This window comes from Octopus bimaculoides, chromosome 7, assembly GCF_046866305.1.
Source record: "Octopus bimaculoides isolate indiv1 chromosome 7, ASM4686630v1, whole genome shotgun sequence".
Taxonomy (NCBI): domain Eukaryota; kingdom Metazoa; phylum Mollusca; class Cephalopoda; order Octopoda; family Octopodidae; genus Octopus; species Octopus bimaculoides.
Window position 1 is genome coordinate 91015223 of NC_142934.1, and position 61089 is coordinate 91076311.

Below are 61089 nucleotides of genomic sequence, written 5' to 3' on the forward strand. Positions count from 1 at the left end.
TGCTTGAATGTGTTACCATCCAATGTATCTCCGTGTTCGGGTGTTGGCGATGGTACTACTAAAGCAGCGCGGACCCGAACGCACAGTCGCGCGTCCGCGCTAGCTAGTCGTGAGTGGTCGATCCTAACCCTAACCCTAACCCTAAACACGTATTCATTTGCACACGCGGGTTAGGGATAGGGTTAGGGACAGGGTTAGGGTTAGGGATAGGGTTAGGGTTAGGATCGACCACTCAAGACTAGCTAGCGCGGACACGCGACTGGGCGTTCGGGTCCGCGCTGCTTTAGTAGTACCGTTGGCTATGTTGCATCTGCTGGTATCGCTGCTATTGGTACTGGTGCTGTTAGTGTTGGCATCGTTGAAGTAGGCGATGGTGTTGGTGCCGCTACCACTGGTGTTGGGAATGGTGCTGTTGTTGTTATGGTCATCGTCGTTGATGGAAGTGCTGTCACTGCTGTTATATTTATCACTGGCGATGGTCCCGCTGCTATTTCTGTTCAGGATACTGCTATTGTTGCTGTTGATGTTGTTACTGCTTCTATCGCTAGCGATGGTGCTGCTACTAATTTTCTTCGTTTCTCTGCTGCTGTTACTATTGGTACTGTCGTCCTTGCTACTGTAGTAGCCGTCGGGGAACCTGCTGGTGTTGCTGCTGCTATTAGGGTTGGCCACTACCTCACTTTCAAAGTCGACCCCTTTGGTTTCACAATGGCTTCCCTCTGGGCATCTGTTGTAGTCCCTGCATGAGCATTACACCTCCCCTTGTGGCCTAGGTGTGCTAACTAGAATGCTCTTAATATTGGGGGCACAGCTAAATGAAACGCTAAGGTTGTGCCTGTTGAAAATGTGTTCATACCTATGTGGACATGTGCAATTTTAATTAGCTTAGGAAATATCCTATTGACATACGTTTTTACGTTAAGCGAAATAGTGGCGGTGGAGATGGAGGTCCTGAATGCTGCTGGACGAAGTTGGTGAGTCTCCATGTGGCTGCTGTTGTGTTGTCGCTGGAACTGGCTGTGTCCTATTTGGTCAGTGGCTAGACCTTAAGAGGTCTTGAACCGAAAGACCTCGACTCAATGTGAAGCTAGAGTTTTATAGGGTGCTGTCGGCTCACCAGAGGTTTAGAAGAGACTGTCTCATGTGACCTTATCAAAAGGCTGCGATTGGTTGGGTTGCATATTGGCGCAGGTAGAGCAAGAGACAAGTTGCGCCAATACCAACCAATCAGAGTAGTGGACAGAACAGGGTCAAAAAGGGCGGCTGAAGGCTAGCTGTTACCTACCACATCCGTATTTATGTATATATAACAGAGAGAGGAATTTCCCACATATTTATTGAATTAAATTTTATTTTATCCTTGAGTGCGCATGCCTTCTTTTTGTTTTTTCATTTATCTTAATAAATCTCTTTAAAATTTTCCTGGAAGTCTTACATAACATTATGTGTAATCCCCAAATGTCTGCAAAAATGTTCAAGTGTGTTTCTTTTGAGTTTCTAAGATCCATAAGATGGAAATTAACGCAATCAGGGTAGTCCTTTAGTTTAAAAGATTTATTTGTAAATTGGAAGAATGTATCATGTCGTTTCACTGTGGTCTTTCCGTTTTGTACCTCGTGTTGTTGATTTGTAGGTTCACATGCCGTTACCGTCATTTAAAAAAGTGACAGTAAAGCACTAAAAATATGAAAGTAAATTGCGATAGAAACCGGAAGTGACGACATTAGTTGAATTATCATTGGTAGTCAAACGGTTCTTCTCAAATAAGTAAATGAGTTGTATGATCCGAGGAACAACTCCACTTTTCCCGTCGCTTTTTTCTCTACAATTTATTGATCGTGGAAGATTATTGCATTGTTTTGTAGCCTTGGTTGCTATCATGCGTTGTTATGTAAACCACCGAATTGCCTTCTCAGCAGTGTTCGTTGCTCGGTATTGTACGCAGACCTGGGCACCAAACCGTTAATCGTTAATTAACGAAGTTAGCATTTTCGTTAACGATCTACCTTTTTAAGTTAATTTTGGAAATCATAATCGGACTAATTAACTTCCATTAACTCAAGTCAACTTGAATTAATTACCGTTAACTTCAATTCATGAAAAGTACAAGAAGTCCCTCATTATGCCACGTTCTCTTACATAATGAGTATATTCCAGAGATTTGTTAAGAATTTCAGAAATAGCAGCTGGATTACACTGTTCCAACGTACAATCAAAAATGGGCACCGTTAATCGAAAAGTTAACTTCGTTAGTTGTGGCACTTTTTAAAGGTGTGTTTATGTGGTTTTAGAGCAAAAACTGGGGGGGGGGGGGTTCTATAATAAAAATTAACGTTGTATTAGGAAATAATTAACTGGTTAACGGTTATCGAAGTTAACTTTTTGGTTAGCGGATTAACGGTTAACGAAGTTAACTTTTCGATTAACGGTGCCCATCTTTGAATGTACGTTGGAACAGTGTAATCCAGCTGCTATTTCTGAAATTCTTAACAAATCACTGGAATATACTAATTATGTAAGTGAACGTGGCATAATGAGGGAGTTCTTGTACCATTCAGTGCATATTTGACAACTTTGCCATAATAAATTAACATGCTACTGAGATATAAAAACAGTTATCTATAATAATAATAACAATAACCTATTTGCAAGCGTTATTCATTTCGATCATTCAGGATGGCCAAGCTATTTTTGTATATTCTCTATTGTTGTTGGTAACGTTTTAATGTTGCTTTAGTTTTTTAATTTTTTTCCTTTTCTTCTATAATTGTATTTGGCTTAAACTTCCTGTGAACAAACAGATTGAGTGTTTCAGTAGGTGATAACTAGCAAATATGATCTGGAATGTATATTTAAAATTTCTACAGATGCGGAGAACCCAAATAAAAGGCAATAATTTACCGTTTTCATTTTCACAAACTTGTTTTGTTCGTTTGTTTTTCCTTATTAATTTCACAACTTTTTAACTTCTCTTTTCAAATGAATAATATCAACATATTTCAAGCGTGCCATAGAAATTATCTACCAATTAACTTTGTCTTTGTAACATGCAAAAGTGAAAATGGTACGCTATACTTAAAGATCGCCGGTGTTAATTTTAGGATTACAACAAATAAAATCACATGAACGACGTCGATATTTTAGATACTTTATTTTCTAGAAAACATGATAAATATAATGTGATTACCATCATTATCCAGAATCTAATTTTATTATTATATTCAATATTTACATTATATAATTGAGCAGCTAACAAAAGAATTGAAACTTTTGCAAAAATATGAAAAACGAAGCAAAAAAACAAAAAACAAAACGCGAGCATGAGAAATAATTTACATTGTAGACTATTTCCCAGCTTACAAATTCTAGGAATCTTTGGAATACATTACATCCCAAGATACATGTTATTTATATCTTCATTAATCTTTCTTTCTCTATCTTTAAGTTCAATTTCATTAGAAATCAACAATTTTTTAAAAATATTTACGAAATGTCTTCTTAACCAAAGAACCTGTTCTGTCCCAACCCCCCTAAAATTCTTCATTAAGAAGCCACTTTGTCCGTAAGGTCACCTACGAATGTCAGAATTTCTTTACTTTAGACTGTATGTCGTACAGGTAGGAATAAAATGATTAGCATATAAATTATATGGTGTAATTTCGTTATACAATTTATCACTATTTTCTCTTCGACAAGATTTTGGTGGTGTTTAACTACAGGTGTCCCTCGAAGACCCATACCTCATGGGAAACGCAATGGGTACTGAGGAAAAAAGAGCAACAAAAAAAAAAGGTTTTAGAAAAACTGAAACTTTTGGTGAAAATGTGACAGAAAAATGAAGACACACCAAAACTTACAAATTTAAAGAATTTACCCTTTTTCTTTTCCATGATGTAACGGATTTTGAGTGAACGGTTATTCCAAAGCTTTACCAAACTTTTATAGCAGCACTTCCAGTGAAAGAGCGTAAATCAGCACAAGCGCTACGCTGACTTTGTTTCCTCATAACTTTTTGAAAAGTGAATTTTCTCTTATGATATTTCACAGTAAAACATTTTCGAGGGTAGAAATTACGAATTTGCGAATAAAATTAAATAAGATTTAAAAATTGGGGTGGAGTTTCGAATCATTCATTCTTCACACTCACAGCGTGCGCATGGAATTAGCGTGCAAGTGGCTGAGCACTCCACAGATACTCACTCACGGAACGGAGTTCTCAGCAAGATTCAACGCGACACAGAATGTGTCAATGCTGGCCCTTTCAACTCATTTTTGCCAGCTGAATAGACTAGAACTCAAGGATACAACGCGCCGCCTAGAATCGAACCCACAACCTTACAACTGTGAGCCGAGTACCCTAACCACTAAACCATACAGAAACATCAACATTACGTAATCTAGATTTTCAAAAACCTCTTTCAGTAAAATATTTTTAAATATGCATTTTTAAGAGATTTCTGAAGAACAAAGTCGGGAAAATGGGGTGGAGAGATTGGTCAGAAAATTCATTCGAAAAATTTACACAAGTTTTTCTTTTCAATGTTATCAATATAATCTACCAACCCGAAAAGAGGCATTCCTGTAGAACAAAGTCGGAAATAATTTAGTGCGCCAAAAACCGTAATTTCTTCGCGTCTATACGTTTTAAGCATCAAAGATTACTAACTAATCTGAGAAAGAAAAAAAAGAAAAAATAGGGATGGGATTGCGCCCAACGATTTTCCATAAATTTTTAGTCTTGTTATTTTACCGATTAAAATTTTTTTTTTTTTAGGATTTGTGTAAAGCATAAATTTAAGGGACGTTTAAACGTAAATCTGAAAACAAGAGACATCAAAACTGAAAAATTAAGGGAAAAGGAAATTAGGGATCTACGATGCTTAAAGCATACAGACCCGAAGAATTAACTTTTTTTCCTAGCGCGCTAAATAATTTCCGGCTCTATTCTACAGGAATGCCCAGAGACTTATCCCTGCTATTTCATTAGAAAATACACATTTTACAGAAAGTTACGCAGAAACAAAATCGAAGGTAGTCACCATAATGTAATTATTCCGAAATACCATGAAATAATAAACTTGAAATTATCATAATTTATTCTGAAAAAGAAACTTAGGTGATCTAGAAAGTTTAGCGTACGGTAATAATAAATGTAGGTTTTTAATTTCCCTGGAGATTTTTCATCAGTAATATCATTAGCTTATACTTTTGCTGATCTTTTCTCCGATGTTTAGCATTTATTTAGAATTATTTTTGCTATATCTATTTATAATTATAAAAGCATTTGCAGCGTGGAAGGTGTTCATAAGCCATTTAAAAACTCAAAAAAAACCCCGTTAAATTCACTTCAACATTATTATAACAAACAGTGACTTCTTTTGCTTCACATATAAAGACAGCAATGTGGTTGAACATTTTGCCAAACGTGAACAGTAGTTCCTTCAGTCAAAATTATTATTATTATTAATAGTGTGTTTCTTGCTATTGTTGTTCGAAAGTTAAAAGATCGGCAAAATACTATGTAATTGGTTGTCTTAAATAATTCGGTTCGCTATATTTAAAAAATCACTTTTGTTGGCCTGGAAAATTATTTTCTTAAGAAAATCGAAGAAATTAGGTTTTAAATTAATTTTAATTTTCAAGTCTACAGGAAAGTTTCACATAATTTACTTCCCTTCCATCGACCTCAGTTGAGAGAAAGCTTTCGTTTTTCAACTTCGGTTTTTCTTCGTTGGTAAAGTTGCCCTTCTGACTTTCTGCTGTTTACAGATACGGAAATACAAACAAGGTGGAGCATCTCTAGCAATTCACTTCACCAACAAGTATTTTATCTCCATTGACCACTAAGAATGTGTTATATGCCAATAATTTTACCTTCAAATTAACTGTGACCTCTCCTAATGGTACATCCTCAATATCATATCACCTTGCAAAACTTATATTTAGCTGCTGAGAGTGAAGACACGAATTATCACGTGCAGGCAAAACTAAGCTATAAATAAGCACCCCACCCCCACCCACCACCCCGCCAACAGCCTTTTCTACATATTTAAGCAAAAAACACTGTTTCCCTTTTGTATACATACTCCCTGTTTTTCAAAAGAAAAAGAAACACAATTCTAATGCCAAAATCAATAATCTATAAATATGAACATGAACATGTAATCATCATCATTTAACGTCTGTTTTTCATGTTGGCATGGGTCGGACTGTTTAACTGAAATTGGTAAATCGGAAGAAGCTTAGCTGTCTAATAATAATAAATAATAATAATGGTTTCAAGTTTTAGCAGAAGGCCAACAATTTCTCGAGAAGGAGTAAGTTGTTTACATCAACCCCAGTGTTCAGTTGGTACCTTGCATCCGCTAAGCACTCTGCCAGCTTGTCTCCTTAGCAATAACAACAAGCAATTATAATAATAATGTGTCCCTGTAGTTATGGATGCCTGAGGAATTATCCCTAAAGATTTGAACAGAAGAATAGAGGAAATCTGCATAAAACCTAGTTTGGTGCAGCTTCAGAAAAACAGTGTTATTAGGGATGGCTAGGAATACTTAGGAGGGTTTTTGGCATCAAAGGTTACTTGTTGCCCAATGTTAGGAATTTTTCTTTTCTAACAGTTCAATCTGTTGTTCAAATATGAAATAATAATAATAATAATAATAATAATAATGTCTGAGGTCCTTGTGTAGACAATATCTTCAATCAACCTCACAATATTGTATACAATGTGATGTCTATAATAATAATAATAATTATTATTATTATTATTATCATTATTATTATTATACCCCAGTGTCACTTTGATGGCATGCACTGCTCTCTCATTCAATAACAATGATGATAATAATAATAATAATAATAATAATAATAATAATAATAATAATAATAATAATAATAATAATAATATTAATAAAAACAAGATAATGGGTATCAACACTTTAGCTGTCCCAGTTATAAGCTACAGCTACAACATCCTTAACTGGACACTAAACGAACTATGTAAAATAGACAGGAAAACAAGAAAAATAATGACAGGATATAGGATGCACCACCCAAAATCTGACATAGAAAGGCTATATATACAACGCACAGAAGGTGGCAGGGGTCTTATACAGCTAGAAAACTATTATAAAATAACCACCATAGGACTGCAAAAATACCTACTCCAGAAGCAAGGGAAACTAATACAAATAGCCACAAAACACGAGCAAAACAAAAAACTGTTTTCAGTATTTAAGGAAGCTGACAAATACAAACAAGAAATCAATCTACCTAACAAATACGAAGAAGAAGAAGAAGAAGAAACAACAAAAGCTATAAAACAAATGAAATCCAAACTAAAACTAGAACAGCAACGGACCATGATAAAACGATGGCAAGAAAAGCCCCTACATGGTAAATACTGGGCTAAACTAAATGCAAAAGAAATAGACAGAGAAAAATCCCAGCAATGGCTGAGAAGCTCAGGACTCAAAGCAGAGACTGAAGGATTTTTAATTGCTGCACAAGACCAAAGCCTCCCCACCAGAAATTACCAAAAACACATAATGAAAAGAAATATAACAAGTAACTGTAGAATATGTGGAGATCGACAAGAAACAATAAATCATATTATCTCTGGCTGCCCAGTCCTGGCTAAGAAGGAATATATTCACAGACACGACAGAGCTGGGACCTATATACACTGGAAGCTATGCCAACATTATGGAATAGCAACAGAAAAAAGATGGTATAAACACACGCCAGAAAAGGTCACAGAAAACGAGAAAGCAACCATACTCTGGGATATGCCAATACACACAGATAGAGAAATTAAGGCAAATAGACCAGATATAGTTGTCAAAGATCATGAAGGAAAAAAATGCCTTCTAATTGATGTTTCAATACCAGCAGATGACAACGTTTCTCTAAAAGAAATGGAAAAACTTTCAAAATACAAAGACCTGGAAATAGAGATAACTCGAATGTGGAATCTAAAAACAGAAACAATTCCTATCATAGTAGGTGCCTTAGGTATAATAAAAAAATATTCAGACAAATACATAACAAAAACACCAGGACTTACAAATATATATAACATACAGAAAATTGCACTACTGGGTACTGCACACATTCTACGCAAAACACTTTCAATACAGTAAACATAAGAGCACCACAGCAAACCACAGCACATACCCAAGGCGCACAGAGCTGCGCTCGGTAGTGAAGTGAAAGCACGTTATAAAAATAAAACTACTGAATAATAATAATAATAATAATAATAATGGCACAAGTCCAGCAAATTTGGGGGAGGGCTAAAGTCGATTACATTGACCCCAGTGTTCAACTGGTACTTATTGACCCTGAAAGGTTAAAAGGCTAAGTTCACCTTGGCAGAAGATAAGGACAGGCAAAATGACGCTAAGCATTTTGCCTGATGTGTTTAATGATTCTGCCAGTTAGCTGCCTTAACAACAACAACACCAACAATAACAACCACAACAACAACAATGATAATAGTCACATCTGTACTATGATAAAGAAAGCTGCTTATCGTCTATCTATATATATATCGGGTCATCCCATAAGTAATGTGGTTTTGTCAATTGAACCAAAGGCTGGAGCAGTTTGAATGGGAAACGATGCCCCACCCACCATATTCGCCAGACAGTGCCCCATTCGATTATCATTTATTCCACAGTCTTCAAAATCATTTGAACGGAAAAAATATGAATTATGTAGACAAGCTCAGAACGGTAGTGGAGGGTTATTTTTTGTTGCAGATAAGTGAATTTCGGAAGAGGGGCCTTGCAAGTCTACCAGAGAGATGGAAGAGTATTTTAGAAAACAAAGGAGAGTATATTTTAGATTTAAAAAGAACTTTATCTTAATTTTGAGAAATAAGAGAAGTGTAAAAAAAAACACATTATTTATGGGATGACCCAATAAATAGTTATAAGCTATCAGTCTCTCATCTTCTTCCACCTCATCATCATTTATTTCCCTTTTTTCATGCTGATATGGGTTGAACGATATGACAGGATCTGAGGGACCCACAGACTGCATCATGCTCCAGTGTCTACTTCGGCATGGTTTCTACAACTGGATGCCCTTCCTAACACCAATCCCCTTACAATGAGTACTGGGTGCTTTGTTCATGGCACCAGCACTAGTGAGGTCACTGTGCAGCTTGCAAGACTATAATCCCCAAAGGAGTTGAGAAAAAATATGGATATTTGTCTTCTGAGGAGTTTCTAAGAGGACATGAAGAAGAATAATCCTAATATTATTCTGTCCATAGAGAGATATAAAAGTATATTAGTTTCAAATTTTAGCACAAGGCCAGCAATTTCAAAGAAAGGGGTTAAATCAATTACATCGACCCCAATACATAACTGGTACTTATTTTATCAACCCTGAAAAGATGAAAGGAAAAAATCAACCCCAGTGGAATTTGAACTCAGAATATAGTAACAGACAAAATGCTGCTAAGCATTTTTCCCAGCATAATGACAAATATGCAAGACCACCACCCAAGAGAGATAAAAATATATTGACATTTTTTGCATTGCAAAGTGAAGATTATAATTTCAAACTTTTAGGTAAACTTGTATGGGAAAGGTTTCCTGTTTATCCAATATACACTCTTCGTACATTCATTCATTGTATGTCTGTACATTCATTCATTGTATGCCTGCTTGTACATTCATTCATTGTATGCCTCTTTCTATATTCATTCATTGTATGCCTCTTTCTATATTCATTCATTGTACGCCTGTTTATATATTTATTCATTGTATGCCTGTTTCTATATTCATTCATTGTACGCCTGTTTCTATATTCATTCATTGTATGCCTGTTTCTATATTCATCGTGAGAAGACCCGGCAAGCCAAGTAAGATCATTGCCAGTGCCCCTGGACTGGTTCTTGTGCGGGTGGCACATGAGATGCACCATTTTGAGCGTGGCCGTTGCCAGTACCGCCTGACTGGCTCCCGTAGGATTTTCGAGCGAGATCGTTGCCAGTGCCCCTGGACTGGCTTGTGCGGGTGGCACATAAAAGACACCATTTCGAGCGTGGCCGTTTTCGTGCGGGTGACACGTAAAAGCACCCACTACACTCTCTGAGTGGTTGGCGTTAGGAAGGGCATCCAGCTGTAGAAACTCTGCCAAATTAGACTGGAGCCTGGTGTTGCCATCCGGTTTCACCAGTCCTCAGTCAAATCGTCCAACCCATGCTAGCATGGAAAGCGGACGTTAAACGATGATGATGATGATGATGATTCCTTGTACGCCTGTTTATATATTCATTCATTGTATGTCTGTTTTTCAATGCTAGCATTATTGAGGTATTTCCTTGTCACAAACTCACAACTGTTCTTCAAATAAGGGATATTTTATTCCACTTGTTATTGCAAGTGCCAAGCTATAAGGATGAGTTTTGCAGATAGAAAATGTCAAAAAGTGTCACTGTTTTTTGCTCAGCACTTTCATGTGACGACAAGGGATGTAGACATTCTTATACACCCATGCACATAAATACATACATACATACAAACAAAAATTGATGTTGAAATTCCAATGAAGGAACCTTGGATCTAGGTTAGAAACCAGTTCTTTCTTTATTGGCAAGAAATCTTGAAATAAAACTGAACAATGACAGACAGACATACATACATTCACACACACATATGCGCATACTCACATACACACACACATACACATTCACTCACTCACTCATACGCAAACATATGCATGGAGGCATCATCCAAGGTTATAAATAGTATCCTTGAAAACCTTGCTGTATTCTGGAGTTCCAAAATGTGAAACACATTTTCCTTCTGAATTCCATCCATGTTCATTGATTTCTTCATAGCATGGAATCCAATAGCGAAACAGGTTTCGCATTACAACACTCTGTGTTGCAGCAATGCTTCCTTAACATGGCGGCAACCTGCTCACAGGAATGCATATGCATACACACATACACACGCGCACGCACACACATACACACACACGTATATTCATGAGCAGTTATGATAATTTTTTGTTGAAAAGAAAACACTGAATGAAAAAATTAACAAAAGCAGTGATTGTGTATAATATAGTTGGAGATTTTGTTTCGTATAAAAACTATAATACAAGACCACAGCATTGGCAGTCATCTCCATGCTAATATATATATATACAGTGATGGACTGGCCATGTTGCCAGCTTGCCCAATGGCAAGTGGTCCCCTCCACCATTAGAATCTATACATGGGGGCCCATCCCCTCAAGTTTGAGAATTTTTTCTTCACTCCTGGAAGAATGCATTAATTATTTCAGCCTGACTGTGTTTGTAGACAGTTGAAAAGAATACTTTTAACAAAAAAAGAAAGAAAATTAAATGATAGCCTTGTAGTTGCGGCTGGACCCCCTTAGTCTCCCGGCAACCAATATTTTTAGACCCAGTCTGCCACTGTATATACATATATATATATATATATGAGGGGACCTGTTTCTTTCCATCATCATCATCATCATCATCATCATCATCATCATCATCATCATCATCATCATTTAACGTCTGTTGTCCATGCTGGCATGGGTTGGACGGTTTGACTGGGCTGGCACTCTGGAAGGCTGTGCCAGGCTCCAGTCTGATTTGGCATGGTTTTCTATGGCTGGATGCTCTTCCTAACACCAACGACTCCAAGAGTGTAATGGGAGCTTTTACTTGCTACTGGCATCAGAGCCATTTGCATGACACTAGTATCTGCCACGGCATAATGCCAGAGGTCTTGGTCATTGCCCTCAAGAGGCCCAACACTCAAAAGGAACTCAGTCACTTTGCCTCCATCGGGTCCAACGTTCAAAGGTTGATTTTTACGTTCCACCAGCGCAAAATAGATTCTGCATCTCACTGTCATCATCATCATTGTCACTATCGTCATCATTGTCATTGCCACTGCCATTGATGCCATTGTTGCTTAACATCCATACTCCATGCTGGCAAGGGTTGGATGGTTTCACAAGATCCAGTGAACTCAAAGACTGCATCATGCCCCAGTATGCGTTTAGCATAATCTCTACAGTTAGATTCCTTTTCTAACACCAACCACTACACAATGTTTATCGAAAAATCACATTTTTATGATAAAAATGTTGTTTCAAAGATATTTTCACTAAAGGTTCTTACTTAAAGCTAAGGAAGTCTTCACTTTAATAAGAATATTTGGGTATTAAAGATGTTATAACCCTAGAAACAGTCTTAGGTGTATTCGTATCAAAAGCCAAAAAGGTTTTCAAAGCAAAACTCTCTTTTAGATATAATGGTAATGATGTTAAAGAACTAGAATTACTACAAATCTAATAGCTAGAACCATGCAGTTAATATAAAGAAACCAGAATAAATTTAGAATCATAATAAAGCCATTGTGTTCGGTTTTTGAATAAACATGAAACTCTGCCTGACTGACAGAAAACTGGCTTCATTGGCAACATGAAATTTGAGTGGTTAGTTGTAGAAAGAGCACCTACTTAAGATAAAAACAATTGTTGAAAAATATCATTTCAAAACTATCACAACTGGTTATGAATCAAAACTAGTTTCTATACCAACATGAGGACTGTTGATACAATTTCTTTCTTGTCAGCTGAGCTAACTGGGTCATATACTGTTGTTCGGTGTACAGGAGAATATATTTTGAGTGTACAGGGTAGACTGAAAGTCTTGTCACTACCTGTAAATATTATTTTAATTTTTTGTTTTCAAGGAGAGAGTTTCACAAGAGCGATACTAGAATACCCAACAGTTGAAGGATGATGTTTCAGCCGCCTTTGCAACAATCACCAAAGAACGGCTTCGTAAGATTATATCACACAGGACATGGTGCTGCATCATTTTGTGCCATGAAAATCATGGTGTTCATACAGACCTTCTTGATGTGTGACAGTGTCAATGAAAAGGAATATACTAAAACCGCTACATGTGTTTCATATTATTATATTGTTCTTATTACTTCTCAGCAGGGGGCAACAAGACCTTAGGACCTCCCTGTACTAGGTAAAAGCCATATATTTTGGATGTACCAGGTTAGGGTTGTATATTTTTGGCATGCTTGGTAAGGGCTATATATTTTGGATCGTTACCAACGTCACTTTCCTGGCACTTGTGCTGGTGGCACGTGAAAAGACATTCGAGCAAGATCATTGCCAGTGCTGCTGGACTGGCTCCTGTGCAGGTGGCATGTAAAATACACCATTTCAAGCATGGCCGTTGCCAGTACCGCCTGACTGGCCTTCGTGCCGGTGGCACGTAAAAGCACCCACTACACTCTCAGAGTGGTTGGCATTAGGAAGGGCATCCAGCTGTAGAAACTCTGCCAAATCAGATTGGAGCCTGGTGTAGCCATCTGGCTCACCAGTCCTCAGTCAAATCGTCCAACCCATGCTAGCATGGAAAGTGGACGTTAAATGATGATGATGATGATGATGATGATGATGATTCTAAGTGTTATATATTGTGGGTGTGCTAGGTGAATGCCAAATATATAAAGATGGGAAATTTTCTTTATGATAATTCTCTTGATATAATCTGGTTATTTGTTATTTTCTTATACTCACCCAAGAACAGAAACCAAGTTCAGTTGAGGGTATTTTGTGCATTGAAATAACTGAAAATTTGTATGTTTATACTTACACTTGAGTAACTTGTACATCATGATAATACGGCTTGTGACAACAGCAACAACAACAATGATTATATGGCCCTAGTTTATCAAAGTACAAAAACTTAATGGTTGTAAATAGTTAAGTCTGAACCAATAACCATTTGTTTGTAATCTTGTCAAAACTACTAAACAGCCATTATAAACAAAAGTTGATGATAACGTACAAATAAATTATCTGTTTGTTATCCTGTTGAATCAAAAAGATAAATTCCATTACAAATGTAACAATTAGTTGTCAACATAATTAGCAATCAAGTCTAATTGAATGTAGAAATGTCAATAAATGGGTGCATGCATGTAATTAGCTGTTGTATAATTGATGAAAAGGTAAGGAGTTAACTTATTATACTGTCCAGTAGGAAAATTATGGCTAATGAAAGAGTTAAGTGGAATACAGAATATTGGGACACTGCTTAATGGGAATATATAATACTAATCTTTATTAAAACAGGAGACTGGAGATAGCTTTTAGCATTATTTATTCATCATTACATGTGTTTAATTTGCTAATAGGAATTACAAGATTCTACTCATAGGAGAGACATGTAAGATACCTCTTATTAGAAATTTTTCAGACAGAGAATTAAATAATATCATTTGATTCTCTGTCTGGAGAATTTCTGATAGCAGATATTTTACATGTTTTCCATTAGCAAATGGAACATGTGGAGAGTGTGATTAAAAGAGTAGTGCCAAAAATTACTTCCAATCTGCTGTTTTGATACATAATTATTCTTAAAAAAATATTTTCTGATATTTTTCCATTCTTATGCATGCTTCACACAATTATAACATCTACACGTAGATTTGGAGTACTGAAATAAACAGATGTTCTTTAAAAGGACACAGCTTGGATTTTAACCCTATCTACATAATAATACTAATATTTAGATGACCACCCAGACTGCTGCTGCTACTACTACAACTATTACTACTACTACTACTACTACTACTACTACTACTACTACTACTACTGCTGCTGCTGCTGCTGCTGTTGCTGCTGCTAATAATAATAATAATAATAATAATAATAATAATAATAATAATAATGCTGAGACCCCCTTCAGTCATGACTGACCATGGGATTGCACCTAGAAAGTTCCCCTCTGAGGCACAAGTCTAAGCAAGGTGGTTTATGGAAAGCCAGCAGTCGCCCATGCATACCAGCCTCCCCTCTCTATGCCAATGATGTTATCCAAGGGAAAGGCAAAGTGGCCGATACAGCTTGGCACCGGTGACGTCGCAACTCATTTCTACAACTGAGTGAACTAGAGCAACGTGAAGTAAAGTGTCTTGCTCAAGAACACAACATGCAGCCCAGTCCGGGATTCAAACTCACTACCTCACGATCATAAGCTTGACACTTTAACCACTGAGCCATGCACCTTCACAATAATAATAATAATAATAATGATAATGATAATAATAATGCTGTACCTAGTATTACAACATAGTTTTCCATCCATTATTTCAAATCCATGAGATTTAGATGTTCCTGAGATGACATACCCTCCATTGTGTCAGTTCCTTCTATTAATAATAAGATACACTGAGCTGATCCGGAATTTTATCGATCCAGTCAAGTTCTGCTTGTTTCTAAGAATTCCATGTAACCAGTATAACCATTCTCATAATCAGATGGTCAATGATTAAACCAACCCCACAGTTCCACCATAATTTTCTGACTGAAAATGGTGGGTTAAACATAAAACTTGTCAAAGAGCAGAAGGGCATCTCATAAAGGACCCAATGACCAAAATAGCTTAAGAGGAGGTAGGCGATACCGGATTGCCTGCCTCCTGAAACAGTATGTGGCTATGGGACCAAAATCAATTTCCATGTCAGATTGGTCAAGGTTGGTTAACTGATAACCAGATCAAGAATGACCAAAAGGAAGTTGTGTCGCTTATTGTTTCCCCAACACTTCCTTAACCCTTTAGAATTCACATCATTCTAGCAAACATAATGTTTATTTATTCACATTATTTTGTATTAGTCATACATTATCTCATAGCTTCAAGATTCCAATAATGTGGTTGTTTATTTTTAGCATGACATTGTAGTAGGTGTGAGAGGCTGGATCTGACAGTTTGAATATAAAACAGAATATTTGGGTCAGAAATGGGTGGTTTAAATGCTAAATGGTTAAACTATAGATTTGGAATGGAAGAATTATTTAGACAAGACCCAAGAGCAAATGCCAGTCAACTGAAATTCAGACTCTTGAGGTCTCATCTTTGCTCTTTCACTTAACCCAGTCAAATACCACCTTCTCCACCTGGTGAATTCCTCAATAGAGAAGATCAATCTAATCAATATATTGATATTTTGAGTGAGATGGTTTAAATATTTGACTTTTACAATCGACATTTCACTAAAATTGACCAACACACTTCTTATGTAATTGTCACAGAGAACCGTAACATGTGAAGATATATTAGCAATTGGTGAGAATGGAGAAGAGCTCCCGGAAGCTGCTTTTCATAGGGACCATATTCTCATGGAGGGCCTCAGAATAGCTTGTACACAACCTTCTCCTTCTCACTACATAGATTTATACTTTCTTCTTTAGGTGCCACGTCCTGGATGCAGGACATAGGTGACCATGTCCTGTCAAAATTCTCTGTTCTTTGTTTTCCGTAACAGTTCCTCTTCCTGATGTTTAATGTTTCTTTTTCCAACCAATTCATCAAGCTTGGCATCCATATCATCCTTCTCTTTCCTCTGCTTTTGTCCCCTTTAATCTTTCCAATCATTGCTAAATTCTCCAAGCCCTCTTCCCTTGTGGATAGACTTATACAGCAAAACCAAAACACTGAGAAAGAAGGCCCAACTGGACACATGAAGCACAGTTTCTTTCCACAGTAAATTTTCAACCCTCACAGCTCCTCCAACTACATAAAATATCTCTGTTAATCATCCAGATACATCATCCAGAACAGTATTCTAAAAACACTACCTCCTCCATTCATTTCAAACATAAAAAACATATTCACATAAAACATACTTTTTTTTTTCTTAAAAAATGTCTCAAAAAGCTTCTCATAAGCTTTAATGCACTAAAAACTTATTCCTAAATTTGTGTTACTGAAACTGGAGCATGTCTAATTATGCTTGTGAATCATTTATGCTTTAAATATGATATTCACAGAAATAGTTGCTGCCTCTCTAGCTTCAATACTTTGCTAGGATGCACTACACTACCAAAAACAAAGTCTGGAGTGCAGCAGAGAGATTCTCTTTGCAGTCTTTTAGAAATAACATCCCAAAAGCCCTCAAATTACACTGCACCACAATCAAAATATAGTCCAGGACAGACAAAAGTATATGCAAGAAATGGAGTAGTCACAGCTTTCATGTCCTTTAATTGAATGATTGCTTGATCATGACTAACCTGAGATTAACCAAAAACAACAAGACAAAGAGAGGTAGAGTGGACAGGGGAGAGAATGCAGTATCCCCATTGCAATTCATGCTGCACCTCATACAATTCAATGACAGCCTGTTGGAATGTATACACGATGACCTTCAATGAGATGAATGTATTACATAACTGAGAAATACAGATATGTGGGTCAGCCCTTGATATTCGCTTGACTAACTGCATCCTATAAAACTGCTCACAGCTGACCCAGATATCTATTGATACAATAATGGCCTAGGCTGTTATTTCTGCTTGTGACTTTAATTTTGTATGTTATTGTAGAAGTTGTTGTTTAAAATGTTCAACATTTGCTGTTTCAGTCCACATATTTTACCATTAACTTTTTAATGGGTTAATCAGAAGAACAACAACATCTACAATCTTTTCCAGAACATTCAAGACTGGTGGGAATATCATCATCATCATCATCATCATTATAATACCCACATTTCCATGTTTGCATGGGTTGGATGCAATTTGTTGAGGTGAATTTTCTGTGGCTGGATGCCCTTCCTGTCACCAACCCCTCACCTGTTTCCAAGCAAAGTAATATTCCCTCGTGGTTGGTCATGTTCTTCACAGAAGATCAGACATGAAGGACACTACTTGCATGTGGTTGACATTTGTTTACACCTATCACATGAAGTCAAAGCAAGGAGACAGTAACACACACACACACACACACAGGTATATACAATGGGATTTCTTCTGTTGACTAAATCCTCTGGTTGGCTCTGATCAATAGCAGAAGACACTTGTAGGAATTAAACCTGGAACCATGTAGTTGGGAAGCAAGTTTCTTACCACACAGCATTGCCATGATCTATGGTTGTGTGGGCTCTGGTAGGAAACAACACATCAAGATAACAAGATGTCCACAGATTGGAAACCAGGTCTCAAAATGCAGCAACAGAGTGGAGTCTAATGAAGGAACCCAAGAGTCAAGAGTCAGATTTAGTCAACGACTAAAGAACTGGAATCTATTGGACTCTGTCATCATTTCAGCAAATAAAGATTCAACAGGACGCAGCTGCTGTATTCTCAGTTTGATGTTTTATTTATTTCTTTATTGACCACAGGGGGCTAAACAGAGAGGGGACAAACAAAGGGTTTAAGTCGATTACATCGACCCCAGTGCGTAACTGGTACTTATTTAATCGACCTCAAAAGGATGAAAGGCAAAGTCGACCTCGGCTGAATTTTAACTCAGAACATAATGGAGAACGAAATACTGCTAAGCATTTCGTCCGGCGTGCTAAAGATTCTGCCAGGTCACCACCCTGATTTTGATGTTTTAGGATTTGCAGATCCTGTTGTAGATGTTGCAGCGGTGATCACAGTCATCTAGGAGTAGATTTGTATCTGGCTCCACATTGAGCTCATTTCTCCTTCAGGGTATTGATCCCAGCTGCCTCAAAGTCAGAGAGGGCTTGGTAGCAAGAGCTTCCCCACTGGGCTCTATTCAGTGCAACCAATCCCTATGTCTACAGATTTATCTTGGAAGTACAGCCTTGCAGCAGGAAAGGTGCGGCAAAAGACAGTGTGGCAAAATTCCTCCAATGTAAGGAGCTGGTGGAGTCGCTTTGGTTGGGACTCTGAAATCCTGTTGATCAGGGTGGTTTTGAATGTGTCGTATGACACGGAACCAGGTGGTGCCATAATGAGATCTCAGACCACATTCATGATCTTTGGCGATAGGGAACCGATCACATGTGTAAGGTGAGACATATCGCTAACAATTCAGTTGGAAGAAAACTGGGCCTCAATGTGGTGAAACCATAATGCAGGACTGTGTGTCCAAAATGGTGGAATCCTCAGAGTAATCGCAGCCTGGAATGCCATGTTGACTGTGGATGTGTTCACTGTTGGGTTGTGTTCCGGTAGAGCCATAGTGTGACGACTAATCGCAGCAATTTTGCAGTTCTGACTCAGTGATGTGTGATGTGAAGGCTGTCATTCTTCGTCATTCTTCGTAGCAAAAGATGTTGTTGAGGCAGAAGATGAAATAGACATGTGGACAACATCAAAGTAAAACAATGGAGAAACATTTAGTTGTAGTTTAAATAATTTATTTAATCGACACTTGCATTTACGTGTTGTATATACCAAAAAGTTCACTACGTGACATTACCAAGTTACTTCGAGTTGGCGAAGAAGGAATTAACAGAGGAAATACTGTGTTGATATGATGAGGTAGAACTGGACATGTTTTGTGTCTGTGTGTGCATTGGTCATTCACTGGTGTCTGTTTATGTTCTGTGACTGCTACTGTGTTGGGTCATTCATGTTGAATATGTTGTTCTCTGCTGGCTGCTGGCGCAAGGCTGTCTCTGGACAGTTCACTTGGTGATGGCTCTCTTGCCTCTGGCTATCTCTCTCTGCTGTCCCTTGATGGATTGCTGTATTTATAATGGTCATGACAGCTAGGACAGACATACCACAGGAGAAATTCCTACCTATGTAGGTCACCTCTTGTCCACTTGAACCTTAAATGACACGGCTGAGGTCATAGGTCAAAGGGAAAAGCCATCTATCACTTTTTGACAGGATAAAGAAATTTCTTTCACGCCCACCCGTTTGGCCAGTGGTGGATCAGAGGAGTGAGAATCCTTAAATTCAGTTTCAAATCTCAGCTCAGAAAAAGAAAGTGTTAGTTTTTACAGCCTGTTTAATAAACTTCCAAACAGTTTGTTTACCAAACCTCATGAGCAGGTCTTGGTTTGACATGAGGCTGTAGCAGTAATGTAGGTAGTGGGGAACAAGGGGCAGAGATTCTTACTCTGGCAACGATTTTATGGTGGCAGCAATTTTAGCTCTGCTGTATAATCCTATTTAGGCTTGCGGGCCTGGAGGTAGAGTGGAAAACTCAAGGGGTATCCAGGGTGGAATACACTCTTGCTACACCATTGGGTTGTAGTAGATAACATAGCAGATCCACTCAGAGCTTTATGTTCACGAAGAATGTATGTTAACTGGAAACTTATGTTCACAAAGTGCATGTGTTCGGTGAGAAGTTATATGAATAATTTGGAAATAACAATGTTGAATGTGATAGTAGTATTAATAGTAGTAGTGGCAGTGGAAGTGACTGATGGAGGTGGAGGTAGCAGTGACAGTTGTGATGTAATGGTGTAGAGAATAACAGTGAAGAAGATAAGTGTAAGAATAACAGTGGGGAGTGTGAGGGGGGCAAAAATGGAAATTATGATGATTATAATCATCATCATCAAATCATAGTGTTGATCATGGTAATTTTCATGCTGATAGTCATGATGATTATAACATTTTTTTATACCAAATAACTCTGTAACCTAGTATTACACAGTGATACAATGTACTTGGTGTTAAGCCATCTCTTATCTAACCTAAATATATATATATATATATATATATATATATATATATATATATATATATATATATATATTGCTCAAGCATCAGTTTCTCTTTCAAAGATATATTATTATATTTTTGTCGCCTGACTGGCTACCGTGCTGGTGGCACATAAAAAGTACCAGTTGAGTGCGGTCATTGCCAGTGCCGCTTGACAGGTTTCTGTGCCGGTGTCACATAAAAAGCACCATTCGAGCGTGGTTGTTGCCAGTGCTGCTTGACTGGTCCTGTGCCAGTGACATGTAAAAAGCACCATTCAAGCGTGGTCATTGCCAGTGCTGCCTGACCAGCTCCCGTGCCAGTGGCACATAAAAAGCATCATTCAAGCGTGGTCAATGCTAGTACTGGCTGACTGGTCCCATGCTGGTGGCACATAAAAAGCACCATTCGAGTGTGGTCGATGCCAGTGCCGCCTGACTGGCTCCCATGCCGGTGGCACATCATGAGCACCCATTACACTCTCGGAGTGGTTGGCGTTAGGAAGGGCATCCATCTGTAGAAACATTGCCAGATTAGAATGGAGCCTGGTGCTGCCTTCTGGCTTGCCAGCCCTCAGTCAAACCAGAATGGAAAGCATATGTTAACGACGACGACGATGATGTCTATAATATAAAATGTTTATTGTATGTAGATATGGATTCATTATCTCCATCTTATAAAAGAATACAAATTTAAAAAATACCCTTGTTGTTGTTGTTGTTGCTACTGCAGTCAGTATTACAGCACAATCAACATAGGCCTGATCATCATTCCCATTGCCACCTATAATACAGCTAATACAGGCTTATACAACAGTGCCAAAAGTGCTGACCCCCATAAAAAAAAGTTGCCCATGGCAGACCCCCAAACACCCAGCTATGCTACTGAGTAGGGCCTGCATTTATCTCAGTTGGGAATCTTTATTTCATGTTTGAAGCTTTAGTCAAACAAATCAACTCCAGCACTTCTTTTTAAGTCTGATACTTACTCTGTCAGTTTCTTGGTGAACTGCTAAGTTACAGGGACATAAACAACCCAACACCATTGTCAAATGGAGGAAAAGGGAAACAAACACAAACCCAAAATCCTGCACAACATACTTCCACACCATCTGCCAAATTCACTCACAAGTCATTGGTCACCCAGGGCTACAGTCACAGACTGGCTCCCTGTGCCGGTGGCATGTAAAAAGCATCATCCGAACATGGCTGATGCCAGTGCCACCAGACTGGCTCCCTGTGCCGGTGGTACATAAAAAGCATCATTTGAACGTGGCCGATGCCAGGACCACCTGACTGGCTCCTGTGCTGGTGGCACATAAAAAGCACCCACTACACTCTCGGAGTGGTTGGCTTTAGGAAGGGCATCCAGCTGTAGAAACATTGCCAGATCAGATTGGAGCCTGGTGCAGCCTTCTGGCTTGCCAATCCCCAGTCAAACCATCCAACCCATGCCAGCATGGAAAATGGACGTTAAACGATGATAATGACATGCTTCATCAATATTGGTGGTTCTCAACCATTATTTGCCCACGGAACCCTTTCATTCAGATTCTGCTCAACTGGGCCCTCATAACCATTCCATGTTTTAAAAATCCTTTAACTGTTTAAAAAGAATTGTTAAAATATTTTGAGTTTTGCAGAAGCATAATGAAATTATTACACGTAAATTTTAACAACACGGACTCGCAAGGATCATGTTGGCCCTGATTGAGGACCACTGATCTTATATGGGACTTGGGGTCTGTAAACGTAGTACATTGGGATTTTCAACAGTGAAAATGTCAGGATACCATTTTATATATGTAAAATCAATCCTTTAAAATCTCCATGCTTCCTGAAATTCGTCAACACTACACCTGATATTCTACCCTCCTCCATACGCATGCACACACGTCTATCATGACTAGTACAGTTCACTTTCCTGATTTTTGTACATAATTCTATGTACCGTACATACACCTTTAATGAGTTGTAGTACACCTGAGCACTGTACACAATAATTTCATTATTATTATTTTAAAATACACACACGCGTGCGTGTGTGTGTGTGTGTATTTGTAAGACTGTGTGGTTAAGAAGTTCGCAACTATGTGGTTTCATGTTCAGTTTCACTGCAAAGCAGTCGCCCCTGGTAAGTGTTTTCCACCAGAGTTCTTGGCCGGCCGATTCTTTGAGAGAGAATTTGCCAAACGGAAACTGTGTGCAAACGGAAGCTTATCGTGGGTGTGTATATGTGCGTGTATATATATTATTTCTGTGTTTATGTATATGTCTTGTGATTTTGTGTTTGACAACATCTCTCCTCCCTACCGCTTAACAGCCGGTGTTGGTTTGATTACGCATCTTAGTGGTCCGGCAAAGAAGACCAACAGAATAAGTACTGAGGTTGATTCATTCAACTAAAATCCATAAAGGCAGTGCTACAGCATGGCCGTAGTACAATCTCTGAAACAAGTAAAAAATAAAAGTGTATATATATATATATATATATATATATATATATATATATATATATATTGTATCTAGGGAGAGTCATTCTGTTTTAGTGCCTTATTATCTAACACAGTCACCGGTTCGATTTCCACTCATTTACTGATTTTTTTCTAAAATCGAACCGGTGTTTTAAATAAGACACTAAAAGCGAATGACTCTCACCAGACAATAAAATATGCTTCAACACACGAATTTACATAAAGAATCTTGCAAACCAAATACAAAAACAATATATATATATATATATATATATATATATATATATATATATATATATATATATATATATATAATCGTCTCTGCGGGTTTACATGTGTAACATGAGGAAATGTTTGTTCTACATAAAGCTGAAAATATCTTTTTCATCTAAAAAAAAAACCCTACTGGTTGTGATATCTGTGCATGCTACAACTAACAGAAGACAAAAATACCTGTATACTACGTGCGTATTTTAGTTGTAATACATCTAGCATGCTGCTGCTTTACGCAATAAAAGACAGCTTGATGGGGGGCAACGTGGAAGACACTGCAGACAATAGACCTGCTAGAAATAGCTCCCAAACAATACCCTTGCGACGTAAGATAGGACACACGGGACAATGAGGGCCTAAGCAAACTATTCGCCGAAAAAACTGGGTTTGGTCACAGGTCTGCTAAATCGAAGTTGATATGGGGACAGGTCACTTTAATATAGATTGACAGAATGTATAAAATGACAAAATTAAAAATTAACATTTTCGTGGTGATAATAATTTGAACGTCTGTATAAAAATATATACAGTCGGCTGCAATTATAATCACATCGATTATTATTATTGTTAATAATAATTATTATTATAGTGTGACTAAGCACAATGATTTTGGTGGAGGGGAAATAATAGGGGAATAGACAAGGTCGTGGCTTGAAATAGTATGACAGTCTTATATAAATGTGAACTCTAAATATACCCACAACCATATTTCGAACTCACAAATGTATCACATTAACTCAATTTCCGCAAAAATGAAACAGTTTTTAAATACCAACATATATTCCAAATATTAAAATATAACGAAGGAATTAAAATGATAAAGCGGATCATATGTTCTGGTATACGATGATCAAATACGTAAAAGAAAATCCGGTTTCAATTCCGGCTGAAGGTAATTGTAGTTTTCTTACTCCTCTAATATACTCGAGGAAAAGTGTGAACAACACAACTACCCATTTCTCCCGACTCTTAAAACTACACGAGCTTTCATTCAAGTCACCAAATATTTCAATATATTGTTGAAAGCGATACGGTTCCGATTCTCAAATGAAATAAAATTCATTTCATTTCAAGCATTTCTAAAATCCTTCAGAAAGGTGTGAACATCACAACACAATCTTAATTTCCTCATCACTTAAGAATCAGACACCTGTCTTACGTAAGAGAAAAAAAAATCAATGATACTACTATACACGGCCAGATATAACATTTTGATATTAAATATATTTTCATTACTCTGAAGATGATAATGGTCGCACAAACGATATCCTTGTGTTTTATACTAAGTGTAACATTTCTTTAAATAATTCGCCCGATCAGTGAAATAGGTTAGACATAAGAATGACTTTGAGGTGTCGGAGCAAACAACCGGGCAATGTCATGACCTCAGAAGTTAAAAGTACCGGCCAATATCAACGTCAAATCTACGTCACATATTATAACTACAATAGCGCAAACACAAACACCAAAAAAAAAAAGGAAAATGTTCTTACGGAAGACTCTACATGTCTAAATTGAAGAATCAGACTAAGAACTGTTTTTGCCCTGCAACACAATAAATAAATCAATAAAATAATAATAAAAAGAGAATCGCATTACAGGTTCAGTTCCAATGCACAGCCGTACTTCTTTCGTTTATATAACTGATAGTTTTCTGAAATGTGGGGCTTCAGAAATGTGTTTTCCTTTCCTTTTTTGATAGCAATGCAGTTGATTTATTTCTGGATAATCTTTTTGTACAAGAGATAAAGGCAGTGCCCATCACCCTTTACAAAGTCTTCAAAACTGGTAGGGGGGGAGAGACATCTTCATACTGGAGACCTGATCCAAATGCTGATAACAATGTGAGGTCTATTAAAGGAACTCATCATCACCATCATCATCATCATCATCATTTAACATCCGCTTCCCATGCTGGCACAGGTTGGACAGGATCTGGTAAGGTCAGGGACTGCACCAGGTTCCATAGTCTGTTTGGCATGGTTTGCTACAGCTGGATGCCCTTCCTAATGCCAACCACTTTACAGAGTGTACTGGGTGCTTTTTACATGGCACCAACACCAGTGCTTTTTATGTGGTATTAATGCCAATACCTTTTACATGGTACCAGCACCAGTACTTTTTACATGGTACCTTTATTTTCGGATATTTATTTTGTTGTAGTCGGCAGGTCTTCTTGAATAAAGCCATACGCCACGTATCTAGGTCCTCCGTCATCTCCTTCATAAGCTCAACATTTTGAGATCAAACTTCAATATTTCATCCCATGTCTTCCTGGGTCTCCCTCTTCCACAACTTCCCTCCACTCTAACCCTTTCGTTACTGTATTTATTTTGAGATGCTCTGTGTTTCTTTCAATTAATTTTAAATATAGCAAAGAATTTAGTAAAAATAACTTAAATTGTGACTAAGGTTTGGTGGAAGATTTTAATTCAGAACTTATGAAAACAAGACATTTGTACTTCAGAACCAGAGGTGGTTTCAGCCAGGTTGGTATCAAAAGGGTTAAATTGATCATTTGTTAACCCTTTTGTTACCATATTTCTGTTGAGATGTTCTGTGTTTCTTTCAATTAATTTTAAATATAACAAAGAATTTGGTAAAATAACTTAGTTATCATTCAGCTAGTGTTAGGAACATAAATTGTGACTAGGGTTTGGTGGAAGATTTTAATTCAGAACTTATGAAATCAAGACCTTTGTATTAGGTTGTCAAGAAAGTTCTTGTGGTTTTTAACCTTTAAATTCATATGCACATATCTCAGCTCAAACAAAACTTTATTAATCGAAATAAACACCACCAGAATCAACACACTTTTGCCAACACAAAACAAGTTTATTTATGCCAGTAGCGTAAAAATCCTGCGTTCTGGTGGAGATGAAGTCGTTGAAGGCGTGTTTGGCATTGTCTTGGTTTTTGAAGCATTTCTCACGCAGGAAGTTGTTGAGATGCTTGAAAAAGTGGTAGTTGGTAGGCGAGAGGTCTGGTGAGTATGGCGGATGAGGCAGAGTTTCGTAGCCCGATTCGTTCAACTTCTGCAGGGTCAGTTGTGTGATGTGCGGCCGAGCGTTGTCATGGAAAAGAATTGGTCCTTTTCTATTGACCAATGCTGGCTGTTGTTGTCGGAGTTTCTTATGCATTTCATCCATTTGCTGACAGTACTTCTCCACTATAATGGTTTTGCCCGGATCCAAAAAGCTGTGATGGATGAGACCGGCCGAAGACCACTGAACCGTCACCATGACTTTCTTTTGGTGCAACTTTGGCTTTGGGAAGTGCCGTGGAACTTTGTTGGCGTCCAACCACTGAGCTGAGCATCGCCGGTTGTCGTAAAGAATCCACTTTCTATCATGAGTCACAATCCAGTCGAGAAACAGGTCATTCTTGTTGCATAAAAGAAGTGTGTGTGTGTGTCAAATGGCACCTGTGCTGCAGTGGCACGTGAAAGTACCCATTACACTCTCGGAGTGGTTGGCATTAGGGAGGGCATCCAGCCATAGAAAACCATGCCGAATCAGACTGGAGGCTGGTGCGGCCATCCAGCTTACTAGCCTTGGTAAATTGTCCAACCTATGCTAGCATGGACAATGGATGCTAAATGAGGATAATGGTGATGATAATATATATGTGTGTGTGTGTGTGTGTATATATATATATATATATCATCATCATCATCATCATCGTTTAACGTCCGCTTTCTATGCTAGCATGGGTTGGACGACTTGACTGAGGACTGGTGAAACCGGATGGCAACACCAGGCTCCAATCTAAATTTGGCAGAGTTTCTACAGCTGGATGCCCTTCCTAACGCCAACCACTCAGATATATATATATATATATATATATATATATCCACATACATGTATAGAGTGTTTGAGGTGGTATATAGATATTCTGACTGCCTCCTTTTTCTCAATATACTAATATTGAGAAAAAGGAGGCAGTCAGAATTTTGGATAATTCTTTAGTAGCGCTTTCGTTCGTTTATCAAACTCATGAAGACAAAATCAAAATCATTGTGATTTTGTCTTGACGAGTTCGATAAATGACCGAAAGTGCAAATAAACAATTACCCAAAATTCTGACTGCCCCCTTTTTCTCAATATATATATATATCCTCATCATTCATCATCATTTAGCATCCATTGTCTATGCTGGCATGGGTTGGACGGTTTAACCAGGGCTGATTAGCTGGAAGGCTGCACCAGACTCCAGTCTGATTTGGTATGGTTTTCTACAGCTGGATGCCCTTCCTAATGCCAACGACTCCAAGAGTGTAGTGGGTGCTTTTATGTGCCACCAGCATGGGTGCCATTTGCATGACACCCGTTTATACCATAACTGCAGTTTTGCTTGGCTTGATAGGTCTTCTTCTCAAGCACAGCATAAGGCCAAAGATCATGGTTATTTCCTCTGTGAGGCCCAACATTTGAAAGGAGCTCAACCACTATGTCTCCGTGTGGTTAAGCACTCAAAAGGTGCTTTTTAAATGTGCCACCTGCACAGGTGCTGGTTACGTGGCACCAGCATCAGCCACAACTGCCATTTCACTTGGCTTGAAGGGTCTTCTCAAGCACAGCATATCGCCAAAGGTCTCAGTCATTAGTCATTGCCTCTTTGAGGCCCAAAGTTCACAGATCATGCTTCACCACCTCATCTCATATCTTCCTGGGTCTACCTCTACCACAGGTTCCTTCTATAGTTAGGGATCGGTACTTCTTTACACAGCTGTCCTCGTCCATACACATCATATGACTATACCAGCCCAGTCGTGTCTCTTGCATACCACATCTGATTCCTCTTATGCCTAATTTTTCTCTCAAGATGTTTATACTCTGTCGAACAGGCACACTGCACATCAAGTGAATCTTACTGGCTTCATTTCTTTCAAGCTTATGCATTTCCTTGGCTGTCACAGCCCATGTTTCACTGCTATGTAGCATAGCTGTTCACACACAGGCATCATACAATCTCCCTTTCACTCTGAAAGAGAAGCCCTTTGATGCCAGTAGAGGCAGGAGCCCTCTAAATTTTCCCCAGCCTAATCTTATTCTCACAGCTATGCTCTCAGGGCACCCCAGTCCGCTACTAACTTGATTACCAAGGTAACGGAAGCTATCTACTACCTCTAACTTACCCCCATGGCAGTTGATGGAGTCTATTTTCTGTACATTTTCGGTGTTTATTGTACCTGTGCATTTTCCACACACGTCCATAGCTTACACCGGGAACATCTTATGGAGTTTCTACCTACACCTTTTCTACAGATTGAGCAGGGCCATCAACTTGAAGGGATTTGTGATTTGTCTGCCTTCCTACTTACTAAGACTTTGGTCTTTGCTAGGTTGACTGTGAGGCCCTTCGATTTTAGACTTTGTTTCCATACCTCGAACTTCTTCTCTAGTTCTGGTAGTGGTTCAGCTTTTAGAGCAAGGTCATCAGTATAGAGGAGCTCCCAAGGATATCCTGTCTTGAATTCCTCTGTTACTGCCTGGAGGACTATAATGAACACACACACACATTGAAAATGGGAAGGCTGGTTTATGGGATTGCCTTAGGTTTCCTGTCCATAAAGGGTTTAGCTTTATAGTGTATCGTCAGATCCCAAAAACCTGTTGGGCCCATGATCTCTTAATATATACTGCTCTACATCTTAGTGAGTGCTTCTTCTTCCAGATTTATCATCATCATCATCATCCTTATCAGTGCTTAATGTCCGTTTTCCATGCTGGCATGGGTTGGACGGTTTGACTGGGGACTGGCAAGCCAGGAGGCTGCATCAGGCTCCAATTTAATCTGGCAATGTTTCTACAGCTGGATGCCCTTCCTAATGCCAACCACTTTGAGAGTGTAGTGGGTGCTTTTTATGTGCCACCTGGTATAAAATTGACTATAAGAAAATAAACCATCTATTTTATACGGATGACTTAAAACTCTATGGTAAAGAGAATAATGAGCTTGAAGGCTTATTACATACTGTGAAAGCATTCAGTGACGACATCAGGATGGAATTTGGTCTTGATAAATGTGAGATGGCCACTTTCCAGAAAGGGAAACTGAAGACTTCAAATTCAGTTGTGTTAGCCAGAAATGAAGGTGGATAGGGTTAATATCAGAAGAAAACTGCATGGAGTTAGCTAGAGTAGATATAGACTCCTATGTAGGTAATAGTGAAAAATGTTTATTAAAAGCTGCTTGAGTCACAGCAAGACACAGGGAAACCAAAATCCCAATCAAAGTTAAAAACCAGAAAAAGAACAGAAATTATCAGACTGGCAGAAGAAGGCATTCTGTGGTAGGTTCCCAAAGATAGTTGCAGCAAATAGTGGTAGTGAGGCATGGTTATGGTTGCAGAAAGGAAAGCTGAAAAGGGAGACAGAAAGTTTGTTAGTAGCTGCACAAGATCAAGCACTAAGGACTAATTCGATAAAAGCCAAGATAGACAAAAACCAAGTAGATTCCCAATGTAAATTATGCGGAAAGCGTTACTCATATAGTAAGTGAATGTAGCTTGCTGGCACAAAATGAATACAAGCAATCTACTGGGAGCTATGTAGAAAGCTAGGATTTGAACATATTGATAAATGGTATGAACATGAACCTAGTAAAGTATTAGAAAGTAAGAAATACAAGATGTTATGGGATTTTAACTTTCAGACTGACAGAGTAATAGAAACTAGAAGGCCTGATTTGGTAGTAGTAGATAAAGAGAATAGAAAGTGCCAGATAACTTACAGTCCCAAATGATGAGATAACAATAATAATAAGTATAGAAAAAATAGCAAAGTACCAGGACCTAGCTATTGAATTACAGAGACTATAGAAAGTGTGGGTAACATGTATCCCAGTAGTTATAGGTGCATTGGGAACTATCCCTAAAGATCTGAACAGCTGGATAGAGGAAATAGGCATAAAACCTGGTTTAGTACAGCTGCAGAAAACAGTGTTATTAGGGACAGCTAGGATATTTAGGAGGGTTCTTGGCATCTAAGGTTACTTGTTGTAACCTGAAATTAAGATTCTTTTTTTTCCAGCAGTCTAATCTGTTAAGTGTATATGAAAATAATAACAACAACAACAACAACAACAATAATAATAATAATAATAATAATAATAATAATAATAATAATAATAATAATAATAATAATAATAAGATTAATAATCATAATCTGTCCTGTTGGGGTATAGTGGCATCCTGTCAGTTGCCTGTATTTTGGTCAGGTCCCTTGTCTGGGAATAACTTCCTCCCTTCCTTCCATCTGTCTTGGATGCCCTGGGATAGGTTATACTTACTGGCCTTTCTCTTCTAAGTCTGGTGAGAGGGAGTGTTATAGATTGAGATTAAGTTCAGAAAACAATAACGATAATAAAGATAACAGCTGACGGAGGTGACATATAACTATCGACTGTTGATATAACCTTTTTAACAATATTATTAAAATCACAAGATAGGTCACCTATCACTCTATTTCTTATGTGTTAATCATTTGAGTTTAACACACATATCTAATACAGAAGTTGTGTGATATAATATAGTATCTTGTTAATCTGATCAAAGAGGAGAACCAGGTACTCTTCTAGATATTTGCAAATTTATTAGTTAAAACCAGAGGAGGTATGGTTACAGCCATGCTCTTTGCAGTTCTTCCTAGATTTATGAGATTATTGCCATTGATGGCTTTGTTTGAATTTCTGTCAGTGGCATGGGAATTTCAGAGGGTTCTATTCAGGAGAGGAAGGATTGGTTACTGTTTAGTTAAATAGTGACACATAGAGTGGAGGATGAGATGAGGAGAGATAGGTGGGTCAGAGTAAAAGCTGTATGTTGTTTGCTAGTTTAGGTCTAATAAGATCTATTGTTGTAGTGATGGAACCAGCTAATGGACATAACAGTATGTTTATGCAATAGTCATGGATGGGCTGTAGCATGTTGGAGAATGATTATGTTCTTGTTTGGTGGAGAAAAAAAGTATAAACTTCTTCCAAGATCCACAAAGCTGTTGTTTCACTTTAGATCAACCCTGATTGAGTAGACTACGTATTACCCTACCACCCTATTTTTTTCTTATATAAATGAAAAAAAGGGCTACATTCAAGAACTTTTGCAGGATCTCCAAGACAAGTGGGAGAAAGGGAAAAATTATTCTCATATTGGCGTATCTGGTCTGAATGCTTGCCTAAAACTGGTGTTCATTGACAATATCAAGACACTTTAATGCGATGGTTAGTCATGTGTTCTTCTTAGGTTGTTCAAAAATTTGGAAGTTTTTGTGTGTAGACATTGACCACACACATCATCCTCATCATCATCATTTAACATCCGTTTTCCATGCTGGCATGGGTTGGAGAGTTTGACTGAAAACTGGTAAGCCGGGGAGCTGCTGGGCCAGGTTCCAATCTGATTTGGCAATGTTTCTACAGCTGGATGCTCTTCCTAATGCCAACCACTCCAAGAGTATTATAGTGGGTGCCTTTTATGTGTCACTGGTACAGGTGTCATTGATGTGACACCGGCATCGCCCATGACTACAATATCACTTGGCTTCACAGATCTTCACAAGCACAGTGTATCATCAAAGGTCTCCATCACCTGTTACTGTCTCCATGAGGCCCATCACTCGAGTGGTGCTTTTATGTGCCACTGGCAAGGGTGCTAGTCAGATGGTGCTGGCAGAATTTCCAATTATTTAATTAACCTGCATCGTTATACAAGTATGGAAGACAAACATTAAGTAATGATGATGATGATGATGATGATGATGATGATGATGATGATGATGATGATGATGATGGTGATGATGATGGTGATGATGATGATGATGATGATGTACATTGAATAAATTAATGGATCAATGTTTGATAAACATAATGATTACGAATCTTCTGTATTTAACTTGCTGGATTATAAAATCATCATCATTTAGTGTCTGTTGTTCATGCTGGCATGGGTTGGACAGTTCAACCATGGCTGGTAAGCTGGAAGGCTACACCAGACTCCAGTCTGATTTAGCATTGTTTCTACAGCTGGATGCCCTTCCTAATGCCAACCACTCCATGAGTCTGTAGTAACGCCTTGTCTCATGCGCGTGCGTAGTCATCAATATCCAAGTTTGGCGCCCTTATTCATTCTCTTTTTCTCGCCGGCCGACGAAGAGGACAGACATCCAACAGAGCTCTCTCACATGGCTGCCTATTTTCCTCTGTAAATAAATATTGTTGTGTTGATGGATCGGAATCTGCGTTACGTTGTTTCAACAGATTTAATATAGGAAAGCGGGTGTACACCTAATAGTGTATAACTACTTTCCTATAATTGGTGACCCCGACGTGATGCGATTCACACAGCCCTTCTGATGTGAATCCGACATGATTCGATTCATACGGCCCTTCTGATGTAAATCCAACGTGATTCGTTCATACAGCCCTTCTGATCTGTACAGCCAACGTGATCCTGTTCACACAGTTTTTCTTACAAACTGGTGACCCGCCGACGTTGATTCCAACACGCAGCCAACGTGAAAAGTTCACATAACTTTCCAAAAATGGTGACTTAATGCCAGTAATAGACCAACCGTTCTTTCAGTTTTTTTCACCACATTTTTTTTTCTATTTCGTCTGTTTGTCTTCGACAAACCGACTGGTGCGAGGCTAGTGTAGTGAAACTAACACCTCGATCGCCATTAGATACAAAACTACCTATCGCCATTATACACAAAGAAGCCATCTTCCCCGCTGTTAAATATAAACAAGCGCGGGCGTAGTGGAAAACAGATTTGCCTGTCATCACGTGACTGATTATTATTCGAAGCGGCAAATCCTTTGAACTGTTCCCGCCAGAACGCAAACTGACCAATCACAGCCCTTAATAAGGTCACGTGATAGTGTTTTTCTAATACCTATTTGGGAGCCTACCCATCAACTATAAATAGATCAAATTATACCCGGCAAATTTGTCTCGGTTCAGATCTCTTAGAGACCTGTTCCATGTACCACACGGCAGCAGCAGCAGCAGCCAGCGTCAACACCAATTATAGGAAAGTAGTTATACACTATTAGGTGTACACCCGCTTTCCTATATTAAATCTGTAGAAACAACGTAACGCAGATTCCGATCCATCAACACAACAATATTTATTTACAGAGGAAAATAGGCAGCCATGTGATAGAGCTCTGTTGGACATCTGTCCTCTTCGCCAGCCGGCGAGAAAAAGAGAATGAATAAGGGCGCCAAACTTGGATATTGATGACTACGCATGCGCACGAGACAAGGCGTTACTACAAGTCTAATGGGTGCTTTTACATTCCATTGGCACAGGTGCCATTTGCGTGACACCAGTATCTGCTATGACTGTGATTTTGCTTGGCTTGATGGCTCTTCTTCTCAAGCACGACATAATCTCACCTCTGTGAGGCCCAATGCTCAAAAGATGCATTTTACGTGCCACCAGCACATGTGCCAGTTACCTGACACCAGCATTGGCCATGAGTACTATTTCACATAGCTTGACAGGTTTTCTCAAGCACAGCATATCACCAAAGATCTTGGTCACTAGTCATTGCCTCCAAAGGCCTAAAGTTTGAAGATTATGCTTCACCACCTCATTCCATGTCTTACTGGGGTCTACCTCTACCACAGGTTCCTTCTATAGTTAGAAATCAGCACTTCTTTACACAGCTGTCCTCGTCCATATGCACCACATGACCATAACAGGGCAGTCATCTCTCATGCACACCACATCTGATGCTTCTTACACTCAACTTTTCTTTCAAGATGCTTACACTCTGTCTTGTACATTGACATTGCATATCCAGCAAAGCATACTGGCTTCATTTCTTTCAAGCTTACACATGTTCTTGGCTGACACAGCCTATTTTTCACTGCCATGTAGCATGGCTGTTTACACACAGGCATCATACAATCTGCTTTTTACTCTGAGGGAGAGGCCCTTTGTTGCCAGCAGAGGTAAGAGCTCACTAAACTTTGCCCAGCCTAGTCTTATTCTCACAGTAATGCTCTTTGAGCATGCATCTCCACTACTCACTTGGTTACTTAGATAATGGAAGCTATCTATTACCTCTAGCTTACTCCACTTGCAGTTGATGGGGGTTAAGCTAGAGGTAGTAGATATCAACATCTATTGACATTCTGTTAAACTCAGGTCAGGCCCACAGCAGTGATAGATGAAAGTAATAATTGGTGTGTGTTACTGGACACTACAAATAATGGTTTATTGCCTTTTGTTGATTACAACATAAGCGTGTCACTTGAAAGTGAAAGAAAAGGGAGGGAAAACAATACACTGAGACAAGCAACATAGATTCTCCTCAATGGCCGAGCAGCTCTCTGGCCTGATGTTAAATTTGTCAGAAGAGTAAGTGAGAGACTACCAGAGAGGGGAAAAGCAACATGATCTGTATTAACTTGGGATATCTCTGTCCAAAGTTGAATTCACTCAAGTTTTATTACTGTTGATTTAAAAGTTCTTGAATCTTTGTCCAGATTGTTTGGCACAAAAACTTGTATAGTTCTTTCAAAGATTGCTGCTACAACCATAATAGCCAGCCAGTGCTGATTGGTTGAGCTATATTTTCATAGGTGTTAATAGCTTTTATGACAATACTATTCCTTTTATGGAAATATATTAGCTTGTGGTTCTAGACTGGGAAAATTTGAGAGCTATGGTCGAATAGGGTCTCACTGTAGATTTATCTTGGTGAAAGTACTTTCTGAACTTAGGTAGGATCATGTCGAAACAACCAGTCCTTCTCTTCAGAGCTAGGGGACACTTCAGCCTCTATCAGTGACTATTGCCATTCTGCTAAACTCAGGTCAGGCCCACTGTGGAATACTCCCCCCACATCTGCGATGTTAATCCTGCAGCTGCTGCATGTACAAACATCCTTGACTGCATCCAGAAAAGTTCCACGTGACTTGTACTTCTCTGGATGCAAATACTCTTTGGCTTCAGGTCTAAAGGCACACTTCCTCTTTACCTTTTCAACTGCTATAATAATGGCCTTTGTCCTTCAGAATTAAACAGATTCATGACACCCTCATTCAGGCATCCCCACTTACTTCTCCTTCTTTCATCATTTGTATCATGTCCAACACCCCAGTTCCCCACTAAGCTCTGTCCTCCCTTCCTAGAATGTTGTCCCTCTGGAAATCCCTCCCCACCACTGTTCCTGTTGTTTCCACAAGAGTTGTCTTACAGAAGTTCAAGAGGAATATTAATGATATCGATCTCACCAATCTAGGAGTCACTGAGAAAGCCATGGATATTGCACATTTCTCCAGTAATAAAAAGTCTAATAGTGGCTGTTATTGTTGTTTAGGATCAGATCAACTTAATTGTGCAGACTCCAATCATAAACATCCAGTTGTTTTAGAACAATCTTGGATCATATTACCTTAAAGCATTCTTCTTTGATTACAGTGATTATTGTTTTATTTGATGGTGGTTTAACTGCTATTTTTAGCAGGGTAGTTATTTCGCCATGAAATTAAGAACAGTTTTTTTGTGAGCCTGTTTGGTCATCCGTAGTTAACATATTTTAGAGACATGCGCAATGCCCCTATCCGGGTCTTGATGACGTCAGCCACGTGACTGCATTAATCAGTCTTTCAGTTGAAGTCGACACGAAAGCCAAGATCGGGGAAATCTAGCGGCAGCGGCTCCTCGTCTTCACCTACATAGTCTTCTTTTATTGCCGAATAAGAACTGAACGTAAGTCATCACCTTTTTTTCCCCTCAATCATTATTTCAATACAGCAAATATCTATCACCATCGATCTCTGAAGACGCAAAGATTACTGACACACAGACAGATATATTAAAAAAGAAAAATGTAGGATTTCACTTTCCAAGAAATTCTTAAAATCTTTAATTTATGATTTCTACATAATTTTTTTTTTTTTTTCTAATTTTAATCCTTTAGAGATTAATTAACTGCATATTCCTATCAATCACAGACACAAATCAGTAATTATACAAAGATATTCTCTTTCTCTCTATCTATATATATATTTAGTACAAGGAATGTCTTCATTGTCTGAGCATTGTTAATGCGGGGAGAATGTTGGCGATGGAAGAATAATTCCAGCTTAAACAATATATATTATGTATATTTGTGACTTGATCTGTGAAATTCTAAACTGCAAAGAATAGGTTAATAAAGGTTACAGAAAGCCTAACCTCATCTTTTGACGCCCATAAACTAGGCCAGTGCCCTCTAATCACTCATTTATATTTGATCTTGTAATATCTTTCCCATTATCGGGGTAAATTGAATTGTTACATAATATTCTTAATTATTACTTTTAATTCAACATGTTTTATATTTATTAATAGATATTTAATTTTTCATATTGAGTGGTTTTTAACAACGAGTGTCTATAATTATGTAAATTGTTGCCGGTGAAAATATTTGTCCTTGAGAGAGAAATGTTAAATTGATGGCATTGGTTGGAAGTCAAACTTGGGATTATTGTATCGGTTCATGAATGGCTTATTTCTTTTTCTTTTAATTATTATTTCTGCCTAAAATAATTTTGGTGTTGAAAGTCACGGTGTTGGCCACGCGACTCTACTCTTCCTCGTTTAAATGGAAGCTGGTTGAGTGGAACATTGAAGGAAAATGTCGTTTCGGTCACCGCCGCCAAATTTGTTGACCTCGTGGGTTGCTTTAGAACAAATAAGCCATATATTCCACCTTGAATATATCTATCTTTTAATATCTGAATGTCTGCTGTCGATATTATATAAAAATGGACATCTCTCTTGTCAAGTGGGAGACGAGTTCACACGTACTTGTACATGTCTTTTTTTTTTAAATATGGAAGTATTTTAATTTCAAATTAAATGTCCTTTTTTTACTTTTTGCTGCTAAACTGAATAAATCATTTTCAATATTGTCAAAGTCTTAATATTAATGTGAGTCAATGCTACTCTAAGCTATTTCATTTAGATCTCGATGTTCTTTTTAACCTTTCTCAAAGTCACTATCTTTAACTAAAGTTGTATCATCGCCATTTCTTCTTCTTAAATCCTCGACCCTTCCCCGAATTTTTAAACCTCTCTCATCGTCAATTTATTTACTTATTAAATGTGACAATCCCATATTTCTTAAGGGAACTTGTTTCGTGTCTAATGTACAATACGAAGCAGATTTATGCAAAATTCATTACCTGAATTTCTAAATTAGGTCACGCTATTACACAAACTTAATATTAACTTAGTTCTCCCAAATGATACGATTTGCAAAGTTCAAATTCCTATTTAGGTATTTCCACAAATAATGATTTCATTTGCTTTTAAGTGACAGAACGCTTTCTCACAACTCGTCCTCCATTCACCCAACACTTGAGTGCTTTCATATCTTCACTAATTATCTTCGCATTCACTTGTAGGACCATCTTTAAGTGATTATAAAATTATAATTCTCAACGTTTAAATTTTTTCAGAATATTCATGCTTTATAATTTTATATTCAGTTATCTAGGTTTTTTTAAAAAATAGTTTCTTCCTCCGATCGATCGTCAATAGAATTCACTTTTCGCATAAATTTTCTATTGATAAAATCTTACCTTGATGAATGTCATATCACGAATTACCGACCGCTTTCTAATTACTTGAAAGTCAAACATTTTTATCGACTATTGACGAATTAAAATATATAATATTTATACATATTCTGAAATTCACAATTATATTAGTATTGCATTTTTTGTTTATTTGAATAATGATAGAAACGATAATTTTTTTTTTTTTTTTTTTTTTTTTTTTTAGTTCTGCAAACTAATATTTTTTTCCTTTTTTTAAAAAATTTCAGATGGCAAAACTTGGATTTGCTGAAAATTTCGCTCTCAGTGGAGCAGCTGCTATTATATCCAAGACAGCCGCAGCTCCAATAGAACGAGTAAAGCTGCTGGTTCAAAATCAAGATGAAATGTTAAAGAGTGGTAGGCTGAAGGAGCCTTACAAGGGTGTAATTGACTGCACAATGAAGACCTTCAGGTCGGAGGGTATTTTACCATTCTGGCGTGGCAACTTGGCTAATTGCATCAGATATTTCCCAACCCAGGCTCTCAACTTTGCTTTCAAAGATCAGATCAAAATCATGTTTAAATCTAGTAAGGCAGATAGTTATACTTTGAAGTTTTCCAAGAATGTGGCATCAGGCGGTGTTGCTGGAGCTTTGTCCCTGTGCTTTGTCTATTCCCTCGATTATTGCCGAACCCGTTTAGCTAATGACGCCAAGAGCAGCAAAAAGGGTGGTGAGCGCCAATTCAACGGTATGGTCGACGTCTACCGCAAAACAATAGCATCTGATGGTGTTGCCGGACTTTACAGAGGTTTTGTGATCTCTTGTGTTGGAATCGTTGTCTACAGAGGGTGCTATTTCGGTTTCTATGACACCTTGAAACCAATCGTCATTGGTGACGAAGCCAGTCTCTTAATGTCCTTCGCACTTGGTTATATTGTAACCATCAGTGCTGGTCTTGTCTCTTATCCTATTGATACCATCAGGAGAAGAATGATGATGACATCCGGTGAAGCAGTCAAATATAGTGGATCCATTGACTGTACGATGAAGATCGTCAAATCAGAAGGATTTATGTCATTGATGAAGGGTGCTGGTGCAAACATCCTCAGAGGTGTTGCCGGAGCTGGTGTCTTGTCAGGGTTTGATAAATTCAAAGAACTGTATGTGGCTTTCCGTATGGGTAGATCATCCTAATATAATCTGTTAATTAGGAGAGGCAAAGTGAAATAAGAATTTGGTAGATAAAATTTTTCAAAGTTTTAGACAGTAATGCTGTGACTTTCAAAAGAACCTGGTTTGATTGTATGCAAATTGACCAGCCCGGGGCTCAGTTGGTAAGACCAAGTTATTGAGCACAAACTTCACCTATTACCTGTATTTTAAAGTACCTTTTGAAGATGGACCCGACTTGTCGCAGTTAATTAATAAACAAAATTAACTCGTTACTCTTGTTCTAAAGTTGTGCTTTTTCTTTACTGTCATTTCCTGGTTCCACAATGTTAAATTTTGTTAATGAATTTTGGAATTTTTATTTTACTAAACCCCATGCCTAGATAAAAGGGGTTAAAAAAAAAAACTCAGCCTATAATTTATCTTAAATTTACTGTAATCTTAATTTTTTTCAACAGAATCACAGCATTCTTGGAATGTATGTTATATTCTCTTATTTTCCATTAATTTTTATTGTAAATGCAATTCCTCTTAGTTCTTGGTTGGGTGTCCATTCTGTAGATTTAGCCTGTAAGTTTGTTACTCCACCTCCATTTTCAGATGGGTTATGTGATAAAAAAAAAATTTAGTTTGGGAAGTTAGCCCCCCCCCCCCCCTTAATTTTCTATTGATAGGGTGTGGTAGATCTAAGGAATTTTGGTGGGAGATTGTGATAATTTGTATCACGAAAATATTCTAGTGTTAATGTGATTGGACAAGTTTATCACTTATCATTGTTAAACTCGTGTCCTGTCTGTATTTTTTTCCCTGGCTTGCAATTGTCATAGAGGTCAATTGATTTATTGACCCACTGCAAGAATGACCAAGGAGTTAGACTTATTCAGTTTATCCAAGTCAAAATTGTCATGGTGATTTATGGAACAGCTTACACTAAAACATATAAAAAAAACAAACCTGGACATGTAACTGAATCTAACCTATTAACATTTATATCTGGCCAAAATATTCCAGATGTTTTATGTTCAAACTGGTCAGATCTGGCCTCTCCCACCAACCGTACAATATCATTCTAAAAATTTACCTTATCAAAATTTGCATCTTTATCTCAGTAAATTTTAATATGTAGGGTGTTTTGGGGTTTATAAATTTTATTGGGGGGCTAAATATTAGGTTTTGTACCTTTATGTAATTTATTGATCTTTAGCATAATTTGGGCATGTTAGCTTGACTTTAGGGGGATTCTCTCAGTTTTAACGATATTTCTTTGGGAAATGTCAACTATATATTTCACTTTATTCTATGAATAAAATGAAATGAGCAGACACTTGTAGTAATTGGAATTATTCTGTATTAGGTCCTCTAAGCCAGCGCTTCCTAAACTCTTGGTCAGGACCCCATTGGGGGTTGCAAAAATTAAATTCAAACACTTGAATTTCAGTTTATTCTACAAATGCATATTTAATACCTGGAGTCACGAAAAATCTTGATTAAAAAGTTTAAGAAATGTTGAAATAATGACCTGTACCAGAAAAAAGATAAATATTTAACTCACTAAACTTTGGAAACTTAAAATTGAACAAAGAAGCACTTAAAATATGACCAAGTCTTTATATCCATGACAACTGCACTATTGTTTTATACAGTGTTTATTGCCATAAATATAGTGACTTTTGTGGAAATAAATGGAAGAAATAAGTGATTGTGTTTTGTTATTTACCATCTACAAATCTGATTTGTAGTTGACCAGTTGACATAGCTATTACTTTTGTTTTGAGAAATAATGGTACTCTTGATTAATAGAAATCAGAAATTGTGGTGTTTACATTTTCAAAGATTAGCAAGATTTGGTAGCTTAATAGGAAACTAGTATCAGTTAAATTTGTTCAGATTCGCAAGGAATTCTATTGATAACCTTTAACTTCTTGCTAACAATTTGTGATGCTTCAAATGCTATCATAGTTCCATAGGAAGGAAAACGATTGGAAGCTTGGGTGAATCTTGATGATTCCATGCTTTTGAACACATGAAAATAAAACTTATTTTTCTACATCAAACACACCTTAATTTGAAAAAAAGACCAAATGATAGTTTGAGCATTTATCAGGTGAATAAATCCTGTTTGTTTCCAGATACGAAAATGCATATCGCATCCACTGACACTGCGATTAATACAAAATGACCTTTGACCTGTTGTCAACTACAAATCGGATTAACTTGAAGGTCATGTCTTAATATTAAAAGCTAAATATTTCCTCTGCTGCTCTTGTGTAATCAGCAAGTTTGCTGCTATAAACCGTTGAGGTTTGGATTTTTTTTTTTTCAATTTAAACCAGCCAAAATATTCTACCTTTTTATGTTCAAACTGGCCAGATCTAGACTCTCACATTCTTTTTCTGAGAGCAAACAATCACATTTGAAATATTTAAGCTACCAGATGATGTGATTAATTCAAAACAATGTGAATAAATAAGCATTACATTTGACAGCTTAAACTGTTGGCTAGCTGGTGCTTTGCCAGTCATTTCCTGTTAATCTCCTTCAAGCAGTCATCACTGAGTATCTGTCAGCTGTGGAGTTAATATTGGCACATCTTACCAAACCTGCAGCAGCTTTGAAATGCACTTCACAAAAGTACAATGGAAAGAAAACAGAAACCTTGAAATCAAGAACAGTTATATGACCTACCTATGTGCTTTAGATAATTCCAGATGCCACAGAAGCTTAGCGTGGACATGAATGAAAATACTTAAGGGTACCTGTTAAAGACGGTTAAGTCCTACAGATGATGTGTTGTTGGGAAGATGTTTGTGATTCACAAGACTACATTTGGAGAGAAATATAATTAATTCCAGTAACTTTGCTCTTCATCTGTTAGTGATACCAAAGGTTAAGCTTTGTGGGGGTTTGAAAACTGAAGAGAGATGAATATGTTTGATAATGCTTTAGACACCAACTTGGGTTTGTTTTGTCCTACTAATCCATCTGTCACTCAAGTACTGGGTCAAAGTGATTGCCTATACTCTTCCACAAATTGTGTTTACGTAAGACATTACATTCTAAGTTTTTGGATGCATTAATTAAAACTTAGAGCTGCTTGTATATGTAGAACAAGTTACGAACCTGGCTAAGGTATGCATTAGCACTTTCATATGCATGATGGATTTTAAGTTTCTTCCTATGAAATTCACTCTAGGTTTCGGTTGACGCAAGAGTAGTAGAAGACAGCCAGGGTGCCATGGAAGCATTTAATAGGATACAAAATCACTGGATATTCCAAATGTATGTTCCAAATTTGGACCAACCTGTTTGTTTTGAAAGTTGTGATTGTGTAGATGATGAAAATGCATAATTTCTCAAGTTATGTGTTTATGCTATCTGTGTAGAGGTTATGAGTTCAAATCTGCTATTGGTATTTTATTTTACTATGCCTTGGCTTTTCATCCCATGTGTTTGTTTTTTTTTCTCTCTTTTTTGTACAGTTCATCTAAGATATTGGATATCTTTTTAAACCACTAGAGATTTAACTGCTATTTCTAGCAGGTCAAGCAGCTACATAGAGGGCCTCATATGTCTTGTTCATTTTGTTGGTTTATAGATACCAGATGATCTGAGAATGTTTCCTTCTATGAATTGATGTCCCTATCTCGTCTACTTCATACTATGAAACCACAGCTAAGTACCTTTGTAGGCCCTGCAGCCTTTTTATTTTTTATCTATATACATATTGCGGAGACTTAAATTACATACAAAGGTATATTGAAACATTCAATTTATATAGTTTGACTTGCTTTTCCATGTTAGTATCACAATCTGTTCCACCCACAGCAGCATACATGGAAGAATTTTGAATTCAGCTTTAATAACAAACAACATACATCAACAATTTAACCCTTTTATTACCGTATTTATTTTGAGATATTCTGTGTTTCTTTCAATTATTTTAAATATAACAAAGAATTTAGTGAAATAGTTTTCATTCAGCTAGTGTTAGGAACATAAATTGTGACTAAGGTTTGGTGGAAGATTTTAATTCAAAATTTATGAAAACAAGACATTTGTACTACAGAGCCAGATGCAGTTTTAGCCAGTTTGGTATCAACACTAGCTTAATGATAATTAAGTTATTTTATTAAATTCTTTGTTATATTTAAAATTAATTGAAAGAAACAGCATCTCAACAGAAGAATGGTGACAAAAGGGTTAAATTAATCATTTGTTAACCCTTTTGTCACCATTCTTCTGTTGAGATGCTCTGTGTTTCTTTCAATTAATTCTAAATACAACAAAGAATTTAGTAAAATAACTTAATTGTCATTCAGCTAGTGTTAGGAACATAAATTGTGACTAAGGTTTGGTGGAAGATTTTAATTCAAAACTTCTGAAAAGATATTTGTACTACAAAGGCAGTTTCAGCCGGGTTGATAACAAAAGGGTTATATCTATCATCATCATTTAATGTCTGTTTTCTATGCTGGCATGTGTTGGACGGCTTGATAGGAGCTGGAGAGCTGCAGCAGAGTCCTGTTTGTTTTGGCATAGTTTATATTACTAGGTGCGCTTCCTAATGCCAACCACTTTACAGAGTATACTCGGTGCTTTTTACATAGCACCGGCACCTAATATCTAGGTAAGAAATCCGAACATAACTGTCAAGAATTAGAAACTGTTTTATAAGCTGCTACATCTATATAAATAAAGCCATAGCTCATAACTGACGGTTCTAGTGTGAAACATGTCCTAGAGGTCTGAGTTGAATGGAAACTTAAAGTTTTATTTGTTCTTGATTTGATTTAGCAAAGTCTATAACCAGAACATTAGGAGGTCTAAAGCTATACTTTACTGCTCACCTTGTCCTGTTGTGTAATGGTCTTCTTTTGCCTTTCACATCCCAAACCTCTAAACTGGGGAAAATAACAAAGTTGCTATGACTTCCAGTTTAACTCCTGCCAAAAACTTCATCCCTATACAGGTATACAATGATTAAATCATCCAAACAAGCTTCACCCCTCTTTTTTCATATATGCTATTAACTCTGGCTCGAAGTCATAAATAGAGGAAAGTAGAGGGAAACAGTTTAACACATTGAGTGCCATGTATACATGGCACTTTACAAATGTGCCACGTATACGTATATTGTATATGTTTTCTAATTTGAAAAAAAAAAAAAACAGGTGTGGCACATGGGAACAATTTACATATTTGCCCTTGGCACTCAATATGTCAGCAGAACCAACTCTACTTATCCTTTCTTTGCTGTATTTGTGTTAGTACTGGTTACAAACGTTTGAAAGATTGAATCATTTTCAGAAATTATACTTGCTCAATTATTTATTTCAAACTGAAGTGAAGTCATCAATACAAAATTATTATTTAAAGTGTTTCAAACAAAATTTATGAGCATTCATTAAATTCTTAGATAGTATTTGGGCCACAACATAAGCATTTGTGCGTCTGTGAGCAGAAGACAAATATAGGATTATTTGATCCATGATGTGAACAAACAAAAAAATAAATTTTTTAAGTGTCAATTTAGTTTCTAATGTAAGACAACTACTGTTCAGAGTCAAATTTTAAAATTTCAGATATATTGGTGCAAAGGAGAATTGTATGTTCATTTTATTTTTATTTTTTTCTATTAATTTTAATCCTTTCCAATGTTATTCAAATTAACATGCAAAATATTTTTATCATAGTTTTTAATTTTTGTAGTTCTGTTTTTCCTTTATAACTTTCGGTTGTTTTTCTTGAAATTTGATTAATTTTTGTCGCTTTTCCGATATATGACAGAGGGGTGTCAAATAGAAAAAAAAAACAATAAAAAAATGAAGGAATTTATCCGAAGACCCCAAAATTTACAAATTTTATAGACACAGTCTTTTACACACTAATTACTATAACATTTAAATGACATTTAGATCTAATTAATTTTTACCTGTTGAATTTATGTTAAATTTTGTAATTGTTTAATGAGGATAGCTGTGTGAAAAAGTGCCACTCCTTAACAGTTGAGGGAACCCGTGGAAGAGGTAGGCCCAGGAAGACCTGGGCTGAGGTGGTGAGGCAAGACCTTCGAACATTGGACCTCACCGAGGCGATGACTACTGACCGAGACCTTTGGAAATGTGCTGTGCGTGAGAAGACCCGGCAAGCTAAGTGAGATCGTTGCCAGGGCCCCTGGACTGGCTCTTGTGCGGGTGGCACATAAGATGTACCATCCTGAGCGTGACCGTTGCCAGTACCGCCTGACTGGCCTTGTAGGGTTTTCGAGCGAGATCATTGCCAGTGCCCCTGGATTGGCTCTTGTGCGGGTGGCACATAAAAGACACCATTTCAAGCGTGGCCGTTTTCGTGTGGGTGACACGTAAAAGCACCCACTACACTCTCTGAGTGGTTGGCGTTAGGAAGGGCATCCAGCTGTAGAAACTCTGCCAAATTAGATTGGAGCCTGGTGTAGCCATCCAGTTGCACCAGTCCTCAGTCAAATCGTCCAACCCATGCTAGCATGGAAAGCGGACGTTAAACGATGATGATGTCTTTTACTATGTTAGGTGAATTAATAAAGATTATAGATTTTGGGGTTTTTAACCTTATTTTCATAGTGGCAAGTTTGCAGAAACATTAGCACATCGCATAAAATGCTTTGTGACAATTCTTCTGGTTCTTTATGCTCTGAGTTCAAATCCTGTTAGAAATCAACTTTGCCTTTTATCTTTTCAGGGTTGATAAAATAAGGTACCACTCAAGTGCTGGGAGTCGATGTAACTAATTTGTCCCCTCCATTCACAATTGCTGGCTCTGAACCCTATGATGGGTCAGCATCCCATTCAAGGGGTATGTTGGGATCTCTCTCATTTATACACCATGGAAACCTGGTAACTGGTGTTATGAGTCCTGGGGCTCAAAAAAAAAAATGAGCCCCAAAAGCAAACAACATCTGTTTTCCATGCTGGCATGGGTTGGACGGTTTGACAGAGCTGGCAAGCCAGACGACTGCACCAGAATTTATTGTTTCTTTTTGACAATACAATAAACCCTCGACTATCGCAGGTGTTATGTCCCAAAACCTCCCACAGAAATAATTAAAATTTTAAAAAACATAAATACCAATTAGCTGCAGTAGCTGCAGAAACCTGTGAGATACTGGAATAATGTTTGCCTTTCAAACCCTCTTTCATGAGTCCGAAGAGATGATAGTCTGACGAGGAAGTGAAAACTGTGAAGAAGTGGCTCAAAGAACAGTCAACAGAATTTTACGTGGATAGGGATACATGCTCTCATTCGAAGGTGGAACATTGCTATTGAGAGAAATGGTGACTATGTTGAGAAGTAGGGTTGTGATCCACAGAGGACCAGCTTCATTTTGATGTATGATACATGTTCCTGTGTTGGTAATTATACCTGTCCTAAACAAAATGGCATTACTTGTTGACTCACCCTTGTATACACACACACACACACACATATATATATATATGTATATATATATATATATATATCATTGCTTAAACATTCGCTTTCCATGCTGGCATGGATTGGACGGTTTGACTGAGGACTGGCAAGCCAGTAGGCTGCACCAGGCTCCAGTCTGATCTTGTATATATTTATGTGTGTGTGTGCTTTGTTTGTTTCCCCCACAAAGACACACCTATACATGACAACCTTCTTTCCATTTCCATTTACCAAATCCACTCATAAGGCCCAGAGCTATATTAGAGGACACTTGCCCAAGGTGCCACACAGTGCAATTGAACCTGGAACTATGTGGTTGGGAAATAAATTTCTTACCACACAGCCACACCTGTACTTGTATGATGATGAATATATATTTTTTTTATTTCTTGCATCAAACACCTTGGAATATTTTCAGTGGTGTGCTAATTTAGTACAAATCTAAATATTAATAAAGAATTTATTCAAACAGAATAGCAACATAAAAGACTTCTAAGGCCTGTGCTAAGAACTATATCCTGAATGTGTGGATTGAATCCTGATATTTGATTTAGAATTAAAAGTTTGAAATCATTCAACTTTAGTTTGATCAGTTACCATTTCTTCCATACTTTCTGTCTCTTCCTCTGCATTTCCATTGGCAAGATTCTTCAATTTATGCATCTTTTGAATCTGCTGTTGTTTCTTTTTCTTAATCTCTTTCCATTTTTCTATGGCAACATTCCTTCTTGCAGAAAAATTATTTTTCCAAATCGTATGTTGTTCTTCCGTTTCACTGATTTCTTTCCTCAGTTGCTTCACACGATTTTCCCATTCATCATCTTGGAACAGTGGGCTTTTTTTACCACTCTTGTCATTTTTGTTGTTATTGCCAATTGTGTCATAAAGGTAGGACAAATCATCATCGTCTTCCTCTCTTCTCACTTTATCATCTGGTGTGTCTTCCAAAAGAGTTTTAATGTCATTGATATTGCTGTTGTGGTTATTACCATTATTATTATTATTATTATTTATGTTGTTATTACCATTATTATTGTTGTTATTGTCACTGTTAGTGAAATTATCTTCACCACCTTCGACACCCAAGTCTTTTCCTTTAACATTACTGCTGTCATTATCATCATCTTGAAGTAATCCATTATCTTTATGGTCTATATTTGACCCTGACTCTGGAGATACATCATTCATTTCTGCCATAATAGAAGCCAAATCTGTTTTATCCTATTTCTGTTATGAATCATACATATGTGTGTGTGTTGCTTTGTGTTGGGCAAACTAGAGAGGAATGCTTAGCAAATGTTGCAGAGGATATGTTTGTCTTTTTTTATTGAAACTGAAAATGAAAGTAAGTTTTGTGGTTCGAGTGTCAGACTGCTTTGATCTTCAGGCAATATATATATATATATATATGCTCACTTGATATATTTCAAATAGCAATAAAAAATATATAAATAGGTTTTTGTAGACATCAATTATTCTATAGTTTTTGTCTTAAATGGATCATGACCAGGCAAAACCTGAAATTAAAAAGAAAGAAAAATCTTATTAGCAAAAAATGTATGAAGGGATTAATTTAATTTATTCTTGAGAAAAAGGATGAATGATTTATGAAAGAAAATATTAAACAGTAATGAAATAATGTTTCAAAATAGGTATAGAGATAGCTGTGTGGTTAAGAAGCTAGCTTTGCAACCACATTGATTCAGGTTCAGTTCCACTGTGTGGCACTTTGGCTGAGTGTCTTCTATTGTAGCCCAAAGCTGATCAATGTCTTGCAAGTAAATTTGTATCTGTATGTATGTGTGTATGGCAATAACTGAGTGTGTGTGTGTGTGTGTGTGGCAGTAACTGTGTGCATGTGTGTGTGTGGCGGTAACCGAGTGCATGTGGTAGTAACTGTTTATGTGTGAGAGTGGTCTTTGTGTCTGTTAATGTCATAGTAAGAGATTAGCAGCTATGGTTAAAGGTCTGGTTGTTTTTGTGTAGTTGTGTGTTTTTGCACATGTGCAGTAGTAGGGTGTTTGAGAGGCAGTTTGAAGGGTGTGTGGTAAGTAACTTGCTTACCAACCACATGGTTCTGGGTTCAGTCCTTCTGTGTGGCACCTTGGGCAAGTGCCTTCTGCTATAGCCTTGGACTGACCAAGGCCTTGTGAGTGGTAGATGGAAACTGAAAGGAGCCCATCGTATATATATATATATATGTATGTATGTATGTGTGTGTGTGTGTGTGTGTGTGTGTTTGTCCCCCCAACATCACTTGACAACCGATGCTGGTAAAAGAGACCAATAGAATAAGCACTAGGCTTACAAATGATAAGTCCTGTGGTTGATTTGCTCTCACTAAAGGCGGTGCCCCAGCATGGCCGTAGTCAAATGACTGAAACAAGTAAAAGAATAAAAGAATTTATCGTGGCATTCCATCGGTTATGACAATGAGGGTTTCAGTTGATCCGATCAACGGAACAGCCTGCTCGTGAAATTAACGTGTAAGTGGCTGAGCACTCCACAGACATGAGTACTCTTAAGATAGTTCTCAGGGAGATTCAGTGTGACATAGCTGGCCCTTTGAAATACAGGTACAACAGAAACAGGAAGAAAGGGTGAGAGAAAGTTATGCTGAAAGAGTATAGCAGGGTTCACCACCAGCCCCTGCTGGAGCCTTGTGGAGCTTTAGGTGTTTTCACTCAATAAACACTCACAACACTCAGTCTGGGAATTGAAGTCGCAATCCCACAACTGCGAGTCTGCTGCCCTAACCACTGGGCCATTGCACCTCTACAAAAGAATATCATCATCATCATCATCATCGTTTAACGTCCGCTTTCCATGCTAGCATGGGTTGGACGATTTGACTGAGGACTGGTGAAACCGGATGGCAACACTAGGCTCCTATATATATATATATATATATATTGTATAAAAGGTCGTGGGTAAGGCCAAAACAATGCCAAATAAATGCAAGGTAAATCACAAGAAAACAAATATGTGAATTATGTAGATTTACCTTGTATTCAATATTTCGGGGTTATAAGCCCATTTTCAAGAAATAGACGATATATTGAATGCAAGGTAAGTCTACATTAATTCACATATTTATTTTCTTGTGATTTACCTTGCATTTACTTCACATTGTTTTGGCCTTGCCCATGATCCTTTATGCAATATATTCTACACAATGCTTCATAGTAATTATACCATTATATATATATATATATATATATATATATAATGCGTGGCACCTTGGGCAAGTGTCTTCTACTATAACCTCAGGCCGACCAAAGCCTTGTGAGTGGATTTGGTAGACGGAAACTGAAAGAAGCCCATCGTATATATATATATATATATATATGTTTGTGTATCTGGGTTTGCTCCCCACAACATCGCTTCAGAACTGATGCTGGTGTGTTTACGTCCCCGTAACTTAGCAGTTCGGCAAAAGAGACCGATAGAATAAGTACTTGGCTTACAAAGAATAAGTCCTGGGGTCGATTTGCTCGACTAAAGGTGGTGCTCCAGCATGGCTGCAGTCAAATGACTGAAACAAGTAAAAGAGTTAAAAGAGTAATACACACACACACACACACACAACTGTACAAATGTTTTCATAATGGACACATTATAAGCTCATGCAATAAGCAGCCATCACTTTCTTAGCAGTTGAAATTTAAATAAATGTTGCTTATTGCATGAACTTAGTATAAGTACATTATAGAAACATTTGAACAGTTGTAGTAGTAGTAGTAGTATTAATAAATCTTTTGTTTTTGCAGCAAGAGATTGCTCAGTAGATATTTCTAATTAAGTAAATAGCTTTTTCATAATTCACATTTTTTAGAAATTATGTTGATACACATTATTCATTAAAATTGTAATATATAAAACAGACAGAGTCAACAACTATTGAAGAGGTTGCAAGAAGCAACGAAAATTATTTCTATCAATGTAGGTGATCTCCAGCCAACCAGGAGGGGCAGCAGTTCAGAGAAGGAAAAAAATTACTTGGAATGTGATATATATAAGGACAGCTGTGTAAAAAAGTGTCGTACTCTAACAGTTGAGGGAATCTGTGGAAGGAGTAGACTCAGGAAGATGTGGGATGAGGTGGTGAAGCACGACCAAACATTGGGCCTTACCGAAGCAATGACTAGTGACCGAGACCTTTGGAGATATGCTGTGCTTGAGAAGACCCAACAAGCCAAGTGAGACCATAGCCCGTGGCCTATGCCAGTGGGTGTAACCAGCCCACTTATGAGTACCCCTCATTCATTGGACAATAAACTTTGCTTGCGAAGACCTGTTGAGGTAAGTGAAATCAAATCAAAATCGCTGACGTGGCTGATTGGTACTCATGCTAGTGGAACGTTAAAAGCACATCCGAGCGTGATAGTTGCCAGGGTCACAGATTGGCTCTCGTGCCGGTGGCACATAGAAAGCACCATTCGAGTGTGATTATTGCCAGCTTCACCTTACCGGCACATGTGCCAGTGGAACATGAAAAATAACATTTGAGTGTAGTTGTTGCCAGTGCTGCTGGACTGGCTCCCGTGCAAGTAGCACATAAAAAACAGCTTTTGAGCATGGTTGTTGCCAGAACTGCCTGACTGGCCCTTGTGCCGGTGGCACATAAAAAGCACCCACTACACTCTCAGAGTGGTTGGCATTAGGAAGGGCATCCAGCTGTAGAAACTTTGCCAGATCAGATTGGAGCCTGGTGCAGCCTTCTGGCTCACCAGTCCTCAGCCAAACCATCCAACCCATGTCAGCATGGAAAGCGGATGTTAAACGATGATGATGATATATATATATATGTATATATTATCATCATCATCATCATTTAATGTACTGGTTCCACACAGGCATGCATGGAATGGTTAAGGAGGATCCAATTAGTCTAAGGACTGTGTTAGCCTCAAATGTCTGTTTTGGAATGGTTTCCACAGCTGGATACTCTTCCTAATACCAACAAGTTTACAGAATGGACTGGACACCTTTTTTGTGACACCAGCACTTATGAAGTCACTGAATAACTCACAAGACAAGACCCCATTCACAAAGTGGTAGAGCAGTAATCGTGGCTTTGTACCAGGTGTAGTGAAAGAGGGACAAGTATAGGGGGTCTTGCTGTGAAGGAGATACAGATATACCCCCAGTAGGAAAGTGGGGGATGGTGCAAATGAATTATTAAGGCATGCCCTTAAGATACAAGTACATGGACAGAGAAAGAATGGGGACACAGAACCAAGGATTGGTGGGTAGGTAGATAAGGTGGATGAAGGAGTGTGTGGAGGAGACTGAAGATGCTCACAAGGCAGGGATAACTTCACAGTCACTGTCAGCCTTTTCATTGTAAAAGTTTGATAAAGATTTATTCAACTAAAAAGTATTGAATAATCCTTACTTGATGTGAAATTGACTTTATATACTCTTTTACTTGCTTCAGTCATTTTGACTGTGGCCATGCTGGAGCACCGCCTTTAGTCGAGCAAATCGATCCCAGGACTTATTCTTCATAAGCCTAGTTAGTACATATTCTATCGGACTGTTTTGCCAAACTACTAAGTTATGGGGACGTAAACACACCAGCATCGGTTGTCAAGCGATGTTGGGGGGACAAACACAGACATATGCACACACATCATAATCATCATCATCATCGTTTAACGTCCGCTTTCCATGCTAGCATGGGTTGGACGATTTGACTGAGGACTGGTGAAACCGGATGGCAACACCAGGCTCCAGTCTGATTTGGCAGAGTTTCTACAGCTGGATGCCCTTCCTAACGCCAACCACTCAGAGAGTGTAGTGGGTGCTTTTACGTGTCACCCGCACATATATATATATTCATATACAATGGGCTTCTTTCAGTTTCTGTCTACCAAATCCACTCGCAAAGGCTTTAGTTGGCCTGAGGCTATAGAAGAAGACACTTGCCCAAGGTGTCACAGAGTGGGACTGAACCTGGAACCATGTGGTTGGTGGGCAAGCTACTTACCACACAGCCACTCCTGCACCTATATATATATATATATATATATATATATATATATATATATATATATATATATATATATATATATATATATATATATATATATATATATATATATATATATATATATATATATATATATATATATATATATTTTTTATTGCTGTGTCTGGGGAGAGTCATTCTGTTTTAATATCTTATTAATTAACACACTCACCAGTCCAATTTCCATTCATTTATTATTTCTTCATCTATATTGCTAGTAATAAGAGTTAAAATACTCTTAATCCTGTAAGAAGAGCATATATATATATAAACAACCAGGTGAAATGTGATACCATAAAGGAAAAATTCAATCATCAGATTGCACCTGACTGTTTATCATTTTTAGTATACACATTAGCATTTCCATAAATTTTTATGGTATATATATATATATATATATATATATATATATATATATACGACCTTTGGAAATGTGCTGTGCGTGAGAAGACTCGGCAAGCCAAGTAAGATCGTTGCCAGTGCCCCTGGACTGGCTTGTGCGGGTGGCACATAAAAGACACCATTTCGAGCGTGGCCGTTTTCGTGTGGGTGACACGTAAAAGCACCCACTACACTCTCTGAGTGGTTGGCGTTAGGAAGGGCATCCAGCTGTAGAAACTCTGCCAAATTAGATTGGAGCCTGATGTTGCCATCCGGTTTCACCAGTCCTCAGTCAAATCGTCCAACCCATGCTAGCATGGAAAGCGGACGTTAAACGATGATGATGATGATATATATATATATAGGCGCAGGAGTGGCTGTGTGGTAAGTAGCTTGCTTACCAACCACATGGTTCCGGGTTCAGTCCCACTGCGTGGCACCTTGGGCAAATGTCTTCTACTTTAGCCTCGGGCTGACCTAAGCCTTGTGAGTGGATTTGGTAGACGGAAACTGAAAGAAGCCTGTCGTATATATGTATATATGGAATGCGTGTATATATATATATATATGTGTGTATGTTCGTGTGTCTGTATTTGTCCCCCACCATCGCTTGACAACCAGTGCTGGTGTGTTTACATCCCTGTAACATAGCGGTTCGGCAAAATGAGACCGATAGAATAAGTACTAGGCTTACAGAGAACAAGTCCTGGGGTCGATTTTCTCGACTAAAGGCGGTGCTCCAGCATGGCCACAGTCAAATGACTGAAACCAGTAAGAGAGTAAAGAGTACATATATGTTGACCTCTGTCGATTTACCAGAAATGATAAATGAGAGGACTCAATACAAATGTGGAGTGTTCTTTAACACACTATTACTGAAAGGCTCCAATTTCTAGTAATCAGAGTTGTTCGTTTCCGATCATCAGCTGGTAAACTGAGCCTGGTTTCCTTTTGAATATCCACTGATTATTGGAAATAAGCAACTGGAAATCAAGGCCGTTGAGTTACAATGATTTTACACACACACACACACACACACACACATTCACACATTCAGTTGAAGAATTAAATGTAATGCCATAAATCCACTCTCACTTAATGTCTTATATTCTGTAACTAACTGGAATTTCAATTTGTATGGACAGCTTTCTTTGAGACAAATCTTCTATTTATGTACACTTAGAAATACAGATATATCAAATACCATATAACATAAATTCTTGATTTATGAAAATCATCTCGGCCTCTAGAGCAGTGTTTCTCAACCTTTTTATCCCTGCATAACCCTTAAAATAAATTACATGTCTCTTAAAATAAATTATAAGGAACCCCTGCACAAAAGAAATTATACACCATATCTTTCTCATATATTTTTTCATCATAGTTCACATGGTAAATATATATATATCTATACTTTCTAATTATTAGCATTGGTTCCTGATAAACTCTTGTTTATTCTGTTGTTATTTACACTCTACATGCAAAATGTGTCTGAACACCAAGGCCCGGAGATAATACAGGTAATGGATACCAATAGTATATACGGATATTTTATCCCTCAGTTGGTTACTATAACCGCTAACTCTGTATACACTTCACACACACACACATATATATGGTTGTTATATTTTTTGATAATATTATAGGTTAGATAGGATGATGTCTATATTACAATATTACAATAACCAATCATATGTTGTGCACGTAGAGTAATATTACGATCATGAAATTAGCATTAGCTTATCTCACTATTTCTTGCTGAGCCCCTAGGAACCTTTTGCGGAACTCTAGGGTTCTGGGGAATCTCCATTGAGAAACACTGCTCTAGAGGATGTAACATAATTACTAAATGGCAATTAAGATCAGCTCCACTTGAGAAGGGGAGACAATCTTATGAATCTAGAATTCCCCAAAGTCAAAACATCATTAAGCAAAAAAGGGTAGGTTTATTCTTTGGAGAGAAGAGGACAGACATGAACATGGCATCTGCATGACCTTGTTTCCAGTAGCCTAAGGTCAGGTCACGTGTGGGGGGCATGTGCCATTGTGATGCACTACTGAATTCACCATTTGTTAGCATATTCCTGAATCCTTTCAAGTGACTGTTGAGTAGATTCCCCCATCAGTCGCCATCTCCATGAGATACCTCTTCATCTGTTGTGCCCAAGTGGCATGGGGGTTGATCAACACAAGCCATCAACCCAGTCAGATTCTCAGTGAAGCGAACAGGATAGACAAAGTCTAACTTGGAAATTCAAGCAACTTCCAGGGTGAAAAACTAGAGGTAGTCGATAGCTTCCGCTATCTGGGCGACCAAGTTAGTAGTGGGGGTGGGTGCGCTGAAAGTGTAGCTGCTAGAATAAGAATAGCCTGGGCAAAGTTTAGAGAGCTCTTACCCCTGCTGGCGACAAAGGGACTCTCACTCAGAGTAAAAGGCAGACTGTATGACGCATGCGTACGAACAACCATGCTACATGGCAGTGAAACATGGGCTGTAACTGCTGAGGACATACGTAAGCTCGCAAGGAATGAAGCCAGTATGCTCCGTTGGATGTGTAATGTCAATGTGAATACCCGTCAGAGTGTAAGTATCTTGAGAGAAAAGCTGAACATTAGAAGCATCAGTTGTGGCGTGCAAGAGAGACGATTGCGCTGGTATGGACATGTGGTGAGAATGGAGGAGGATAGCTGCGTGAAAAAGTGCCACACCCTAACAGTTGAGGGAACCCGTGGAAGAGGTAGGCCCAGGAAGACCTGGGCTGAGGTGGTGAGGCAAAACCTTCGTACATTGGGCCTCACCGAGGCGATGACTACTGACCGAGACCTTTGGAAATGTGCTGTGCGTGAGAAGACCCGGCAAGCCAAGTAAGATCGTTGCCAGTGCCCCTGGACTGGTTCTTGTGCGGGTGGCACATGAGATGCACCATTTTGAGTGTGGCCGTTGCCAGTACCGCTTGACTGGCTCCTGTAGGATTTTCGAGCGAGATCGTTGCCAGTGCCCCTGGACTGGCTTGTGCGGGTGGCACATAAAAGACACCATTTCGAGCGTGGCTGTTTTCGTGCGGGTGACACGTAAAAGCACCCACTACACTCTTTGAGTGGTTGGCGTTAGGAAGGGCATCCAGCTGTAGAAACTCTGCCAAATCAGACTGGAGCCTGGTGTTGCCATCCGGTTTCACCTGTCCTCAGTCAAATCGTCCAACCCATGCTAGCATGGAAAGCGGACGTTAAACGATGATGATAGCCAAACAGTTTGAACTGATATTCCCAAATCATACAAGTAACAGCATGCAGCCTGCTTTCTGAGAAGAGTGATGGGTTGGATACGAAATCCGACCAATAGTAACTCATAGTCCTGCAAAGTGTCCTGGGACCAAAGAATTTCAAGTGGATCCTAAAGGCCCTGGACGATGTCCAAATCTGACAAGTACAGAGCAGCTCTGCCCTGTCCTGCTCTATACTGACCAAACCTGGTCTTTTCTCTCTTTTTTCTATTTTTCTTTTCTTATCTACCATCCTTTTGTTATCTTTGGTCATTTACTTGTTTCGTCATGAGACTGCGGCCATGCTGGGGCACTGCCATGAGGAATATTTTAGTCAAATGAATTGACCCCAGGACCTATGTTTTTTTTAAAGCCTGGTACTTATTCTATTGATCTGTTTCGCTGAACTGCTTAGTGATGGGAATGTAAACACACCAACACTGATTGTCAGGCAGTGGTGGGGGACAAAGACACATACACACAGGGTGCCATAGGTAAATTATTGCCATTTAATATTTTTAATTTCGCACATGTGCATTGTTTTTGATTTTGTCAATTACACAGTATGGTAGGGTCAGTTGGGCACTGTCTGTGAGTAAAACTGCACAATAATGCAATTCATTCTGCCAGAAATTTGGAAATGGCATGCTGTACTGCTTGGCATTTGCACCAGAAGCTCCAATAGCAACAGATGGTGAATACTCAACAACCGTTGGCCTGCTGTGTCCCCAAAACATGTACTGAGAGTGATAAAAATTAAACATCCAGTCAGCCTCATGGTGTTTGGAGTGATCACTAGTGATGGTGACGTCATGCCTCCATTTATCTTCCCACATGGCCTTAGACTCAACACAGAGGCCTACAACAAGTGCCTGGAGGAGGTAGTGTCCTGGATGAAGAGGGTGGCTGCTGGAAGACCCTGTGTCTGGCAACAGGACTCTGCACCATGCCACACAAACAGGAGAACCCAATCATGGGTGTCAGACAATTTCTGCAACCACATCACCCCTAACATCTGGCCACCTACCTCCCCTGACTGCAACCCTCTTCATTATCATGTGTCCAGCACAGTTGAGTGAGACTCAAACAAAACTCCTTGTAACACCAAAGATGAACTGAAGGCAAGGATTATGGCAGCATTCACCAACTTAAACAAGGAGATCATCCAGAAGAGTTGCAAGAGATTCCAAAGTCGTCTGGAGGCCATGGTTGGAGCCAATGGTGATTGTATTGAATGAATTTACTCTTTAGTATTTCAAGATATTTTAAGTAATTTTGGTAAACATATCTGCTAAAATGAGATGTCAATGTTATTTTCATTTTTGCGTAATTTAGACAACAATATATTCACTGCATCCTGTGTATCTATCTATCTATATATCATCATCATCGTTTAACGTCCGCTTTCCATGCTAGCATGGGTTGGACGATTTGACTGAGGACTGGTGAAACTGGATGGCAACACCAGGCTCCAATCTAATTTGGCAGAGTTTCTACAGCTGGATGCCCTTCCTAACGCCAACCACTCAGAGAGTGTAGTGGGTGCGTTTACGTGTCACCCGCACGAATATATATATATATATATATATATATATGAGCGAGTAGACAAATGAAAGAAGGGCACCCAACATATTTATTGGGAGTTACATGTATAAATCAAAACAGTTTGATTCAGATTCCCTAGGAGTCTGTTTTAATCAATATAATCAACTAGTTCCTTCCCCCAAAATTTCAGGCCTTGTGCCTATAGCGAAAGGATTATTATTAGTATTATTATATTATTATTCCAGTACCGCCTGACTGGCTTCCGTAGGATTTTCGAGCGAGATCATTGCCAGTGCCCCTGGACTGGCTTATGCGGGTGGCACATAAAAGACACCGTTTCGAGCGTGGCCGTTGCCAGTATCGCCTGACTGGCCTTCGTGCAGGTGACACGTAAAAGCACCTACTACACTCTCTGAGTGGTTGGCGTTAGGAAGGGCATTCAGCTGTAGAAACTCTGCCAAATTTAGATTGGAGCCTGGTGTTGCCATCCGGTTTCACCAGTCCTCAGTCAAGTCGTCCAACCCATGCTAGCATGGAAAGCGGACGTTAAACGATGACGATGATGATGATGATGATTAGTATTATTATAATTACTATTACTAATAAGAAGGCAGTATGGTGGCAGAATCGTTAGCACACTGGGCAAAATGCTTAGTAGTATGTTACGAGTTCAAATTCTGCTGAGGTCGACTTTACCTTTCATCCTTTCACAGTCGATAAAATAAGTACCAGTTACGCACTGGGGTCAATGTTATCGACTCATTCCCTTCCCCAAAATTGCTGCCCTTGTGGTCAAATACGAAACCATTATTATCATCATCATCATCATCATTATTATTATTGAGTGAGAGAGCAGTGCATGCCATCAAGGTGACACTGGGGTGAAATATACGAAGCCCATTATACCCATCAGGACTACCTGTCTGATAAGGGTACACCAGGCACATGCATCACAACCATATGTGCACGACATGGTGATCTCATATCAAATATAAACAGCACATGACCTCGCAGGTGGGGGTCTAGTTAGAATTTTCTTCAGGTCGAGTAGCTTATCCTGCTCAAAAGGTCCCTGAATAAGGTTTGTTTAAGGATGTTGAGTAAAACACCCATGTTTCCATAGGTGAATTATTCAAACCCCAAAGAATTCCTCTCAACACATGGCTATGATGCTCCCCCACTACTTCTGCTCATGATCAGAGATGCACATATCGTCAGCCACCAAGGGACATGCTCAACTGGTTAAGGTCAAACAACTAACAAGCAAATCTGTGGTATTAAGCAGAATATTTGCTGTAGCCCATCTTTTATACCAAGACATTATTATTATTATTATTATTATTACTATTATTATTATTATTATAAAGGCAGGGAGCTGGCAGGGTGGAGAAGAACCAGACAGACTTGAAGGCATAAGAGTTGGGTAGATGACATGCCATAAGACAGGGTGAGTCGAGACACAGAAGATGGCATCAGCAAGTTATTGTGAAATGCTCTGGAGCCACATCATATATTATCCCAAAGAAATGCAAATTCCAAAGATGATCTAAAATAGAAATGGAGAGTTCTTGGCAAGTTGAACCCTGGACACAGGAAGGGCACCTGATTGCTGACGACTATGTTGATGATGATGATATTGATAATAAGGCAAGTTTATAAATTACATGCAAAGTTGTAATTGTTATTATTAGTATTATTATTATTAAGGTGGTGAGCTGGCAGAATTATTAGCATGCTGGGCAAAATGCTAAATGGCATTTCATCCGTGTTACGTCCTGAGTTCAAACTTCACTGATGTCAACTTTGCCTTTTATCATTTCGGGGTCAATAAATTAAGTACCAGTGAAATACTGGGATCGATGTCATTGACTAGTCCCCTCCCCCAAAATTTCAGGCCTTGTACCTTTAGTAGAAGGGATTATTATTATTTCATGGGTAATAGACCAGTTAGAATGTCAGCTATTTAGTTAAAATACCTTATGCTTTTTTAAAATCCCACCAAGGTGGACTTTGACTTTCCTTCCAGGTTGACATCACATTTCATCCTTTCTTTTATCATACGTACAACAGTCGATTTAATTGGTAGTTATACTTTTATGAACCAAGATTTGCTAAATCTAACCATCACAACTAGTAGAAAGATAACAGGGTAGGTTATAAGGAGGAGGTTTGTTGATTCACTGAAGAGGCTAAACACATGAACAACACATTGAATAGAGGAAAAGGAAGAAAAAGAAAAGCAACAATTAAATGAAAACACAAAGATTATGGAAAAAAATTATAACAATAATAAATAAATAAAAGAAGACTTTACCTACCCTTTATTTTACAAGGCATAATATTTATCAGTTTGTTTTGTGTGAGTTGATTTTGTCCATTCTTCCTGCTATATGTTTCATCTACAGACTCTCTCTAGTCCAAGTTGCTAGCTTATTCACGTCCGCATAACTGGATTTAATCAACTTGTCTTCATATTTTTAAGAATGTGACTTGAGAACAAGTTTGTACTTGAATTCCAACCTTCAGTATTTCCCCTGATTTCCTTTTGTGTAATTATAAATGGCACAGCTTGATTTCGTTGCAACATTCTTATAGTTAGTTACCAACATTTGTCAACAGATTTATATGAATAATTGGTGAACTCATAACGAGCTATTATCTCTTGTTCTTTATTAGTTTTTCATTAGCTGTACTGCTTCAGGTTTGGTGTAGGGTTTGCCAACTTATACAACAAATCCTTACATTAGTTTAATTCATCTTGATATATACATTTACATACAAACACGCACAGACATATATATATATATATATATATATATATATGTGTGTGTACAGAGGTTTATTTTAAGGTAGTGATCCAACCAATCAGGTTGTTGAATTTGCTGTTCTCAGCAGTGACTGCAGTCTGTATTAATAATTATTGAACAACAGCTTCTGTTGGGAGAACAGCAAGACTGAGTGAATGTGGCTGTCAATGTATGTGTAGACGTATGAAGGTGGATGTGTATTTATATATGTGTGTGTTAAGGTATATGTATTAAGGTGTATGTGTGTTTGCATGTAGAACAATAGCTGTGATATATAATAATAATAATCATATATATATATAAAGTAATATGTGCCTGTATGTGTTTAGCTGTAAAAACAGTGTGTTAGTAAGGCTTATGGTTGTTTAGCCCTAGGTCAGCCTCGATGTACCTTTTCTTTGACCAGAAGCATTCCACTTGTGAGTATCAGTCTTTTTGTACATCTGGGACTAAATTTTCTAGTGTGTCCTTCTATTTTAAGATAATAGAGTGCAATCTGAGGAAATATGGCTGCTATTTCTAGAAGATCATGTGGTCAAGTAGAAGCTCCCTTGTAGCAGTGATAGTAGTAACAGTTAGTGTGGCAGAAGTGGTATAATGGTGTTAACTAGTAGTTAGTATTGATTTGTTTTATGAGCCATGGATGAATGAGTTG

General features: G+C 38.1%; 2 protein-coding genes and 1 long non-coding RNA gene across 4 annotated transcripts; 1 reads left to right on the forward strand and 2 right to left on the reverse strand.

Moving 5' to 3' along the window:
- Window positions 1-3135: 3135 nt before the first annotated feature.
- On the reverse strand, window positions 3136-5992 carry LOC149134807 (uncharacterized). Of its 2 annotated transcripts, none has more exons than XR_016242689.1 (2): window positions 3875-5992; window positions 3136-3762 (listed from the first exon to the last, which is right to left on the reverse strand). It is a non-coding gene; the product is annotated as an uncharacterized LOC149134807 (long non-coding RNA). The 2 variants fall into 2 exon arrangements; XR_016242688.1 differs by having other exon boundaries at window positions 3858-5992.
- A 29865-nt stretch (window positions 5993-35857) lies between these two features.
- On the forward strand, window positions 35858-40651 carry LOC106870577 (uncharacterized). The gene is made up of 2 exons (XM_014916704.3): window positions 35858-35966; window positions 38071-40651. The coding sequence occupies exon 2, from the start codon at window positions 38071-38073 to the stop codon at window positions 38977-38979; it is 909 nt and encodes a 302-aa protein (XP_014772190.1). The 5' UTR covers window positions 35858-35966; the 3' UTR covers window positions 38980-40651.
- A 5827-nt stretch (window positions 40652-46478) lies between these two features.
- On the reverse strand, window positions 46479-60352 carry LOC106870572 (uncharacterized). Its single transcript, XM_014916698.3, has 2 exons — window positions 59946-60352; window positions 46479-47921 (listed from the first exon to the last, which is right to left on the reverse strand). The coding sequence occupies exon 2, from the start codon at window positions 47599-47601 to the stop codon at window positions 46975-46977; it is 627 nt and encodes a 208-aa protein (XP_014772184.2). The 5' UTR covers window positions 47602-47921; window positions 59946-60352; the 3' UTR covers window positions 46479-46974.
- Between the last annotated feature and the right edge of the window lie 737 nt (window positions 60353-61089).

What these genes read in the sequence shown, in the direction of transcription:
- LOC106870577 (XM_014916704.3), top strand. Translation starts at nt 38,071, where the DNA reads ATGGCAAAACTTGGATTTGCTGAAAATTTCGCTCTCAGTGGAGCAGCT.
- LOC106870572 (XM_014916698.3), bottom strand. Translation starts at nt 47,601, where the DNA reads ATGGCAGAAATGAATGATGTATCTCCAGAGTCAGGGTCAAATATAGAC.